The following is a 70,060-nucleotide window of genomic DNA, read 5'->3' as shown; positions in this document are numbered from 1 at the left end:
AGAAGGACCAGTCGTTAAGAAACACATCACAGACCAGTGCTTGATATTGCATCAATAAAGGCTTTGGAAAAGGTACTCAGATGCAAAGGTGTCAGATGTTCTCTACAATCATTACAATCATGCACGTAATCGTTTTCTTTATGATACTTTTTAAGCAAAAGTTGGAAGTTTTAGAAGAGATATTGCTGTTTTTGAATTTTGGTGTTGAAGAAGATCCTTGGAAATATAATGAATAGCCAAGAAAATAAACAAATGGATTACTACATTCCAAGCGGCTCCCTCATCCTTTTTCTTTACATCTACTTTTCATTAATTCTGTTAGAAGATGAATCTATATTATAATATTTTTCATAGGGGACTTGTAGTTTCTAATCCCATAGTAATTCTACTGAGGTTTAGGTTTTTTTTTTATTCCTATCCGTATTTTCTCCCAAATTTACTCTTGACACCACCAAATAATGTTCTGTCCTAGATTAATCACTCAATTTTTCATCAGAAATCAACAATTATTTTAGATTCATTCTTTTGTCATTATGTATGAAGATCATATATTCAATAAAACCAGTCCCTTTCTAAATGGATAGCATTCATTTGTATATCCCTGAATGGTTCAATCATCTTATTTACTTTCATCAATAAATATTCCTTCCTCTCGCAGGGCCTGGAGGCTGTTAGTGGCTGAATGGGGAGCAATGGGTTGAAACTAAACCCTGGCAAGACCAAGTGGCTCTGGATTTGGGGTTTGTTGGCTTAGGGAGAATTGCCATCTTTGGTCTTGGATGTCGTGGCGCTACCCCAAACAGACCCTGGGCATAATCTGGGGGTCCTCCTGGACTCACGACTCCTGCTCAAAGAGCAGGTGGCAGTCATGGCCAGGAAGGCCTTTGCAGAACTACAGGTTGTGCACCAGTTATGCCCTTTCCTGGACCAACAATTCCTACTCACAGTCATTCATGCTCTAGTCACTTCCTGTCCTGACTATTACAACATGCTCTACATGGGGCTGCCCTTGAAGAGCATCTGGAAGCTCCAGTTGGTGCAAAATGCAGCAGCCCACATGGCTTTGTACAGATCCCGATGTGCACATGTATCACCTCTCCTGCGGGAGCTCCATTGGTTGTCAATTTGCTTCCAGGTGCAATTCAAGGTGTTGGTTGTCACCTTTAAAACCCTTCATGGCTTGGGACCAGGTTATCTGAGGGACCATCTTTTGCTGGTCACATCTACCCGGCCCAACAGAACAGGGAGGCAGGGAATGTTGCGGGTCCCATCTCTGAGGGAGATACACCTGATAGGACTCAGAAGAAGGGCCTTCTCTGTGGTTGCTCCCTCTCTCTGGACCATCATAGAATGGCCCCCATTCTAATACTCTTCTGGAAGATGCTGAAGACCTGATTCTGCCAGCGGGCCTGGGGAACCCTGAGTGGGATAGAGCCCATTAAATGGCTTGTGTGATCTGCTGTCAACGGGACAGGGGGTGGGAGGTGGGGGTGATTTTGTTATATTTTATTGTATTAATTTATTTGATTCTTTTTGTTAGTTTTTATTGTTTTAAATGTGGTTTTGTATTCTGTAAGCCGCCTTGAGTTGCCATGGGCGAATAGGTGACAATATAAATTCAATAAATAAATAAATTGTCAGCACTCCAAACTAAATAATTGCAATAGACTTACTTTTCGTTACCTACAAACTATCAATGCTTTTATTCTTGGGTTCTTGTATATTAACCAGCTATCAATCCAATCCTTAGATTTAAAGCTCAGAGTATTGAGGAATATTTAGTAAATATCTTTGTTTCTAGAAGTCCAAGAATATATTTGTTATTTACATTTGCTGGTTGATAATACACACAGAGACATACTGATTTGATGTTTTGAAAGATTTTGGCCTGAACCCTATTACAAATTGTCCTACAAAGGATATGTAAAAACAAATAAAGGAAAAAATACTTTCATTTACTGCAGTTATGATAAGTACTAGCAATTTAATTAAACATAATCAGTAATTGTGGAATACACAGCATTTAAAAAACATAGAGGCAGACAAAAACCAGAATCTGTAAAATGGAGGAAATAGAAATTTAATCCCAGTAATATATAGAAGCAACACCTGATTGAAGATATCCTTTTCATTAAACATATTCCATACAAGTTTATTTTTCATAGTGCTTGCTAGAGAAAAATACTATTTTAATAAAGAAGAACTTATTTCAAAACCATATACAGATATAAGCAATGATTTATATAAGGATATTTAAGGAACTTTGTAGCTTATTTGTTTATATATTGGAGAAGGCTTCTTTAAAAGTCACTAAAAGAGGGCCTCTGGAAAAACAAATTTATGTTATAAAGTAGCTTTTGGGGTCTCTTGAGTCTTTCTGACACATTGTTCTCAGACCTTTATGCCTGGGATGCTGCCAAATAGCTCTTTTCCCACAAAACTGTAATAAACTTTGAACGAAAACTGGATTTCAGTCCTGCTTTTCCCAGAAGAAATACTGACCTATTTCACCCTGAGGTGGTAAACCATGTTTGGGCTGTACCATTTCAGACTTTAGGTAGTAGTTCTTACGACTGAATATTCTTTCATATAAGATGCCAATATTGGAGGATGAATTCAAGAATATTTTATGTTTCTTCTTTTCTGCATCTTCTATTTTTTTTAGTTTGTATTCGTTTCTTACCATTGCATTGTAACTTTTAATAAAATCACTGCTAAAAAATAATAGCATAGGCTAAACATTATAAAGAGAATTCAGATACTAAACAGAAGCAGTTGTACAGGACATAAGGATTTGAGCTTTTTGTTGAACTATTTTCGAAGGAAGAAACCTCACTGCAGAAAAGAAAGTGGAGGTTGATCACTTCTTTTTCTTATCTAGTTAATGGCATGTTGTGCCAAGACAAACTGCAGGCCTGCTGCTTCCGGTACCTATATGGCAAGCTATAAAAAAGGGGAGAGGAAGATTTTGAAAGCGGTGTGTAATAGATCCATTCCTGAGACAATTTTGTCAGCAAGAACTTGTCCTGTCCCTGCATGAAAGACATCAAGTCTTTCTCAAGACTTGAACAAGAACGTTTTACAAGGAAACTTATCAGTGTACGGAGCTTCCTCCCTCATACTGCTTGTTAAAAAAAAAAAAAAAACACTACAGGAGATCAAATGATCAGAATAGTATCTTGTCTAGTTTGACATATATGGTTAAAACTTCACATCATTATGCTGATGGTGCCATCTTGCTTTCATTTCTGGGTTTATTTACAGAAAAGCTGTGGACAGCGTTAGTATGCATGGAGAACAAGAAATCAAATCATTTTAATATCCTTTTGATTCTCTCCTCTCTAAAAATCCTTAATTAGCACAGTCACGGGAAATGGTGGGGGTGATGATGATTGAAAGTCAAATTCTGCAGTATATCTTTACAGAAAAAGTCCACCTTTGGGTTTACAATGGTTTTGACGTATATCAGTTAGCTATGTGCTTTTAATGCAGCAAATATGTTTCCAAACCGAAGCAGTATGATTCATAATTTATACTTGTCTAGTTTAGTCCTGGCTCAGTCAGTACATATTAGCAATCCTGAGTAATAGTAATTTGAAATTTAGGAGACTGGTGGATGCAGAGACAAATCTCTTGGGAAAGCTCATATATATTTTACCTGTTTCCTAGAAGATGGCCTTAGGCCTCCATGACAGAATTGAGGAGTAAAGAGTAATAATGCCTGCATCGTCCCATCATTGTGCCTAAAAGCCCTGCACCCAATGATGGGCCAAAAGCATGAAGTTTGTCACCATGGTGACATCATTGCTGCAATAACTATTACTTAACACATTTTGCTGTTGTGTCCTATGACTACAGCCAAATTAACTGGATAGCGTAGAACAGACATCTTCAAATAGTAAGATTGCCAGCTAATATAACAAGTGACTCAGAGAGCTGTAGCTCTAGTACGTTTGGAGATAGGAGAAAAATTTATCTGAAATTATGTTGTAGCTAAGAACACTGCAGTTTATAAAAGACTGACAAAACTGAATATTACACATCTATCAGCAATTAATTTCAACTGCATAAAAATAATTTCCTGAGAAAAAAGCTGCAATCAATATTTTGTTTTTCTGTACAGGGTCAATCAACTTATATTTTTAGATCACTATTCTTCCATTGATGTTCCTACATTATTCTAACTTTGCATACTTTCTGTTATTTTTATCGTACATCATTTGAATTATTTTTACTTAAAAGCAAGCCAAATGAAACCAGGTACACAATAATAAATCAAGAAGACTGACCTAAGCTCAAGTTTGAGAAAAGAATATATTATGGAATATGTTGAACCTTGAAAATCAGAATGTTCACCAGAAACAAGGTCCCAAGATCCTTCACAGCCAGCCCATCTTCTAGTTTTTTTCCCTCAACTCTTCTTTTTGAGTAATCTATTTAGAGAAAAGAGAATCTTTGATTTGTTGTTACTGCAAAACAGCTGGGAGTAAGATATCAGTCGCTCAGACTGTGCTGTAATATTATAATCAGATTGGAAAATAGTAAAAGAAAAAAACCTATTTTTAAATGACATTTTATAGCAATAGCACTTAGACTTATATACCGCTTCACAGTGCTTTACAGCCCTATCTGAGCTCTCTATGCTGATTCTTTTACAGAATCAGCATATTGTCCCCAACAATCTGGGTCCTCATTTTACCGACCTCAGAAGGATGGAAGGCTGTGTCAGCCTTGAGCCTGGTAAGATTTGAACTGCCAAATTGCAGTCAGCCGGCAGTTAGCAGAAGTAGCCTGCAGTACTGCACTCTAACCATTGTGCCACCACAGTGCATTAAAGTGTTGGTTATTAACTTTCAATCTCTATAGGGGGCCAGGTTATGTGTGGGACCACTTCTCACTATGCTTATCTATTCATCCTACTAGATAAGATAGAGTGGACACACTTCTGGTTCCATCTTTTAAGCAATGACATCCTATGGGATCTAGGAAGCATTCCTTCTACATGGCAGTTCCTCCTCTGTGGAACACCCATTCCTCCTAGTCCCCTAGGAGGGAACTAGCTGGCCTTAGCAGGCCCCTAACCTCCTATTCTTCTGAAAAGCACTTAAGATCTGGTTTTTCTGCCAAGTACTCAGATAGGGTGAGACTCATGAGTTTTTGTGGTGGACTGCTTGTTAAAGTTTATTATGGTGCTATGTTTTTACTATTTGTGGTTTTAATAGATATATGTATATATTAATTGTGCAGCTACATTCTTTTAAAACTGTTGGCTTGGAACTGGCCACACATCTTCTGTATAATAAAATGTTTTAAATTCATAAGTACTTATAAAATTGTTCCAAAGAGCAGATTCTTAAAATATTTGGAAGGGGAACAAAAATACTTTGTGTTTTCAGTTAAGATATCATCTGCTCAAGAAGATCAGTAACATAAATGCCTCTCATATTATTGCATGTATAGATATGTGCAATAAGTATGTATATATTTACACACATACGCATAAGCACACATGAAGAAAGATCAGAAATTGTAAGTTATAAAAATGTTTGTATTTCTAATGTTTTCTGGTTAGAAAGTATGAAAAATAGTCACTCACAGCATGCTCTTCTGCTTTATTATAGAGCAATGTCAACACATTACATTTTATTTGAAAACAAGAATACGTATATAAACAGAAGAAAGCTATGAGAAGTATATATCAAAATACCTATAGACATTTACATAGACATTTCATATATACAAATTACAATATTATCTTCTATATGAAGATGGGTATAACTGTTCAGCAAATTGACCTTATTTTTGTACAGAATTGTAGATACTTGAAATTATTGAAGGTTCAAAACCAAATGGTTATTTTGCATACCTAAGCATAGCAGACATCAGAAATTGGCTAAGAATATTCTGTAGCAATACAGTGTAAATTGTGTTGTTATAAGCAACCCATTTTGTTGGAAAATAAAATGCTGCTCATAAGAACCTCACCATAGACATTATGAGAGAGAAGTCATTTGGATTATAATGATATATATGGATTCACATTTTACATTTTCACTATATTTTTTAAATTTGATTTCTCCAAGAGATACTTAAAGCATCATGTATGAACAATGAATAAAAGACCTACTTAAGTTATAATTGCTGCAGAGGAATTCTGAACATTGAATTAGTTACCAAAAACTGACCACTATGGAGAAAGAATAATTGGACTTAGCTTTGCATCTACTTTTGAGCATATCAGCGGCAATTCTCAATATTCACTTGTCCTTCCCATTAAAGTTAACATGATGGAGAGAGCTATTTAACCAGTTACTCTGATAGAGAGCTCCATTATCTTTAATGACCTAAAATAAAAGCAGGAACAGCACATCAATGTTACAATGTATTAAGACTAATATTGAATATTTGGATCCTTATTTAAAGCAGTAGTAGAATTTCACTGTTCTAAATCTTATCTCAAAACTATAGATCATACCCTCGTATTCCATCCTGCCCTTGGCTTCCTTTGAGACTTTCCCAACTGAGATTTTCCAATACTGGGCATCATAAGTCTGAATATCAAAGAAAAGAATAAAGTTAATAAAAGATTCTTGCCTCTAAAACTAGAATCCAGTTAGGAGGAGGAATCGGGTACCCTACTGTCCATTAGGCACTCCAGGAAACAAAAGAATTATGTTGTTATTTACTCATTTTAAAAAATAAAGATTCCCTTGAATTGGTTATCTCTAAAGACCCATATACAATAGGGTGTTTGACAACAGTAGAGAAATGATTTATCTTTTCCAGGGTGTTTTCTTAACTACCCAACTTAACATACAGCCTTGGAATTTCCTATTGATCTCCATCCAACTAATTAGATGGGATCTGCTTAAGATTTCAAAAACAGCCAAAATCAGTTGAGTGCTGTTATTTGCTGAGCTACCTATTTATAACAGGTAACAAACTTTGAATTCACTGGGATTTATCTCAGCTCAGTCCAAATATTAATTATTTCTATGAAAAGTATTGAAAAATTATTCAGAAGTGTTCTGGACTCTGTGTGAACAAAAGCACCCTTTGCTATTCATTAATACATCCCAGCTATCTCTAGGCATCCATATGCCCAAAAGCAAGATGTCATGCTGCCTTAAGAAATGGTTCAGTATTGCACAACCAGAGGTGAAATCCAGCAGGTTCTGACAGATTCTGGAGAACGAGTAGCAGAAATTTTGAGCAGTTCAGAGAACCGGTAGTGGGAATTTTGAGTAGTTTGGAGAACTGGCAAATACCACCTCTGGCTGGCCTCAGTGGGGTGGGAATGGAGATTTTGCAGTATCCTTCCCCCAGGAGTGGGGTGGGAATGGGGATTTTGCAGTATCCTTCCCCTGGAGTGGGGTGGGAATGGAGATTTGCAGTATCCTTCCCCTGCCACTCCCACCAAGCCACCCCACTCCCACCAAGCCATGCCCACAGAACTGGTAGTAAAAAATATTGGATTTCATCACTGTGCACAATTCTTTAAGAAGCAGAATATAATTCTCAAGCTAAAGTTCCTTTCTAAAGGTGAAAACATTTGCTTGGTATTTTAATGTAAACTTATGTAACTTTTTACCAATATGCAAACTGAAACTGTGTTTGCATGTTATGGAAGAATGTTCAGAAATGTCTGTATTAGTGGTAATAATGTACAGAATGCACAGTATTTGGCAACTTGCTTGTCAAGACATGTAGTAGTACAAATTATAAACAGTATATTTTGTGGGAAGCATTCATAAATTTATAAATGAATTTTCATGTGCACACTTTTAAAAAACAAAATTATTAATATAATGTGGAATTGGTTGAAAAAAATTAAGACTAGAAAAGCGATAAAAATAGAAGTTTCAAAACCAACGTATTTGTTCATCCCTATAGTGTCCCCTCTAACTTAATTAAGATAGAAGAATATGTTCAATAGATTCTTTTGAAAAATTCATTTAGACTCCCAAGAGTTTTTTTTTATTCACATTTATCTAGGCAGGAATTATGTGTGCTGTTCTGTTAGAGAATGGTTTTTATAAGCACACATAAGTGCAATGTAATTTATTGTAGAAATTCTTCTGTAAAATCTTATTTCTCCAAAATGAACTGTAAAGAATGTTCAGGTCACATGTTTTCAGCAGTCCTTCAAAAGAGGCCATGTCAAAATTATGGATAGTTGATCTCTCCATTTCTTGGTAACATGTTATGGTAGCAAAAGAAAGAAAAATGGAACAAAAAAGAAAAAGACATCCAAGCAAAACAGGAAAAAAGGTTGGCAAAGAGAAAGACCAGGGTTCACATCTTGATTCTGCCCACCATAGAGGTTTATGTTTTAGGATTTGTCTGCAACAGAATGCCAGAATTATCAATCTTAAGTATATCATTAACAATTGAAAATATAGCATTCATTTTATGAAATAGAATTTAAAACTGTTTTTATATACATTGCCATTTTTACAATATTTAATGACAAGATCATATGTGTTTTTTTCAGTTTGAGAAACTGAAAAAGATGCAAAGAAGGATAACAAGGAAATGTAAGTCTTTTGAGAGGAAGTGGATATGTTTGACCTTGAAAAGTCTGAGGGGAAATTTAAAAGCATTTTTTCAAATATCTGAATAGCTATCACAAATAGAGTGATGGATATGGTGTAATGGTCTTAATTTGTCAGAACATAGATTCCAGTTGAATGTTATAAAAAGTGAGGACAGTTCAACATTGGATTCATTTGCTACAGAGAAATATGTATAGCTGTTGAAAGGTATTTTCACAGAGAACATATATCATTTTGTGTCTGCATATGGTTTATTTAAAATTTGCCTGCTAATACACTGCTCTATCTTTTGGGCCTAAGTTTATGTCCTAAATGTTAAGTTCTAATATTATATCTTTACCCACAAACCAGTGGTTGGCAATCCCACCTCCCAAAATAATTTTCCAAATTATGTCTCATTTGTTACATTACAACACATAATACTGGTTAGATCTAATTTAACATATATATTACAGTTATAAAAATGTTTTTGGCTGAACATGCTTCCAAATATGAAATACAGGCAGTCCTTGCTTAACGTCCATTCATTTAGCAACAGTTCAAAGTTGCAGCAGTACTGAAAAAAGTAATTAATGACTGGTTTTCTCATTTACACATCGTCGCAACATCTCTGCAGTCACATGATTATGACTGAGGTGCTTGCTAATCATTGCATGTTTATGATGGTTGCAACATTCTGCCATCACATGATCACAATTTGCAACCTTCCCAGCAGTTTGTTTCTAACAAAGTCAGTGAGGAAGCTGACAGAGAGGTCTCAAGCCATAGTCTGGTAATATCTTGCTTGATAACCATGGTGATTCACTTGACTATGTGAAAATGGTGGTAAAATTGGATGTCAACATGTGATGCTTTCCTTAGTGAAAGTAGCACTTAACAACAAATTTTCCAGTCTCTATTATAGTTGTAAATTGAGGACTACCTATAGAATAACTAAAATATTTCCTGACAAGATACAGGTCCCATGATTTCACAATTCTTGACATTCAAGAAAATTCATTAAGATTATAAAATTAAAATGATATAACAGAATATGTAACATAACATACAGCTAGATGTTCTGGCTGAAATCTGTTAACACTTTGCAGAGTACCGTGTCGATTCTTCTCGTTCCTGCCAAAAGTGAATTTCTTTATAAGAAAAAGAACCATTTGGAATCCCTTTATGCACATCTGTTCTTTCTGCTTATCTCTGGAATTACGTGCTAGCGCACAGAGCTTCCAAATAAATAAGTTTGTTCAATCGTAGATATCGTATCTGTTGTCTTTTCCTTAGATTCAGAAGCACAGTCTTTGCTGAATCTCAATTTAAGCTGTCTTTGTGGATGCTACGTTCTGTATTGTGGTTATTCAGTTCATTAGTCTTCCACTGAATGCTGGTCCCATTCATGGGGACAGAGGACATCTGACTTCCTGTCCGATGACAAATACAGCAGAGGCATGACTGGCAAGAAAAAAAAAATCCAAACATTACTGGTTTGTGTGTTGGTTAATTTATTTTAGGGAAGACTCACTTTCAGTGGAGAGCAGTATTCTCCAGACTGTAGAAAGCAGAATCAGGCCTGAATGAAATTATACTTCAGAAATGGAATGGAATGTAATGGAATGTAATGGAATGGAATGGAATGGGATGGGATGGGATGGGATGGGATGGGATGGGATGGGATGGGATGGAATGGAATAGAATAGAATAGAATAGAATAGAATAGAATAGAATAGAATAGAATAGAATAGAATAGAATAGAATTCAATTCTTTATTGGCCAAGTGTGATTGGACACACAAGAAATTTGTCTTGGTGCATATGCTCTCAGTATACATAAAGAAAAGATACATTCGTCAAGAATTATAAGGTACAACACTTAATGATAGTCATAGGGAACAAATAAGCAATCAAATCATATTAGGAAACAAGTCAATATAAATTGTAAGGATACCAGCAACAAGGTTACAGTTATACAGTCATAAGTGGTAGGAGATGGGTGATAGGAACGATGAGAAGATTAATAGTAATGCAGTGTAGTAATGTGTAGTAACAATAAAATACAGGGTAAATTTACTCTTAAGCGTACATAATTCCTGGTTAAACTGTGACTAATATGTTGTTAAATGTGAATAGATAAGAAAAACATACTTCTTTTGTTTCACTGTTCCATACTTTCAGCTTAATTAGACTGTAAAACTATGAAATTTAGAAAATGGATTTGAAATTGATGTAAAAATATAGCTTCTTTTAACAAATACTGTGAGAAACAAATACAATCTGTATTTCAGCTAGTTTTCTCTTCTCTTAAAAACAAGAAGTCAAGTGTACTAAATTATGAAAAAAGTGGCAATATCTGCTTTAATTATGGTGCGTTTAGTACAATATAACAATTCTTGAGCTTCTATCATTTTGGCACTTTCTGACTAGCTCTACAGTGATTCCCTCTCCCTGTCTGGGAAACCTTCCACTAATAATTGTCATTTCCATATGGATGAAGTGAAGTAAAGACACTCAAGTTTTTAGTCTTGGGATTATGTATAATTATTGAAGAACCAGGAATCAGCCTATTTTCTGTAAATAGCTGAATCAACATTGAAATGGCCCATAGTATTAGTAAAAATGACACCTCATCTTTTTGTGGAATAAACCTTCATAAAGTCTCAATCTAATGTCTGAAAAATTTGAGATGCTTGTGGCTAAACTATGATAAATGGTTATTAAAATAATCTAAGATTTAATGACATCAGACCATAATTATAGGCCTCCTCAATGCTTTCCAAATGTATTAGAAAAAGTTTCTCAATTATCAGCCACTATGACAAAATCCTGGAAATTTTCAAAATTCAACATAACTCAAGGAAATAAAGTTGGAAAAGGCTGCTGTAAAACATCCAGACAAATGTTCCCAAATGTTTGTTTAGGCAGAAAGTGGGTTCTATAATTTAAATATCAATATTTCAAAACACGGGATTACCTTGCAAAAGGATGAATAGTATTCTTTCATATTTATCTTTCACATTTTATTCTTCAATATTACCTTTGATAGGTTTAATTTAATCTTTTTGGCTCTTACCTGGAAACAGTTTTTGAACTTCTTGCTCACAAAATAGAGTGCTATAGGATTTATGCAGGAATTGATGGTTGCTAGGTTAATGCTGATATAATCCATAGTCAACAAAAAGCTAGGGTCAAAAACAGAAAACGTTACAATCCTCCTAATGGTGGGCAAATATTTCTCAGCCATTATAATTTTGTGAAACTATGATGCCACATTTGTGTCTCCTTCAAAACTCTCCAGTGTCTGAGGTAAAAATGAGTTAATAGAATTGCAGGTGCTTAGGAGAATTAGAAGAATTAGGACTATGAAGCACAGCGTTCAAATAATAAAGCATTTATAAATGAACAGAAGCATAATAGCAAACCTTGGGTTATAAAAAGTAAAATTCTGGAGCCATTTAAAATATAATGTGAGTTTGACAGAAAAATGATGGCATAACAAGAAGTCCTCGCGTTACAACTGAGCCCAGAATTTCGATCTAAAGTCATGGTGGTTGTTAAGCAGGTTATTATGTGACCTCACCCAATTTTACGATCTTTTTTGCAGTGGTTGTTAGGTGAGCAGGTGCTACATAAATGTTGCCATCACTAAGCAAACACTGCAGTCATTAAGCAAACATAGTGATGGTTAGGCAAACCCACAATGGGCATTTTTTTTTTGCCAGAAAATAGAAGTAAATGCCAGCTTGCAAGAAAAAAACATTGTAAATTGTAGTGATATGACTAATGAATGCTGCAAAAAGCTGTAAATATGGGACAGTTGCCAAGCAACCAAAATACAATCACATAATGGAGGGGGGGAGGTTGTCATCAAAACTGGGTTGTAAATATATTTTGGTTGGTTCATTGTTCACCATTGCTAAGTGCTTGCTCATAAGTAAATACTATCTGTATTTCATATTAATATAATTAAGAAGAAACAGACCTAAAGATTACTATCCTTTTAATTACTTGGGAGTAGGCTCAGTAGAGGTTAATTATAAGATTGCCTGGATAATTACTGGAATAGCTGGAAGGCAACTGTCTCTTCACCTGCTTCAAAAACAGGTAACCTAATATTACAAAGCCAAGGTGCATAACCTGCATCCTTAGGTTGCCTGTGACCCTCAAATCCTTGGGAACACCACTCGTCAGCTCTTCACCAAATAGCTGCTGAATTTTAACATGTAATATTGAAGAAGGGTTAAGTTATTAAACATATTGCATTAACATTAAATTATTGTAATTTAATTATATTTATATTTAATTCAAGTTTAATTTTTGTCCTGGTCTTCCCCCACCTTTTGGAAAATGGTCCCAGCCCATTACTTAAACATCAAATGGAACTGCAGTCTCCCAAGAAGAAGTTGAACACCCTTATTTAGAAAGTGGAGATAAACTAGATGAAAGACTGACTAGTCATGTTTACTCTTATATTAATGAATTTATAAGTTATGAAAATTATGCAGTTAGTGTTCAGTATAATTTGGAGGAAAAATTAACCATTAAAATAATCTCACCATACCTTATTTTTAACAATAAAGAAAAGAATTTTGAAGACATTTTTGAGTCTCAGAGCTAAGTACCAAAGTCTCCACTCTTTTGCTGTTTAAAGATTCAAAGAAAAGAAAAGCAAAAAAAGAAGAAGAATGGAACCTTGATATACAAAGGTAATTACATCCATGGCTCCTAATTGAGTTGTACTTCCAACTCTGTTACTGTTACTTTCCTTGAAAAAGATGGTGAGTTAGATGGTGTTTGTCCTAGATTTATGGCTCTGATAAGTGCAATCACTGGAGATTCCAGTGAGACCAGAAGCGTCTTTGACCCAGGTTGGATGTGCATAGTTGTGACCCTTCCTATGTGACATTCCTATCATTTGCTGGTTAGACTATTTAACTGTACATGGGATGCCCTTAAGTTTTGGGGATGTTCAAAACTTATAACTGGCATTCAATATAGATGCCTGCTTGCAGTCTGGTGGAAACTGGTTCAGTACACTACACCTCTGCTGCTTTGATTGCCTGTAAACTTCTGGGCTCAATTAAAGATGGTGATCAGGATTTATAAGGTTCTTTTTTGCTCAATTCTTTGTTGCTTTGTGACCATCTGTTCCAGGTGGATTCTGCTCATTCTATAGCTAAGGAGTAGTTTGGATTCTCATTCCTTTAGGAATGGAGACTTGGGAATATGATCTTTTTAGTTGCAGCCCCTTCACTTAGGAGCTATTTGGTGAAGAGGTGAAGATTGCTTTTACCTAGCATTTAGTAAAGCAATAAAAACAGGGCTTTTCGACAGGACCTTGAGAGAGGAGAACCTTAAATAAGGCAACCGGCAGCATCTTGGGGCAGCTATTAACCGCTAAGGAGCATTGGTTATATTTTATGTTGATTAAATGGTCATGTTTTTATAATCACAAACAATACATAATCCATTAGTAAGTAGAATATAAATACTTGTATAAAACATAAATAATAAAATGTTATGTAGTCATGTTAACTCAGTTATTGTGTTGCTGCATTCATCTGTCATCAAATTATTTAATATCACACATTAAAATAGTACCTGAAGAATTCACATCTATTGGGGTCTTTTTCGTCATAGAGCGTATTTTTCAGTATCTGGCTTAGATGCATAGGAAACCAGCAAAGAGCAAAAATCACAACTAAACAGAAAACTGTTTTAGCAACTTCTCGGCGCTATGGGGGGAAAAAAAGACAATGATTCGCAAACATAAGCCAAGGCAAATGTGAAGCAACTAAGGAGGAAAATGTGAAAATGGCTCAAATGAGCAATACTCAAGAAGAAAAGATTCATTTATTTCTAACAACTTGTCAAAATATGTTCACTTGTGGAACAAAAAAATTACAACTAAAAAGTATCAGAGAAAGTAGTTCAAATATTATGAAGGCAAGCAGAGGTTGGAATGGGACAACCTGGTGCAGCCAGCTTGCCACAATGAGTCGCAGCCAACTCGTTGCAGAGCAACTCAGTGCAGGACAATTCAACAATTCAATTTAAATATTTAAAATAATTTTAAAAATATTTAAATTTTTATCATTCAGATTTCATTGTTCCTCCTTTTTCCTCCTTTATTTAATTATTCTATTTCACTATTTATTTGATATTAGTGTAACTCTTGTCCCGCAGCGAGTTGGCAGTGGTGAGTTGAATTGTCCTAGACCCAGCAGAAGTTGTATTTAAATTAGACAACAACCAGTTTCAACATAGGGTAATTCAATGTCAACATAATTCAAAATAAGAAATGTCAAAGTAATCAGATTATATCCACATGCTTTTAAAAAGCTATATTATTTCAACAAGTAATGGCAAAAATGTGGCAAGATACAACAATACCAAAAGTTATAAGTTATCAAACTTTGTGGTGCTATAATCTTTTAACACTTAAAACAGAATTCATCTTTCTCATCAACTTGATATTCAGGAATTTGGTTTAAATAATACAATTAAACTAAAGTTAAATTGAAACCCTTGAGAAATGAAGTGCTAGTATATTGATTGAACGATGAAGAGAAAAATCAAACTAAAGAATTCTCTTAGAGAAAGATGACATTTCTTGATAATAAAATATTAGGAAATTTGATTCCTGATGGTTCTCACTCAATTAGCACTTTGAAAAGCTATAAAGATTTATTTATTTGTTTTGGTGGTTGGCACCCGCTTGTTGGATGTCAATTGTGGGCAGCATGTTTTTTTTGGGAGGGAGGGAGGGGCTTGCCAAGTTTACCATTTTGCTCTTCTTCCTTTCATTTTTCCTCAGTCATCCTGTTTTGTTATTGTTTGGTATACTATTTTTGTATTGTTTTGGTGTATTGTGAACCGCCCAGAGTAATTTGAAGTTAGTCATTGTCATCAAATAAATGAATAAATAAATGGTTGGCAATTATAGCAGCTGAGACCCAATACTTGGAATATGTATTAGACCAAAGAAGGTTCTTAGTAAACAAAAAATCCATATACGAAGTAATTTGAACTCTATAATAGATTACCTCATTAATTGTTTGCAGTTTAAATTGCCCTAATGTTCTGATTGCCCAACTACACTAAGTCAAAACTCACCTTTCTGTTCTCAGAAGGAATATTGTTGAGATCAAATGTTTACAGAATAAAGCTTTCATGACTGACTGGAAACGGTGACAAAACCGTTTTCTCCTTACCTGCTTAAGATGTTCACTGAGAGCAATTCTCAAATTACTCTTCCTCCTGTTCAACATTTCACAGGTCATCAGGGTATAAAAGAATGCCGTGCAAGCAAGTGGCATGCAGAAATAGAAACCAAAGAGCCACCAGTGTTTTATTTTAATGTAAAACTGCAAAGACATCAAATGTGACAGGTTATGGCTAAGTAACTTGCAGTACCATTCTGTAATTTCCATAGAACATGCAGGCTACATGCTTTGCCAGCTTTCACAACTAGAAGCTTCCAAAACTGTGGATTTCAAGGCTCAAGATTTAGAGCAATCCTGTTTGAAGAATTTTAGAAGCTCACTTCTGGAGAGTGCCAAGCTGAGAAATTGTTCTACACCAGAGGTGCGGAACAATAGCCATCTCTTTATGACTTGTGGACTTCAACTCCCAGAATTCCTGAACTAGCAGAATTCTGGGAGTTGAAGCCCACAAGTCATAAAAGGGGCATCATTTTACACCTCTGTTCTACACAAAAGAGTAATTGGCATAAATACAACCGCAAAAAATATCACAGTTGAAAAATATAACAGTTAGGAAAATATCACAGTTAGGAAAGTATTTCTATTTTTCCCACTGATTTGAAAAGACTGTTTCACAACAATCAGGACTAATTTAAGAGATTCTGCTGCCTGAAATGCTATATCGTATACCTCCTGTTCCTAAATAAATGAGCCTTGGTCAGGCTGAACATTTAGCACCTGGATTATAGGCAGAATACACATGCACTAAACATATATTTTTGGTCATGTTTGAATTTTTCTAATATATTTATCATAAACAAAATGGAATAATGAGAATGTGATTTAATTTGAAGTAATAATGGAATTGTTGCATTATTTACTGGTTCATAATAAAACTCCATAACACATTTTCAGAACATATTCAGAAAAGAATTATGCTAATTTTTGCATAAAAAAGCAGTCCAACCCAAAACAGTATCTATTTAGAATTAAAGCTATTGAAGCTGTTGAATGCATCAAAGCAACTTCTAGATTACTCTTTGTTGAGGTAGAACCATAGATTCGAAAGATTTGAAAATCTTTTTTTAAGTCTCACTATATATATTCAGAAAATATTTGCTCCAAAATATCTATAAATAGGGCTGTAACCAAATCTTACTCCCACTATTCCTTTTTGATAATTGCACTATCCTTAATGTTCCCTTCTCATAGACATAACACACACATACACAGTCTATCCATAAACACTGAGATAGGCAACCAAATCACTGCATCAGCAGAATACGTAACGTTGGGCTACATTTTTAGACCAATTACATTTGGTCTCGGCTTTCCAATAATATACTGATTTGCTTGAAAGATTCAGTAAGATATTGGATTTACATGAAAGATCCAGTGTAATCTAGTGATTATACTAGTGTTAGATTTAGACCAGAGAGTTCAACATTTACTTCCCATTAAGTCACTTTTTCTCAGCACAGCCTATCTACATGGCTTTTGTGAAAATAAAGTTATTGGAAATTCTCCAGATCTGACACCTTCAACTCCCAGAGGGGAAAAAAAAGTGGGATACAAATGTAATAATTAAATCATTAACTAAAGAAAGTTCAGCCAGAATAAAATTTCCATTCCTGCATTAAAGTCAAATGATTAATGGCTGTTAAGGCTTTAATAGGTAATTTTAAGCAATGTTAACAGAAAACAACATTTTCTATTTCATGAGTAAAATCTATAAAGATACAGTACCAATATTGGTCTTATCTTTTGATATGCTATTGCTCAATAACAAGTCCACTAAAATTTTGTTTTCTCAACTATTTTAACCACAATTATTCTTAAAGATGGTAAGACCAAAGACTAAGAGCTCATTGCCTAAAACTACGATTTCATCAGAAAACTAACTGCGCAGGAAGAATGCTGTATACTTTATTGAGATGGACTGTAGTAACAGAGTCTTGCAGGTCTGCCCCAGTCTTCCTATCCCTCCCTCTTGAACTCCAGGGAGTCAGAGAAGGTCTAATTTAACTCTCTTTGTATTTTGCCTATCTGGACATAACACATATTTCTTCTTTACCTATTTGCCTAATACCCTCTGAACTCCTTCTGCAAGGTCACCTTCCTGGCTCCCTTCACCAGGACATTCCTTCTTCAGAAAAGTGAACATCCTGTACAGATATGCATAAACAATCTTATAACTGTAATTTAACTGAACAGAGTGGCTGGATTCATATAATGTGCTAAGTCTAATTTATTTATTTATTATTTATTTTATTAATTAAATTTCTATACCGCCCTTCTCCAAATAGGACTCAGGGCGGTGCACAGCCAAGATAAAAACAAAGCATACAAAATTTAAGAACAGTATTAAAATAATTAAATATTTTGGCCGAAATTAAGATAACCCAATTTAAAATCAATTTAAAATTTAACTCAGGCCAGCCCAGCTTGTTGAAATAAATAGGTTTTCAGGGCCCGACGAAAAATCCGGAGGTCTGTTATTATACGTAACTCTGGGGGAAGGTTGTTCCAGAGGGTGGGCGCCGTCACAGAGAAGGCTCTCCCCCTGGGGGTCGCCAGCCGACATTGTCTGGCGGACGGCACCCTGAGGAGGCCCACTCTGTGCGAGCGTACTGGCCGGTGGGAGGCTATTGGTGGCAGAAGGTGGTCTCGTAAATACCCCGGCCCTAAGCCATGGAGCGCTTTAAAGGTGGTCACCAACACCTTGAAGCGCACCCGGAAGACCACTGGGAGCCAGTGCAGCTCGCGCAGGAGAGGTGTCACATGGGAGCGCCTCGTCGCCCCCATAATCCCCCGCGCGGCCGCGTTCTGGACCAGCTGGAGCCTCCGGGTGCACCCCAGGGGGAGCCCCATGTAGAGAGCGTTGCAGTAGTCCAGGCGGGAAATGACTAGTGCCTGAGTGACTGTGCGTAGAGAGTCCCGATCTAGAAAGGGGCGCAGCTGGCGTATCAGGCGAACCTGATAAAAAGCCCCCCTGGCCACGGCCGTCAAATGATCTTCTAGAGACAGCCGTGCGTCCAGGAGGACGCCCAAGTTGCGAGCCCTCTCCGTGGGGGCGAGTGATTCGCCCCCAATAGCCAGCGATGGCGTCAGCTGGCTATATCGGGACGCTGGAAGCCACAGCCACTCGGTCTTGGAGGGGTTGAGTCGGAGCCTGTTTCTCCCCATCCAGGCCCGCACGGCCTCCAGGCACTGGGACATCACTTCAAGGGCATCGTTGGGGTGGCCTGGGGTGGAGATGTACAGCTGGGTGTCATCAGCGTACTGATGGAACTCCACCCCAAAGCCACGGATGATCTCACCCAGCGGCTTTACATAAATGTTGAACAGAAGGGGCGAGAGGACCGACCCTTGTGGCACCCCACAAGCAAGGTGCCTCGGGGTCGACCGCTGCCCCCCCGTCAACACAGATTGCGACCGGTCAGAGAGATAGGAGGAGAACCACCGCAGAACTGTGCCCCCCACCCCCAACCCCGCCAACCGGTGCAACATGATACCATGGTCGATGGTATCAAAAGCCGCTGAGAGGTCTAACAGGACCAGGATAGAGGAGCAACCCCTATCCCGAGCCCTCCAGAGATCATCCACCATAATATGGTTGTTTTGGCTTATCATATACTCATTTATTATTTGTCATGTATAAACTGGGCATGACAATGCTTAAGCAATCCCATTCTATGTTTTATGTAGAAGTAACCTGTGAAAAATAACATTAAGTGCCTTCCTTGCAGTTATCTTAGGCTCTGAACTATTATATAATCTGGATTTGTAAGCAAACAACTATGATCTGCGCTATTCCTTAACCCAGGGAACCTATGGCCCTCCAGATGTTGTGAATTAAAACACTCAGGAGTTTCTACACAGCAGAGCTGATGATTGGATGCAATGCAAATTCCTCAACATACCCGTTTCTCACCATAAGTATCTTCTCATATAAACAAAAGAAGAAAAAAAGTAAAGACAGAGTATGGACCAGACTGACTTGGCAGGAGATGAATAAGGAAGGTGTTTAATCAGCCTATTGAAGTCTCTTGCAAGAGGAAGAAGGTAGGAAGTAAAAAAATAAGAGAATTCTCTTACAGAGAATAAGAGCACTTAGATTCTGATCTCTCTTCTGTGTGTGTTGTGTTTATTGGAAGATATCCCTGTATTATCAAAACTGACTTTTAAATCCCAGTGATTAAATACTTCCTATCTGTGTATTAAAATCAAAGGGCACCAGGAGTCATGCGAATTGCCTGTCTAACAGAAAGCCTGGTCTGTTACCTTTTAAGGCTTTTAAGACTGGCTCTGATTCCAAAAGGTCCAGGTTAAGAATGTCTTCTATGTATAATTGGGCCCTGCTATCAGTAGAAAGATTAACTGTCTTGCTTTTGTGTCCAGCAAAAAGAGGCCACTTAACATGTCTTAGTCTGGAAAATGTGGAGTACAGCCTGCTTTTTCCAGTTACTCTGTTTCTCCAGTTGTTTTAACCCCCTGCCTGGAATGTAACCCTTTGCATCGTATGCTAGGAGAAAGAATTGGTGGTCTGTGTGAATATCAGTTTCGCCTATATGCATGTTCTGTTCATTTCTATATATGAGTGGCAGGCACACATACAAAAATATACACTTACATGTCAAGTGAAACATCTCCTATTCCCCATTATTTATGAATTGGATTGGTATATATGGGATTCTTTGTCCTCATCTCCTTTCCATTTAGTTGTTTATTCTGATGCTATTTTACTTGTTTTCGTGTGAGAAAATCATCATGCAAATAGCTAAGGATTATGTTTGGCTCTTTGTAGTCAGAAATCTGCTATTTTGTTTATGCATAACTAAACCAGAAAAGCTAACTTTGGAATTAGATTAAACCTTTACTGTAACTAATATAATCTTAATAAATGGTGTTTTACTTTTACAGGCATTGTTTACATGTGAAGTCAGCACACAAAAATAGGATTTTTCCCCTTTCTTACCAGAGCCTGGTAGATATATTAAGGTTACAGTTTATAAAGTTCCCAATCAACACCATCTTTCTCACAAGTGATGCTATTAAGAATGTCTAGAAGACAGTTTTAGTGAGTTAAATGTAGCAATGATAGAACTAAAGGGAATTTTTAAAAGACATTTTTCATATTTAAAGTAGGCAAATTTAGCATAAATGTGATGAAAATGGGTTCTCCTAACAAGGCTCTCTGATCTAGATTCCACAAATTGATATAACATCTACATATGAGTTACACCGATGTGACTCTAGCAGAAAGGGCTACTCTTGAAGTTCCTTCAACTGAGCAATGCATCCAGTACATATGTAGACAAGATGCCCTTATGAATAGCAGAGCATCATTTCAGCAAGAAATTAACACTTGTTCTGGAATTTTGGATACTTTTATGCAAGCACACATTTAATATACCTCCTGGAAATGGCAAGATATGCAATGCAAAACTGCATTACACTGATTCATCACTGATTCATTTAATCTGAGTTCTCACTCCCTATAGGTTGTTAATTTGATCTCCAGATTAACGTATACAGCAAGTGACCAGTGTTGATGATAGAAATGGCTGCTTGGTCTTTTTCTGCGCAACTGTTTCTATGCCCGTCATCTGTTACTTGAATTACTTTTGCATACAAAATTAGTACTATTCTGGGATAGCACTATGCCCCTATCTTAAAAGAGCACAACTATCAGCTGACTGTAGCTATGCAAAGCACTTGCACAAAATACAGGCAGCTTTTTATAATGGTTACAATGATGGGTCCTTTTCAACTTTTAGATGAAGGTGCCTTATAAAGCCACATGGATCTCTCTTGTCTATTATTATTTGAAAGGCAGCAGTTCAAAATTTAGTCATTTCCAATCCTAAATTTATGATGCTCTTTATAATATAACTTCCAAGAGAATAGAACCCAAGGCTTTTAGATAATTAAATGAATCAATCTGACTCCCAGGATCAAAAATCTGAAGATGTTTACAAACAAAAGGATATATATCTAGTTTTTTCCCAGAAAGTCACATCTTGTTTGGACTAACCTCTCTTCCTTCAGTATTCAATATTCAATACTCATCCAGGATTAAGTTACTGTGCTAGAGAAAAATGAATGCTAAAAATATGAAAAATCGATCTTATTTAGCATTTAATATGTAAGATTTTGAAGTTAAGAACTAAACCAAGATCTTTTCAAATGATGAATTACAGCTGTTAAAGCTTACATAGATTTTGCAACTAACCAATGTGGTACTTCGATATAAGTGGCACAGACATCCTTTTGTCTACAGTATATAAGTCCACATGGAACTAGTTTTCTTCAGGAAATGGGCCTTTTCCCATGTTCCCTAAGGCACTTGGCCTTTTGGGATTTAGATTCTAGGACAAACATTGGAAAGATAGACTTAAAAATAATGAAGTGTTTTCTAAGAAAACACAAAGGAAGTAATCACGGAAAACTATGAAGTTTTATTGATATTAACCTGCACAATTTATTCAAGGATTTGCTATAAAATAAATCAAATTTAAGTCAGGCATCATCATTCTAGCTTTAATTCATAAATTTAAAAACTTCTTTGACTTGCTTCAGCATTTCTTTTGTTTTGTTTAGACACATCTGTGAATGTGTATTTGGTTGTCTCCAAATACACAAGAAAAGGTCATTTCTTGCCTTCCAATCTAGGGCACCTCTTAATACAACTTTGAATATGTTTGGAAAGGTAACTAGCTATTTTTCCTAGGGCAAAATGAGAAGAATTTAACATATCATAAGCAGTCATAGTTATTTTTCTGTAATGCTTTGTTTTGTTAAACTTCCAGCAGCTGTAAGAAGAATGCCAGAGGATGAAACTATTTAACTATTTCTAGCTAGTTCTTTCACTTATTCCCTTTTTTTTCCCTATGGACCCCAGAAATGGTCTTGGGATAAGGCAGGAGTCGGCAACCTTAAACACTCAAAGAGCCACAAAGGTCCTAACCGGAAGCCCCCCATTCAATTCTGGAGCTGATCGGAAGTCTGGTTCCCCCACCATAGAGTGTCCTCCTAGTGTGGCCTCCTTTTTCCTCTACTTGTCCTAACCGAAAGCCCTATCAATTGTGGAGCTGACAGGTGACAGGGAGCCGCAGCAGAGGGATGCAGCTCCAGAGCAGCAGGTTGCCAACCCTTGGGATAAAGGACTAGTCAGAAAACTAAAGGTTCCACTGAAACATGGTATTCTTTCATATAAGCTACCAGGCATTCAGGAAGGGAAATAAAGTATCTAAAAGTATCTATCAAAGCAACACGTATGTTTTCAAAAGCAGTTACTGAAATGTAGAGCAACAAAGATGATTAGGGAACTGGAGGCTAAAACATACGAAGAACGGTTGCAGGAACTGGGTATGTCTGAAAAGAAGGACTAGGGGAGACATGATAGCAGTGTTCCAATATCTCAGGGGCTGCCACAAAGAAGAGAGAATCAAGCTAGTCTCCAAAGCACCTGAGGGTAGGACAAGAAGCAGTGGGTAGAAACTAATCAAGGAGAGAAGCAACTTAGAACTAAGGAGAAATTTCCTGACAGTTAGAACAATTAATCAGTGGAACAACTTGCCTGCAGAAGTTGTGAATGCTCCAACACTGGAAGTTTTTAAGAAGAGGTTCGATAACCATTTGTCTGAAGCGGTGTAGGGTTTCCTGCCTAGGCAGGAGGTTGGACTAGAAGACCTCCAAGGTCCCTTCCAACTCTGTTCTTCTATGTAGCTTGAAAACTGAACAGATGAAAACCTTGTCCTTTGTTGTGTTAATGTCTATCCTTAAGTTTGCAGAAAACCTGAAAGGTATTGTCCTTGCCAGATGCTGTCCTGCATTTACAGAAACTGTATGTGCTGAACCAATTTTTTGTATACAGGTAGTCCTTGACTTACAACCATTCATTTAGTGAATATTCAAAGTTACAACAGCACTGAAAAAAGAGACTTACCACTATTTTTCACACTTATGAGCACTGAAGCATCCCCATGGTCATGTGATCAAAATTTGAGTGCTTATCAACTGGCATTATTTATGACAGTTGCACTGTCCAAGACTCATGTGATCACTATTTGTAACCTTCCCAGTCAGCCTTTGACAAGCAAAATCAATGGGAAAGCCAGATTCACTTCAAGACTGCATGATTCTCTTAACTGTGGTTTTAAAAGGTCATAAACTAGGACAAAACTCACTTTAACAAATTTTGTACTCAACTGTGATTATAACTTGAGGACTCCCTGTACAACACGTGACCAGCAAAGAGAATGTTTAAGTCTTCCAATTTAGTTGCCCTCTGTCATTAGCACATCCCAGCTTGCAGAAAAAAATTACCTACAATCATGATACTGTAACAGCAGCTGGACATGTCCAGTTGTAGAACTGTGCCTGTTTCCTGTATACTTCTTCCTATTTTTTCCCTTATACCATTAAGAGCCGAGGTGGCGCAGTGGTTAGAATGCAGTACTGCAGGCTACTTCTGCTGACTGCCGGCTGCCTGCAGTTTGGCAGTTCAAATTTCACCAGGCTCAAGGTTGACTCAGCCTTCCATCCTTCCAAAGCTGGTAAAATGAAAACCCAGATTGTTGGGGGCAATATGCTGACTCTGGAAACCACTTAGAGAGATCTGTAAAGCACTGTGAAGCGGTATATATTAGATAGATAGATAGATAGATAGATAGATAGATAGATAGATAGATAGATAGATAGATAGATAGATAGATAGCCAAATGATACTATGGGGGTAGATGAGTGAGCAACAGCATTTTTTTCCAATATATGGACAACAAATGCTTCATTTAAAACTCCTACATATTATTTTTAGAAGGCAAAGGGGTGGGAAGTAGAAGTAGAGTTAGCTCCACCATTTTACTGTTCTGCTATTTCAGCCTGTTTGGCAATTTCATCCCACTGTTTCTGAGTTCCAATTCCAGTCCTGTGATACAAGAAATAAGGGCTCAAAAGTTAAGGACTAAATCAAAGCTGCAAGCACATTTACACTTATTAATAATCCTAACAGATTACTGGACCTTTATATCTCTTGAGACAGTCATCAGTAAAATTATGACAAACCAGGAATCAATGTATGGAGACTATGAGTCCACATCAGCCTGATACAGCCTATAAACACTACAAGGATCTCATACATTTATAGACACCAGACCTTACCTAATCTGCAATTGCTTTTGGATTTTGTCAGTTCAAGGAGAAAAACTTTAATGCTGGTACAACTATGAATGATTTAACCCTTTCTGGGTCATGGGCTGAGACAAGATGAAGGCAAAAACAACAAAAACCACACCATACTCCTCTTATAGTTATGTGCAAATGGGGAAAGGCCACTGTTCTAATTAGAACCTACTGTAGAAAGGTCAAGTTGAACCAAATGAAACAAAGCTGAAATTGAACTCCTACATGCAGTTTCCCAGAGGTTTGCAGTCCTATTCAAGGGTGTTATCCATAACGATAAACCAAATGTCTTCAGAACGAAGGAAACATTCCTTTTCATATGGTTGTTCTTTTCCAAGTAGTAGTTGGAGGCATAGCCATTTGGGTAAGTTTGGGCCAGTCATTCTCTCTCAGCTATAGAAACAAGGCAAGGGCAAATGCCTTCTCAAAACCTTATCCCACAAGCTGCAGAGACTACTCCAAAGTTTTTCAGGAGTTAACATTGACTTAAAGGCACAAATATGCCCACACATCCATCTGAAACTGATATTTGGGGTAGGCCATCTACTAACCCATAGGTAACACTGAACTTTCAAAACTAATAGCCTTTGATAAATTTGTTTATCAACCCCCACAACACACATATTTCTCCCCCTGACCTTCCATTTTTTCTTAATCCTAATTCTCCAAATTGTCCCATTGTTACTGATTAAAAGACAAACAGTCATCACAACAAAATTCTTTTGCGTAGCTGATATAATAACATACTTTCAAGAAGCTATTGTTTGCTATTAGCATACAGGTTTTGAGCCGTTTTCCATGATAAATCAACTCTCCAATGGTGAAACCAATTGCTTCTGGAATAGCCAGGATGAAGGAAAGAATCCAAATACAAAAAATTTCAATGGCAGTAATCAAGGGGATACCAATTCCCTGAACACGACTCCAGGAAGCAACTGCTCGGTACCTAAAATATAGAAAAAAAATTACATTGTCAGCTTCAGCTCTTTATAAAAGTTAAAATTTTCAAAACAGGTATAATACAACAGACACATTTCAAGATTCTTCAAATAGGTGCCCGATTAATGAAAAATAGGTAAAAGCACATAGTTGAAAAAGTAGTGAAGAACGAGCAGGTTAAAATATCATGGACTTTCCAAATTCAAACTGATAAAGCCTTGGCTCACAACAGACTGTGGTTGAAAAGAAGAAAATCTAAATAATTGATGTGGGAATATTAGGGGAGAGTAGGAAAGAGGACAAACAATTGGAGATCATAAAGTATCAGATCTAAAAATTAAAGTTGACATAAACCACTGCACTGGGTGCCACATCATAAAATCATGGATAGCAATTAGAAAATATATGGATTGACAAAATTTCCATCTGTAAATTGTAAAAGGCCACACTGATTGAATCCATTTATATATTATGGTGACACAGTATGATATCCTAGGTTTCTGGGAAGAACTTGATGCAAATGATGGCCAACACCAGTCAAGAAATGGCAGCTGTGATTTTACATTGTCAGGTGAATATATAATAATAAAAACCTGGAGATAGCAGAATAGAAGGGAAACAACTGGAGAAAATAACAAAGCTCAAAAAAGACCTGAAAATAAAGATAAAACATCTGTGACAAAAAAGGACCAATAATAATAATAATAAACACCTTAATAAATTGATAAGAAAGACAAAAAAAGTCTAGATATTGGACACTGCAATACCTGGAGAGAGTAGAAGACAAGAGAAAAAACTGGAGAAAACCACAAAATATAAAGACTACAAATAGAAGTAGAATGACTGTGGCAAAAGAAAGCAAAGCAACTTCCAAATAATAATAGGTGCCTTGGGTCCGATCCCAGATAACTGGAGTACCACTTGAACACCATCATCATTAACAAAATCATCCAGTTGCATAAGGCACCTTTCCTCGGAACAGCTTACATCCTGCAACGATACCTTTAATGCCATCAAACAACCACATCCAGGTCCTTGGAAAGGACTCAATAGGTGGATAAAAATGCCAAAGCCAACATCTTGCTGACTGCAACAAATTATAATATTCTGAGACACTTCCTTAACATTTTTGAGGTCCTTGGTTCATGCTTGGATTATTACATTTCCACCAGCTTTAGACTGAATCTAACCATATATTACCCTCACAATACACCCCCAAAGTAGTTTCTGATAATCATTTATCATCACAAGATCCTTTCAAAATATGTACACCATCCAAAGACAGACATCCCAGTTATAGATATTCTTTCTCGGTGTTGTGGTCTGCGGGCGGCCTGCGGAGATTGCAGCAGAGTTGGACAGTGAGGAGGTTGGGGAGGAACATGGGCGAGTCCTGGAGTCTGGGGAAGGCTTTTTTTTTTTTTTTTTAATTTGATTTATATGCCGCCCTTCTCCGGAGACTCAGGGCGGCTTACAATGCTTTAAGCAATAGCCTTCATTCTTTTGTATATTTTATACAAAGTCAGCTTATTGCCTCCACAAACTGGGTCCTCATTTCACCTACCTTAGAAAGGATGGAAGGCTGAGTCAACCTTGAGCCTTGGAGAGATTCGAACCAGCAGAAATTGCAGGCAGCTGTGTTAATAACAGGGTGCACTAAACCCTTGTACTATCAAGGCTTGGACGAGGACTCTGCGTCGGAGGCGGAGAGGGGGCCAGGGCCATCTAGGAGTTATGTGCTGCCTCCGGAGCCTCCAGGACATCAGCGAGGCAGAGGAACGGGGAGTCTGTTCCCAGTGCGTGTGTGCGCAGAGCTGCCAGAAGGCAAGAACAGTTAAAACAAAAGGGACGACTCGGGAGTAGGGCTTGGAGATGATTGGCCCCTCCCATAAGACATAAAGGAGGAGCAAAGGCACGTGAGCCTTTGCAGGAAGCAACTTTGTTTGTTCTAGTCAGTTTAAATTCTGAAGCTCCGTTTTGACTCTGTGCTCCTTGTGGCCTTGCAAAGCTAATTGCCAATTAGGTCTTTGGCAGGTGTCAAGGGAGCTAAAGGAAGCCTAGATCAGAACACTCGGCTCTGCCCCTGGAAGAACAAGAGAGGGCAATTTTCTTGTAGCCAGGGCCACACTTCTCACTTCCTTGCCCTTCATCTATAAAGGGTTTGACTGATGATGTCAATGAAATCACTGATATGGACACAGCTAAAACTGTAGACTCTCTGACATTCCTGAATTGTGTTAATGAACAAAATGGTTGCTTTAGACATACAAAGTCTAGGGTATCCATTCAAACCATTAATTCTTCTAATGGGAAAAATGAGCCAGTTGAAGAATCATTGATTTTTAAAGAGGTGAAAAGCATCTGAAGTAAGGTGGACCTTCAATTTTCTCCAAAAAATAGTTATTTGGGACCCTGAGGGCTTTAGAGATGCCCTAGATATGATATGATCAAAATTGTGTCAGAAAATTGCATGGCCATTTCTTTGGTTCTCTTTATTAAAAAAATATTATGGGGTCTTTCAACTAATAAATGTAGTATTGTTATACTGAAAAAAATAATATAGTGAAATACAATATAGAATGAGAGGCTAAATTTGAAAATTAAGCAAGAAGCTATTTATGTAAGTAAAAATTTAAAACTCCAGGTCAATATATAACATTCAGTTATGGACTCTTGATAATTTTTCATATATGAAAAATGTTCACAGAAGAGAATAATATATTTCTTACCTGTCTACACTTAGGGCACAGAGATTAAGAACAGTGACTCCCACAGATGCCTTCTGAATAAAGGGAACAACAGGGCAAAGAAATTGTCCAAACTGTGTCATCGCAAAGGCATATGGAAAATGAAGCTATAAGAAAAAAGAAAAAGAAACAATTAAAAAGTACATATAGAAAACATGAGCATGCAATGGAACCAAGGAAGATTCAAGTTATCTGCAGTATTCTTTGTACATTACTATTACCCTGTTTCCCCCAAAATAAGACATCCCCTGATAATAAGCCCAATCGGGCTTTTGAGTACATGACAATAAGGCCAAGCGCTTATTTCAGGGTTCAAAAAAATAATGACAGGGTCTTATTTTCAGGGAAACACGGTATCAGTAGTGTAGTAGTATGACTAGAATGACTGACAGAATAAAATATTTTTACATATTTTAGGAAGGGCACATTTATTTTCTAGAAATAAAAAAAAATGCAATGGGTTTTAAGCAATGTAGCATTATTTACCAATAAACATTCTGACCAGGCTTAGATGACAATTCTGCTCGAAGCATTATCTATCAATTCTACTCCAAGGTTTCATGCATTCATTCTGAGGCGCAAATAAGTCTCCTATGCTTTGTTTCCCTGAAGTCTCTTCCCTCTGTATTTACCAATTTAAATAGCTTGTGATATTGAGCAGAAAATACACTTAAACTGAAGTAGAAGGCAGGCAGGAAATACCTAACTCCTTTCTAAAACTGTTAGGTCAGCTGAAAAGCATCACCCAAAAATTCAGCACATGAATTTAGCCCTTCCATAAATCATGATGTCAGCATAAATAGCAATCAGGGTGTTAAAAATTCCCACTGGGAAGGAAAAGTGTTACATTGCTTATCAGAAGCAGCTAATACATTACATCCAACCAACTGACAACAGCAGTTGGTTGGACATACTTCTACCAACTTCTACCAATATACTGCGGTCATTGAACACTAAAGTGAAACTAGGCCTTTCTGGTTCTGTGAAGAAAGGAAAGTCCAGAACAAGTACATATTTTCCCAAATACACTAGAATTCACATACATATTGCTTTTTCGTCCCAATTTTCTGTTTCAGTAGACTGATGTCAGGGACTCCATTTGTATAATATATTCACTGGGAAGATTTTGTTGAAAAGGTTTTCAGGGCAACCTACATCCTCCTCTTTCTTTTCTTCTTACAATATTTTGTTGATGAAATTTAACAAAGTTCAATCTTCTTTAATAGATGTACCATTAAATAATATATATCTTTATTAAAGTTTTGAAACTATATTTCTCAAAACAAATTTGCTGAATAATGTCTTGCATAGTATAATTCTGATCCCAAATTTATAAATGGAAACCAGAAACTTTCAAATATTTTAAGGCTTTGCTTCTGGAATTCAGGAAAACTGACCAGATAATTACAACTTATTGAGCCTTCTAACCTTGGTTTTTTCATTCTGCCAAACAAGACGCAAATTTCACTTGGATGAATTCTCTAAAAGTGACTTATTGTTTGCACATGAACCTCAGAAAAACTTCATGTTAGAAAACCAGAAAAAATTCTTACAGTAAGTACTAATTTTAATTTAAGTGAATGCAAATATTCTTCTACTTACACACATTACACTGTACTGTAGTAGATTGACTCTACAAACCAGCATATAGTTTAATAATTTATTCTATAAACCAAGGTTATGGGGGAAAATGTCTTAGCATTAAGCTGGAACCCAGTCAAAATGTTTTAAATTAACAGAATAAAAAAAATCAAGTCCAATACATATTTTGATGATGTTCGTCCATTGTGTTCGAAGAAGACTTTGACATCTAACAGGTTGTGGGCTATCCATGATATATCTGCAGGTGGCTGGTAAGTCCTATACGGGCATGAAATGTTCTGCCACATGTATGGCAGACGTGTGGACACTATTGTTGCAGCATTTGCAGCTCTGGCTTTGCGGAGTGCTTGCTTCTCTTGTGCTATGGTTGTTTTTCTGTCCTCTGATGTCTGGCAGCCTTGGTGGATCAGTGTGCGCCATGTCAATCAATCTTGTGCCAGGATTTCCCAGGAGGTGATGGCGATATCCAGGGACTTGAAGGAGGCTTTCAATGTGTCCCTGTATCGCTTCCTTTGTCCCCCATGCAATCAGTTTCCTTGATGCAATGGTCTGGTATCCATGCAACATGGCCTGCCCAGCGTGTCTGGGCTTTCATCAGCAGGGTGTGAACTGATGGCAGGCCTGCTCTGGAGAGGACTTCTGTGTCTGGCACCTTGTCCTGCCACCGGATCCTCAGAATTCTACGGAAGCAGGTCATGTGGAAGTGGTTCAATTGCCTAGGTGCCTCCTCTATACAGTCTACGTCTCACTGGCATAGTTAGGGTACATCAGGGTAGTTAGCACTACTGCTTGGTAGACTTTGAGTTTTGTAGCAAGGCTTATTCCATGGCGGTCCCACACGTTGGTCAGTACTCTGCCAAATGCAGAGCTTGCCTTGGCGATTCTGCAGTTGACCTCAATGTGAATTGTTACTGCGTGGGAGAGGGTGCTGCCAAGGTATGTAAATTGGTCCACTGCTTGCAGCTTTTGTCCCTTCACCGTAATGGTGGGCTCTTGGTGTTGGGCTTTCAGAGCTGGCTAATGCATCACTTCGGTCTTCTTTATGTTGATGAGGAGGCTGAAGTTGTCGCATGCTGCTGCGAATTTGTGGCTTGCATTTCCTGCTCTGATCCAGCATGTCAGGGCACAGTCGTCAGCAAAGAGGAGGTTACATAACACAAGATCTTCTTGATCTTGGTGACAGCCTGGAGTCTTCGCAGGTTAAACAGTCAAAATGTTTTAAATTAACAGAATAAAAAAAAATTATCAAGTCCAATACATATTTTAAAGACTAAATGAAGACCAAATCAAACTTCTATAAATGATATAATCACAGATTAAGCAAATAAAAATACCCTGACACAGTTACTTTAAACTTTTCTCTCCTTTCTGTATCAAAATAAAGTATCCAAAGTGTGATCTAATTGCCAAACCTTATGTTCAGGAGTGAAATCCAACAGGTTCTGACAGGTTCCGGAGAACCGGTAGTGGAAATTTTGAGCAGTTCGGAGAACCGGTAGCAGAAATTTTGAGTAGTTCAGAGAACTGGCAAATACCGCCTCTGGCTGGCCCCAGAGTGTGGTGGAGATTTTGCAATATCCTTCCCCAGGAGTGGGGTGGGAATTGGGATTTTGCAGTATCCTTCCCCTGTCACGCCAAGCCACGCCCACCAAGCCACACCATGCCCACCAAGCCATGCCCACAGAACCGATAGTAAAAAAAATCGGATTTTACCACTGTTTATGTTCAGTACCATCTCTATATGAGCATGCAATCAGCAAATTAAGCACAACCTTCTAAGAATACACACATACATACAAAATTTTTAAAGGGGCAGGAAACAAGCATTGTAAGGAATGAATATTTACAGGTTTCTGCAAGGCATCAAGTATTTGAAAAGAAAATAATAAAATTGAGGGAGTAGAAAAAATGAACTCTTAGGGAAAAAATAAGATTCAAAGGAATTGTAATAGAAGCATATCAATCCAGACTATAGCATTCTGTCACCTTTAATATAGTGCTACATTTTGTTCTCTATTTTGCAATAAGTAAAATATGCCCTACTATTTAATTTCTTGGAATCTCAGCTTTCATTTCTTTCTGCATGGGATTGGAACTGGCTGTGACTGATTAGGAAAAAAGATCTTAAGAGTTATTATGGACTCTGTTTATTGAAAATACCATCCCTTGTGCAATTACTGTAAAAAAGCAAAAAAAAAAAAAAGGAAACGAATTTCAATCAGGAAGTCAATTGAAAACATATTGGTAATTGCTAATATAACAATGTTTTAGTACAAGACTATAAGGTGACCATATTCAGAGTATTGTGTATAGTTCCAATCACTGAATTTTTAGAAGGGTAGTACAGAGCTAGAAAGGATAAAAAAAGACTGTTCGTACAATGATACAAACAACATGATTAGGGGGTAGAAGTTTCTTTTCTAAAAGAAAAGGCCACAGAACTTGGGACTTTTCATCTTGGAACAAATGTAAGGGATGATATATGGTAGGGATTTATAAACCATACGTGGTATAGATTATGTGAATGCAGACAAGTAATGTTAGAACATCTGCTAATACTAAATGTAGAAACAGGAGATCATATCATCAGCTCCTGCAAGATTGAAGCTGATTATAAACAACATAACAAGTCACCCAAATGATTTACTGGAACATTTGTAAAATGTTCCAGTAAATGCGCCAGTAATGAAAAATTGGAGGGAACATAACATTGAAAAAGTAGTTGAGAATGAGTGGGTTAAAATATTGTGGGATATTTTAATCAAAACTTATCAAGTTTTGTTTAATAACATGCTAAATAACAGAGTGTCAAGAGCTAAAAATCAAAACTGAAAGATTACAGAATAATCAGCACCTGAGTGCCATATTAAAAAATCTGGGACAACAGTTAGAAAATCTGTGCATCGTCAAAATTTCCATCAATCAATTACAAAAAGAACTGTACTGCTTGGATCCACAAATATATTATGCTAGAACATTATCACATTCTAGGTTCTTGGGAAGAACATGATGTATATGAGGGACAATGTCAGCTAGAGAACTGGCAGCTGTGATCTCACATTGTTGTGTACATAACATCTGTCTATATCAGGTTCTTGGGAAGAACTGTATAGTTGAACAAAAATGCCAAATCCAGTCTAACTATCTGGCTGACAGTACATGCAAACACAATAATAGTAATAATTAATTTTATATGCCATTTAACCACGAGTGACTCAAATACTTTCAGTTGGCCACTGAGTGACTGAAAATGCTGTGTTAGATAGGTTTGTGGTCTCATGCAGCAGGAATCTCCTTATGATCTATGTTCACATACTCACACAAATGTTTTTTGAAAACATTCAAAATAGTTTTTACATGTGCACACATTGTCTTTCTTCTAAATGCATGCATACAATCAGGAAAAGTGATCTAAAATTTGTGTCAGTGGGATAGAAAAGACCCCCATGAGTTGATAAGAACCATGTGGATAGAAGTCTGGCCCAAGATATATATATCTAAATGTATTTCCAAACAAAGATGAAAGTTTGTACTTATGCCAAAACTTCGGTCAGCTAGAGTTCAATTTACTTTCAAAGAATGCTGCAAAAAATTTAATTTATAGTGTAAGTAAATCTACTCGGTTAAGAAAGGAAATGGATATTGAAAAGTGGTATATAGAAAGAAAGGCAAGTTTACGTCAATATCAAATATTAATTAAGATATAAATGTTCACAAAGATCATTCTCCAAAGGGATCATTTATATCATTAAGTGGAATCCCCTGGCAATGCAAGTTCATGAAGAAAAACAGAGGGATGTCCAACCTCTGCATAAACACATCCAGCAAAAAGGATATTACCATCTCATTTACATGTGGTTCATTTTTTATAACACTTAATCAGAAATTGCTTTTAATTGCCATGAATAACTTTATTCCATGTCCTGCACCCTGGCCTAATTGAAATGGGGTCTTGACCTTGTGCATGACATCCTTTCAGCTACCTGAAGAAATGTAATATGCTTCTTCTATATGCTATAATAACCAATCCCAATCATCCTCAGTGCCCTTCTTGGCATCTCTTCCAATTCCTCTGATATCGATAAAAGTGAACATAATACTCAAGGTTGCTCTGACCAATTAAGAATTCTATGAATAACTATTATTTGGAAACTTCTTTTCCAAAATCTGTGTTACAATGTTTATTCATGTTGTGGATAATCTACTATTCCAACAGCTTTTTTTACAAGGCCAGATAACAGCAGCTGGCCATATTATTTTCCTTTCTGATAAAGAACCTGCACTAACCTCTTCTAAATTTGTCTACCATTTTTACCTACTTCTGTAATCTGTGCCATCTACAAATTTGAAACTATATCTTTATCTCTTCATCTAAATCATTAATGAAAATGTTGAAAATATCCCAAAAGGAAATCTTATAACTTTGATATATCACCCCAGTTCATGGATTACTTGCTATATCACTCCAGTTTAATAAGATATCACTTAAATTGTGGTTTTCCAAACACTTGTGCATTCACCTAATAAATGTACATGCAACTCATACTTAATCAGCCTTCTAATCAGAATATAAAGAAATTATTTCCACAATCCACTAAAGAAATCACCAAACTAATAATTGTTTTCAAAACAATTTCGTTATTATATGCTCTAGCATCTTTCTCAGATGGTGCTTTATAATAATTCAAACTCTCTGTTCCAAGTTATCTCTTTGGAAATTTTAAGACTTGCACAATCCTACTAATCTGTAAAGTCCATGAATAAAAAAAAGTAGAGATGTTCTTTTTGGCCTGGTGGGGGAAAAAGGCAAAGAAGGGGGAAAAAACTGATTAAGATAATTCCTAAAGAAAAAGAGTGAAGCTGGGAAGGAAAAGAATAAAACCAAAGACAAAAGTCAAATGAAAACAAAGAAGAGCCATGTACATTATGTACATATAATATATGTTTATTATTATATAAATATATATAACATATAATAAAATATAATAATGTAGATGATAATGTTACTTTCAATACCTGAGCAGCTATAACTCACACAAGAAAGCAAAGGATACTACTTTTTCAACTAGTATTAATGAGTTTGCTTGAACATTGGCAGAAAGCTATTAACAGTAGAAGCAGTTTGACAATGGGACAAAAAAATTAACAGAATGATGTGTTAACTCATCTGCAGGCCTTCAAGAAAAAGTTGTATAGTTTAGCTCTCAATTCCTGGATTGGGCAACAGATAGAATAGATGACAGTTACAAGACTCTTCCGAATTTGATTCAATGTCTGAATGATAAAATGTCTATGAATTTACTGGAACAATTGCCAGATTAAGACATATTAAAGAAGTATTCTTGGTTTAGGACAGGGCTCAACAATCTGCGGCTCTGGAGCCGCATGTGGCTCTTTCACCCCTCTGCTGCGGCTCCCTGGCACTCTAAATATGCGTCACAACTACCAATGTGCGACACCCGCCGGCATGCAATTTATTGAGCTTTTCAACCCCTGGTAGGCCAACCATGGATAAATCCAAGAAAAGAAAAGTTTCAGAAGAAAACAGAAAGTTTAATTCAACTACATATGCTAGTTTTGTGGCCGCTCAAGAAATAGTCAGGCATAGGAAGGGTTTTGTGGCTCCCAGTGTTTTCTTTTCTGTGGGAAATGGGTCCAAATGGCTCTTTGAGTGTTTAAGGTTGCAGACCCCTGGTTTAGGAAAAGAAGCCATTACATTAATTAATCCACAATGCTACCTTTAAAAATCTTATTTCTTAGTTGCAATACATAAACTGAACCAGGCAGAGAAATATTCTGTAAAGCAACAAAATACATCAATATAAGGCAAGAGAGATTAGATTTTACTTTTTGTCTCTAAACAAATCTCTGCAACCAAAAAGAAAGAAAGAAAGAAAGAAAGAAAGAAAGAAAGAAAGAAAGAAAGAAAGAAAGAAAGAAAAGAATTACTCTCAAACAATAAAAACTAAAAGAGAGATGCAATAGAACACATATTATCCAAGTAATACTTTAGTTCAGCCTTTTTAATGCTAATTGGAAACTAATTAAACTGTCACCAGTTCAGTGAAGGTTTAGGAGACTTTTTCTTGTAGTAGATATCCCAGAACTGAGGAGCAATAGCCTTTCCCTTTTCAAAATATCCCATCTTTTCTTTTTAATTTGATTTATATGCCGCCCTTCTCCGGAGACTCAGGGTGGCTTACAATGTGCTAAGCAATAGCCTTCATCCTTTTGTATATTTATACAAAGTCAGCTTATTGCCCCCACAACTGGGTCCTCAATTTACCTACCTTAGAAAGGATGGAAGGCTGAGTCAACCTTGAACCTGGCGAGATTTGAACCTGCAGTAATTGCAGACATCTGGTCTTAATAACCAGCTTAATAACAGGGTGCTTTAGACCACTGTACTACCAAGGCTGTGTCTTCCTTCCTCGATCTTCCTGCCACAGTGAGATTTTAGGCGATTTCCTTCAACATCCATAAAAGCTAAAGCCTGTAAGCCAAAAAATGTGCATGCCCAATCAGCGGACTGCAGTTAAATATTTTCTCCTTTCCATACTGGGGAAAATCCAGAGGACTGCAGAGGGAACCATGTTCTATAAAGAAAACAATCTACATTACAGCCAAAACCTCATGCAAACAAATGAAACTATAGGAAGGTCCTAAAACCAGAAGCCAGTCTTCAGTTTTGGAAGATCTGGGGGAATAACCATTAAGTTCCTAAACTGTAAGGTCTAAGAAATGGCAGAAAGAAATAGAAAGACTGAAATCAAGTTAACAATTTTGTCTAGTAATTTTGTCTAGTGATACAAAATAATTTAAACGCTTCCCAGCACTTCAAGTCATTTTCAGCTAATTTCAGACTTGGACATGAACACATCATAAATCAGAACTACAACATGCCAGGTCTGATAACTTGGAAGTGTTATTTTGAAACAAAGATTACCACATTCTTTATACAAAATAGATGGACTCATCATAGCTAAAATAGTTAACAGTTTCATTGGCCACACACATGAAAAAAGCTATGAAATGAATATTAGAAATTGAATATGGTTATAATTATTTATTGATTAGATATCCATTGCTCAAAAAAGAAAAGTAAATGGAAACTACAAAACTTTGTACTGTATGAAAATTAGAACACACTATTTACAGTGTGTTTAAAATAAATATATTTGGAAGATTCGGAATAGTGAAGTTTATCATTTTATTATATAGAGTAAATAAAGTATCAATTTTCATACAATCCAGTTTTTGCATAGTTGATCTGTGTTTTAACAAAAGCAATGTTAAAAATCTCATTAATTATACTGTATCACATAAGTATTAAAGATACTTCTGTAGTAACAAACTTTTTACAATAAGCAAGCATGCTATGTTCTACATTAAGCCAATGATTCTGTTAATATACATCTCTTTTATTCATTAAAAATATTTGTGAGAACTGTTGATTTGACAAGTCCATGATAAAAGAGAGTTGAATCCTTTCCCTCTCCAAGTAATTCTGATTCAATTTAGAATTATATAAATACAAAATTCCTTCAATATTGATCTCATCTCTAAAATTTGGTCAGAGGCTAAACTTTCTATTTTAGGAAGTTTACTACTGTATACTATTTTTCCACAGGAGAAAGGATTTCTCTTTGTCCCATGATATTGTTTCCAACTACAGATCTGCTGTATGGTTTTTAGCATGTCTGCTTTCTAAATAGCAATATTTAATTATCCTACACTAGATTCCTATATTGACTTTATTTATACAGTCACAAATATATTCAGTTTTTATTTCATCCATAAATCATAATTTTTTTAAAGATACAAACAAAAGAAAGAAATCATAAAGAAATCATGATGAGCCTTAGTTCATTAAGTAACAAATTATATATAAATCCTAAAAAAAATTCCAAACTTACAAATACCGGTAATTGCCCTACTCAAATAGTTTCATACTAGATGTCACTAAGCATTTAGACAGGGATACATTATGACTCTAAAAGGCAACAAGTACAAGCCCAAACTCAACTATTATTGTTGTGAAACAGATCTTTTAAGGTTCTGCAACTTTGAAGTTTCCTTAGACTGTACAATGCCATCAGCAAGGGCTATATAGTATGCAGTGTTTTTCCTTTCTTCTTCTTTTCTTCCAAGCTCCAAAGCCCAAGAAACAATCATATCAGTTCCAACTGTGCTTTACTGTCCACCTAACTCTTCAATTGCATGGAAAGAAGAAGGAAGGAAGGAAGGAAGGAAGGAAGGAAGGAAGGAAGGAAGGAAGGAAAAAGGAAGAAAGAAAGAAAGAAAGAAAGAAAGAAAGAAAGAAAGAAAGAAAGAAAGAAAGAAAGAAATGCAATTACTGCTGCCTCTTCTGGCCTAGTGAATTAAAAAACAGAAAGCTAAAAGTCTGTGTGCCAGAAGAAAAAATATGGGATATTTGTTGAAAAATAAAGGTGGAAAACTTAAAAATGAAAAAAAAAAAATCCAAACCACCTTTTCCAACTTGACAGCATAATTGTAAAGATGCTCCCTCATTATATTAAATTCTGACGTATGGAAGTGAATCATCTGAATATCATCCATTGTGATAATCCACATCCCATGAACATTCAGAATTGTCGTATATGTTTTAAATAGCATGATAGATAAAATTGTAAGCTCTGTATAACACAATAACAAAAAATCAATGACATTTAGTACCATCTTATGAAATCAATTAGCGATACAGAAAGAAAATAATTAAATAACTGTTACTAAATAGACTGAAATGTGTCCAAGACATCAGTAACATTAGTCAAATACAGAACTGATCCCTCACCAACTGCTTGTTCTCTCCAAGCTGTTTCATTCTGTGCACAACAATAAGGTAGTGTATTGTTTGTTTTGTAGTTAAGAAATGATTTGCATACATTTCTTACCATAGAAAGCTCTGTTCTAAAAAAGACCGGTTATAAGTACTTTCTTAACTAATATTAAATAACTCACTTTATTTGAAACACTATTATGTTTATAGTGAAATGTAAGTAACTTATTTGCCACAGACTAAATACTAACCATATCTATACATTCTCCCACATTTAAGAAAATGTATATACTGGATGTCAGTTAACATGTATGAAAAACAGGTATCACATATGCCACATCTTTTCATTTCCACCCCAACCACAATTTTAAGTTCACTTGTTCATTTGTTAAAAGTGTTAAAAGTCTGTCTCGTATAAAAAGTTTGTTTACATGTAGTCTTCCAACGGCCATAAAAACAGACAATGATTATTTATGTTACTATTGTAACACATTATTATGCTGTAAAAATTATAGGAAGCATAAGCATTATGGCATATTACCTTATATACGTGGATAGGAATATCTACGATGATGTAGATGAGATCTGCCAAGGCCAGACTGGCTATCAATGCATTAGGTCCATTCCTCATACATTTGTTCTGATAGATTATCCGCAGAAGAGTTGCATTCCCAACAAGCCCAATGATGAATATTGCACAAGAAATTACTGTATTGATATGTTTAAAAGTATTAGTCATTCTGGGACTTTTTAGACAATTACTCTCGCTAGTGTTGGAATGATTGGCAGGAATAATTAATTTATCTTCCATTTCTATGGCAGAGATTCCAGAGTCATTCAGGCTGGAAAAGTCTCTTTCTGAACCTTCACTGATGACAGATCCAGTTACAAAAAGTCCCAAGATTATCCAAAAATGAAATGTTTCCATTTTTAAATCTTCCAAATCAATAAAATATGTTTTACTTAAAAACCTACAAAGAAAAATAATATTTATGTTGTAGTATTAGCATTGTAATCAAAGCTTCTATTTAATTAAAAAAAAAGAGAAATATTTTTACTTTGAAAATAGATAATCAGAAAACAAAAATGTCAAGCACGGGAAATCAAGAATTCAGGCAATTCAAATGAATATTTAGCTTTATTACAAGTTTAAGCTTTCTTCAAGATCCTGAATTACAAGTAGTCCTCAACTTAACAGTTCATTTAGTGACCGTTCAAAGTTACAATGGCACTGACTTATTACCGTTTTTCACAGTTAAGACTGTTGCAGCATCCCCATGGGCACATGATCAAAATTCAGATGCTTGGCAACGGACTCATATTTATGATGGTTGCAATGTCCCAGGGGCATGTGATCCCTTTTGAGACTATGACAAGCAAAGTCAACGAAGAAGCCAATTCACTTAACAACTGTGTTTCTAAGTTACAACTGCAGTGGTTCACTCAACAACTGTGGCAAGAATGGTCATAAAATGGGGCAAAATTCACTTCACAATTTTTTCATTTAGCAACAGAAATTTTGCCTCACTTCAGAAAAATGCCTTACTTCAGAGATGTAAGTTCAGGATCTAGTTCCAGAGCAACCTATAGAAAGGTGATTCAATATAATGCATGGAATAACTTTCATGTGACTCTAATCAGGGTTTCATGTTCAAATGGATCATTTTAGTATATTACTAGCTTTACAATTTCTGATTCAGTGCCAATAGTTACGATCTAAAGAAGTAAGCGTGGAAAATTATTCCTATTTGCTGACATTCGCATACAACAGAAAATTTTTAATGTGATCAACTGCCTTTCCTTCACCATTTCCCTCTTCCTAACAATCCATGTTCTGAGCCACTGTATTTTGCATAGTACTTCTTCAGAAACTTCCTGTCTTCCCTAATAACATCCAATTATTCTTTCTACTTTCCTAATCCATCATAGTCTTGGTTCCACAGTTATGGGTTCATATAGGAAGTGCTTTTTTTTTTTTTTACTTATTCAAGCTCTTTGGACAGAAGTAGTGGGTGTCTATTGTGATCTCTTTCTATTTTCTAGTTCTCTCTCTAAGAACTGCATTTGAAATATATGCATATCCTTTGTCTAAGACAACTTTCTTCAACAGGGTGCTGAATTTCTACTTAAATTCTATACTGCTGCAGTACTGCTAACTAAAGAAAACTAAATAGTATTCAGTAAACTCCATCTTTGGTTTGCTTAAATAATTATAATACAGAACGAATTAATTCAGAACGAATACATTGTTGCATTTGTTTCTAAGGTAATATGTTTATGCCTCCATTTTAAACGGATGCAAACATCATAAGGACTCATAGCGGGCAACATCTACAATATTGACACCATGCAATTATATACTTGGGTTACAGCATCCATATAATATATAAATCATGGATATTTGTGTTCTGATGACACATTTCATCCTTAGTTCCTTTATGCCTATGCCACTAAATGGCAGAAAAATGGTTCTATGTACCATTGCCTCCATCTAATGGTTATCTATATCCTTGCAACAATGATCTGATAACCCTAAATTATTATTTCTTAGACTTATGCCAGGGGTGAAATATACTTACCTTTCCTATCGGTTCACTGATGTGCATGCGCTGCGCTGTCTGCACGTGCACCATCATCTGCGCATGCACAAACCTGCACATGCGCAGATGGGACGTGATGACATCGTGGTTTGGGAGAGGCTGAGCCTCCCGCCACTGGCGCTACTGGTTCTCCGAACCACCTGCTGCCAATGCTACCAGCTCCCGCGAGCCGGATGGAGCCAGCAGCATTTCAACCCTGACTTATATCCCATATTTTCTTTGGAGCACTAGGTATTTACAGCGCATTTTATACTCCAATTTTACCACACAACTACCCAGTGAGGCAGGTGGGCTGACAGAGAGTGAGTGAACGAAAGTACTTCAGTGAGCTTCAATGGCTGAGGAAACTTGAACTTGCTCCTTAATCAACACATTGGCCATATTTTAAGTTGACTTGTCTTGGCTTTAATAAAACTATTACTGTCTTAAGATATTAAATTCAATAAAGATTAGTTGACTTAAATCCCACTGAAATAAATGGATTTTAAGACACGACTATCTTGCCACAGTACACAGTACAGTTATATGTGCCTGCTTAGAACTTAATTTCTGAATGTTAGTTGTACCCATGTAAGGTATACACTGAAAAGTAAATCAAACTTATTCTAATCTAAAATTAATTTAATCTAACAAAATATTTTAGCAAAACCAATAATGACAATGGTTGAAAATTGAATGATGTGATATTTACTGCTAAGTCAAAGGTGTGCAACTTTGACAGCAGTAAATACTTGTAACTAACCTTTTGGTAGTGTGTTGATGACCATACTTCAAAAAGTGTAGAGCAGCACTAGAGCAAAAACAAAATTTAAATGGATTTAATTTATACTTAAAGCTATTCAAACTGTAAACTAGTTGTTATAATTACCATGTAGTTGCTAGTTCATGTATTTCTGGATGTCAACTAAATTTGTATGTGATTTTTGGAGTTGCATTCAAATTAAATAGATTTATTATTTAGAACTAAAATACTGACTGATGTAAATCCAGGCACATGGGGTTTTTTTTATTTGGCTAAGCAATGGATTTATTTCTTTTGAAGTTTCTATAAACTCCAGAATGCAAACATATTTTGACATAATAAAATTGTTCTGAATAAACACATTAACTGACTAAACACATTATTATACAGAAATTCATTGAAGTCAAAGACATTCACAAATCACATAATTTTTGTGCTGTTCCAGCTTAGAGACAAATGCCTAAGAGGAAGGAGGAGGCATTAGAATCACATTTTTTACTTTTACTTTTTCACATTTCTTTGAAATGTGTTCATTTCACAGAAAAACACGAACCCCCCCTCCCACCCATTTAACTCACAAGGGGGAAAAAGAGCCTTCCAATTCGAAGGGATCTGAGATTGTTTTGCTCGAGAACTTCAGTACTTCAAGGCAAAAAGTTAACTGCGTATCCAACCCGTGTCGGTTTCCGGATGCACTGTATTGCAACTCCCATTCTGCTGGCCGACAGATGGGATTTGTAGTACAATACTCCTGAAGGGCTCCAAATTGGGGAACGGCTCATTCAGTTCAACATTTACACTGTCCCGATGGACGTTGGATCTCAGCGGTAATGGGTCGGTGGGATCAAAGGGAAGGACCTTCCGACATGCCTGCATCCGCGCAGGTGGGCAATTTAAGGTGTTGGGGGGGGGAGAGGCAGTTTAAAAGGCAGCGGCAGGAGAGCGGGGGGGGGGGCGGGCGGAGGACTTAGGTAGCCTTTCTCCAGTTGTTCTGCACCCCCCTCCCCATACCAGTCTCTCTCGGCTCCTTGATACAATTCAAGCCTACAATTCTTCTCGAATTTGGCCAGAAATCAGAAATGTCTATTCTCCTAATTGCAGACAAAACCAAGACTTGAGGACGATTTTAGGTGGGCGTAAGAGCTGCCCGCCTCTTTTGCAGCTAAACCGACTCCAAGCAGAACATTTCAACTCGGCGGCTTCGGCTTAGGCGCTACCAGAAGAGCTTCTTTGCTTCACCATCTTTCCACAAAATAAAATTTAAAAAAAGGGGGGGGGGTTGTGTGCGGAGACGGCAGCCTCGCTTTAGGACGCTGCTTCTCCTCCGCCTTCCCATCTCGCGCTTCTCCCGGGCTGGCAGAAACTAAAGCGCCGAAACCTGGGCTCCAAGGGGCGCCCGCTTTCCTCCAATACACCCACCGTTTGGTGCGTCCCCGAAAGAGAAGCGCTCCTGCTGCGCAGCCGCTCCAGTCCGAGGCGGCGCGAGGAAAGTTCGGGGCTCGAGGCGCGCGGCACCGCAAGTTGGCAGGAAGTGGCTTCTGGCGGCGTTTCCTCCAAAAAGACTTTGTAAATCCTCCCGTCTCCGTCTGGCTGGCTGGATGGCTGGCTGGCTTTGGGACTCTCCACCTCCACTGCTAGAAGGAGAGCGAGCGAGGGAGCGTTTGGATCAACCCTCTCCTCTCCCCCTCTCTAAATTTGGAAGTGGGGGGGGGTGAGGGAGGGAATTCCAGTCAAAACCGAGTTGCTGCCAGAACTATAACCGAGCACGGCATTCTGTTTCAACGGGCTGTGTGAATCCAGTTATGGTGGCCAATGGCCAACTTTTTTATTATTATCATTTTTGTTACCCCGGGGTTATATGATGCGACCAGTCATAAATTGCTAGGATCACGCCATTATATATCTCTGCAATGATCAATTTTGCTTCGCCATTCAGGTTTTTCTGAGTTCTCACTGCATAAGCATCAATGGTCTCAAACCATTGCTGTAATCAAAATAACGATCAATTTCTCTTGCATATATAAAGCCAGCCACTGTAGATTTTGGTTTTTCAAATAGATCTTCAGCACTTGTAGAAAGGCTGAAAGGATTGGGGCCATCCCAGTTTCCAGGGATAGGTTGTCCCATAGAGTGGTTGCTGTTACATCTCCAGAGTCCAACAAGGTAGGATTGTTTAACAGAAGGGATGTGGAGGATGTCTTCTCTATTAGCTCAGGAGAGATGAGAAGAAACAATAGAACAAAAGTGGTCCAGCAGTTAGCCTGGCTCTATGCCAGGGTGTCAAACTTGATATCATTGAGGGCTTCATCAGGGTTGTGCTTGACCTGAGGGGGGCTGCGGTGTGTGGTCAGAGGGCATGGTCAGCTTGACATTACTCATGTCAGGGGCACCTGTGGTGGCCTGAACGCTATGCCAGTGAAAATGGGCTCCCGAGCTCCATTTTTGGCTGGGACGGACTCCTGCAACCTTCTGCCAGCAAAAACGCTCCATTTTTGCTGGCAGAGGCCGTGATTCGGCCCTTCACTGTTTCCAGGACAGCCCCGTGGGCAAGATCTAAGTCCCCTTGGACCGGATCCGGCCCATGAGCCTTGAGTTTGACACCCCTGCCCTATGCCATGGAGGCTGTATAGGTAATAACTGGCATCTTGAATTACAATTAGAAGCGTCATGGGGATCAGTGTCGGTCACGGAGAAATGAGCATAATGAGAAGCACCCAAAAATGTGTGGTGCTGCATTCTGGACCCGCTTCAGCTTCCAAAGGCAGCCCATGAAGATCACATTACAGTAATCAAACATGAGGTGACTAACGTATGAGTCATCATTAGCAAGAATCAAAAGTGTGTGAGGGCCACAAATTCCAGTGTCTCACCCCTTTTGTGAAACTTTTAAAAATATTATAAAGTTATTGGTTAAACATTATTTAAAAGGATGATTAACCCCTGCACAAAATTATCCTGTACCTGTGTTATAACTTGATTTTCTCTTTGTGTGTTTGTTTATGTGCCATCAAGTCAGTGTCAATTATTATTAGATTTCCCCACATACACACACACAATGATGTGTCTTTCCAGTTTTCCAATGGTAATCCCTTCACCACTGTTGCTGTCTGAGTCCATATTTACTTAGAATTAAATCTCCATGAAGTCAGTAAAGTTTATTCTCAAGCAAAGTATTATAGGTTAAAGTCTGTAGGCTTATTCTGTTGCAGTGCTGCTTTCATTAAAACTGTTTAAAGTGGCACAGGTTCAATAATCATAGTTCTGAACCTATATAGGTTTTGATGGATTGTTTTATATTGGCTATTCTGCTGTCTTAAATGAAAACATCTGGAAAAACACATTCAAGTTTCTTATAATAATGCAGCGTTCTTACTTAATCCATCACTAAAAGACAATGAATTTTAAAAAGGACATGTACAGATGTATAATGTGGAAAATTAATGGTCCTACTAGTCAGCTTGGTGAAGTTACGTACTGTAACTAATGAATTAAATTATAAAGAATAAACATATTTCCCCTTTTCATGATAAAATTTGAACCCTCCTTATTTTCCCCAAGAAAATATGTTTTCTTTTCAGAGTCACTAGGTAAATGATCATTTTGTACAATGCCAGCTAACCATATCAAAAAAAGGATATGGTTTACTGTATCTGTGTATAAGATCAAATTACGATGGCTGCAATGTTATCTTTTATCTTCTAGCTTCAACTCCTCCAGAAACTTTTATATCACATTGATATGAAGCTTTGCAGCAGCTCAGAATTGAGCCACAGCTGCTTAATCTCTAGTCAATTCAGATAGTCATGTAATAACATAAGAAAAGAGATAGACATTGTGCTTACATTATGATTGTTAATTTTCTGTAGTGAATCTCTACGTATGACTATTTATGTCTAATTTGGAAGTCTCCATTTGGCAAATGTATGAATGTTCATGAAGTTTTCCTACAGCAAACACCCAGTCCTTAAACATACAAACTGCCTCTTCATCCATGACTAAGAGAAGAGAGGATGGGAAGAGTGGCTCACTACTCTTCACATGTTGAATTAAATGTAATAAATAATAAAATCCGTGGTGGTGTGGTGTTTAGAACGCAGTACTGCCATCTAACTCACTACTCACTCCAGGAGTTTGATTCTGAGTGGCTCAAGATTGACTCAGCCTTCCATCCTTCTGAGGTTGGGAAAATGAGGATTGTTTGGGGCAATATGTTAACATCGTAAACCACTTAAAGAGGGCTGTAAAGCACTATGAAGTGGTATATAAGTCTAAGTCGCTAGCATCCTGCCATAAAATGAGGTCATTTTATCACCTCATTCTTTGACCTCAAAGTATTGCTCTCTTTTGATTAGGATAGGAGTTGGAAGTGATTTAATCGCTCAAGGGTGAAGTGATTGCCGGATTTAACAAGCTATAATGGAAAACTGGGAAAATGCGTTTGAGGTTTTTGGCAAGTCTACAGTAATTGTACTGTTACGGGATTGATTATTTTAATTATGGCAAATAGTCCAGTGTACTTAGGTTCAAGTGTTATCTGGACTGAGGGTATCTGGTGGACAAATAGACTTTGTTTCCAATGTTAAATTCTTTTGGTTTAAGGGCATTTTTTGTCAGCTTGTTTCTTGTTTCATGTGCCTCCTCCAGGGCTTTGCAAACTATCAGCCAAATGCTTTGTAGTTGATTGACCCAGTCTATCAGGGAAGTGTTCTAGGTTTGTGTGTGAATTGTGGCTGTTCTGGAATGGCTACAAACTCCTGGCCCATTGCCACTCAGAACCGTGCAAATCCAGTGCTGCTGTTTATAACTGCTTATAAACTGCAGCTTATAACTGCATTGTTATAAGCTACTTTGGCGAGGTCATCACAGTTGTCCTGGGAAGGGCGGCTCTCTACTTTTCATGTATTGGATTAAATATATTAATGGATGGGGGCATCACAGAGTTATTTAGAGATTCCTTAGCTTTGTTCTCTGGCTAATTGAATCTGGCAGTTTTGAAAGAAAATATTTTGTTAGAGCCTCTTTGTTATTTTGTCCTATTGCAGAGATGAGACACAAACCACAGAAAAAATATTTTGGAATTACCCTTCGGAATTTAATCATGGCTGTAATCAAACCATTTCAGCCAGAAAAAAAAATGAAAAAGGCAGCCAGATTTTATTCTTCTTTTTTTTTTAAAAAAAAATTGATTTTTATTATAACATATAGTGATACATTCAGTACATTTTCGGTTCATTGGTGCAATTATATACATATATACATCTACATGCATTATTACTTTATTTACATTATTTTATTCTTCATTGTACCAATAAAGGAGGATATTTGTAGTCCAGGGTTGAAATGAGGGGTCCTTGGTGCTCTCTGAACTTGGTTGTTTTCTTGCATATGTTTCATTACCCAAACTAGGCAACAACAAACTAGGTAAAACAACAACATCTAGTTCATTTTTCATTGTTTTCTTGCAGGGATAATTGGGGATGAGGAGTGGGGGCAAGGAAAATTGAGCAAAATTAAGGGGCCTAATTTGTTATCTTCATGTCTTTTAATTTCAAATAGCTTTCAGAATATAGCAGCAGCATGTGATTCTATGCATCTATTACTAGCTCAGGGCATTGACTGCCTGTAATATCTTTTACTACCATAATTTTTGTTGTAATCATGCAGTTTGAATATTAATAACTGTCACAGATATTGCAGGTCTCAGCAGCTTGTAGCAACCAGATTAATTCTTCTTCTGACTCCCTTTTCACAGTCTCTGAAAACCACCTTTATTATCAAAAATTGGTCGCATGATTTCCCAGCACTTTTCAGATGGGAAACTCATGAACACTGTAATCCTAAAATAGTTGAATACAGTGTCAAAAACAACAAACAATTCAGTAGCAAAAATAAAGAAAAGGATATGACTGACTATTACATATTTATTATGTGAAGTTTTCAGTTCTGTCCCCCCACCTCAAATATTTGGTGTGGACATTGGCCACAAACAAAGTGGACCAAGTCTGATGTCACAATTTTTTAAAATATTTAATGAACGTATGCTATCACTAGACTTGACTGAGATGACAAACAGATCTGGTGAAATATAGCATCTTTATTTATATCAAAAGAAATAAAGTCAGAAAGGGAGAACCCCTGAGTAGCTTTCAGTGCTTGTGTTCTATCCAGGGATTTTTTTAGCAAATTATCACTTATGTTTTGACTTGAATATAAAATAATCTCATTGTGGTGAATATTTGACACAGTTTAAAAAAACTATTGAATACTCCAAAATACAATCACTGGCATTTGAGAGTATTATTGTGTCTTGTTAAAGTGGATTTCTTAGGAAATAACATTTCTTTTTTGCCAATAGATGAATTGATGAATTGAAAAGATGTTGAGACCCTAGAGAGAGTGCAGAGAAGAGCATCGAAGATGATAAAGGGTCTGGAGGCTGAAACATATGATGAACAGTTGAAGGAACTGAGTATGGGTAGTCAATGAAAGAGAAGAACTAGTAGTAATATGAAAACAGTCTTCCAGTACTCGAGGGGCTGTTACCAAAAAAGCTGATCTATTGTCCAAAGCACCTGAAGGCAGAACAGCAAATAATGGGTGGAAGATCATTAAAGAAAGATCCAACCTAGAATTAAGGAGAAATTGCCTGATAGAACAATTAATCAGTGGAACAATTTACCTCAGGAAGTTGTGGGTGCTCCATCACTGGAGGTTTTCAAGAAGAGACTGGACAGCCATTTGTCCAGAATCATATAGGTCCTCCTGCTTGAGCAGGAGATTGGCCTAGAAGACCTTCCAACTCTTTTATTGCATGTTTTATGTTCTTTGAATACATGTCAAGAACTAAGGCCCATATGAAATTGGCATGTGTTTTTTAAATCATATATGGAATTTAGGTTGAACTTAGGTTGAAGGGATATGTTCTAAAAACTGATGCAAGCATTTCAAATCTGGTTTTCAGTAAGAAGTTACAGTATCTGTAAAATTGTGTAAGAAATATTATTGTAGAGAACTATTTTGCACATTTATTTATTTGTTTGTTTGTTTGCATTCCATTTTTATTATTCTTACAAATAACTCAAGACAGTAAACATTCCTCCTCCTATTTTCCCCACAAAAACAACTTGTGAGATGGTGTGGACTGAGAGAGAGTAACTGGCCCAAGATCACCCAGTTGGCTTTCATGGACTTGAACTCACAGTTTCTCACTTTCTAGCCCAATGCCTTAACTGATGTTGACATCCAGTTTGGTATTAAGCTGTATGTTTGGATCCATGCATTGTGAATTTATTTAGCTTAATAGTAGCTTATTGTAAAAATCTAGCTATAGTGTGTAAACTATTCTGCTAACTAGTGTCTATACTCATCAAACTATCATTAAAAATCTATAGTTTAGCATAATGGATAAATGTAACATATGTGAATAAGAAGTATTTATTCAGGGAGTACTGTCATCGGACTTTGAAACAGTGTTGTAAGTAGTTTTTTGATGGGGTCCATTGTAACCTTGAATTGTTTCTAAGTGACCAGTCATAAGTTGAAGTCTACCTGTGCCAGATTTCTTTCCTGTAAAAAATAAAGCAAAACCCTCCCTCACTACTTTAGCAAATTTTGTTAAAATCCCCTAAATCTAGATATGCACAGTTAACAAACATTGACTGTCACAAAATAAAAAAGTTTCCTTGCCTCTCTTCTTTTAGATATCTTATCTCAGACATGGCTGAAAGTTTAATCCAGGGATAGGTTTGACTCCCTGAAAGTCATACATTTGAACTGGTCCCCCCCCTTTTTTTTGGTCAACTAGTTTTTTCTTCCCAACCTGTCCTCATCCTTAACCCCAACAAAAACAAATTCAATAATGGAAATGACTGCTGCAATTCCTTTTTGTTTTCAAATTTATGGGAGACTTTTATTATGATTCATTTTAATGTTTATTTTCCCGTATTGATCTACTTAATGGGGAAAAGGATAGTAAAGATACATAGGGATGAATTCAGGATGTCTACTAGTTCCTGCTAATGGAAGGAAAAATATACTTTCTGCTGGTCCCTGTAGCTCTTTAAAGGTAAAAACAGAGTGAACCCATGGAACCATATGCGGGTAAGTAATGATGGATTTCATGGGAATGGAGTAAAGGTAGAATTCCTCTTCATTAATATTATCTCAGTCTCTTTCATAAATGCAAGGAGCCCATTGTAGAAGAATTAGTCTGGAACAATCCATGTATATTCATCCACAATCTTCTGAAATAGTTATGTATATGTTGATTACTTTTCAAAGAGGCTGACAGTAGCTTAATTAATAGTTTTGTGAAGTTTCCGAAAGATGCCCTAATTAATTAAACTTGCAAAGCTTTCAAGTTGCCAAGTTTCTCTTGAGTAAAAGTCAGGAAAACATCATTTTCTACTCTTCAAATGTTTATTTTTTTCCTAAAGAAAACCAGCTTGGTTTAAAATCAAGAGATCTTGAGATTTTCCATCGGTTCATGCCAGCATCCACTTGTAGAAAATAGCCTAATAGTAGTAATGGTTAGGCTGTTGTTTTTGTTCATTGGCATTATCCATTTCTGAGAAAACATTTCCTTAAACTTATATTTAAATTAATTTATATTAACATAAACTTATATTTATGTAATTTAATAGTTCTTTGTTTTTGCAATATACTATTGTGTATACAAATCTTTGCCATAAACTGTAACAATGCTTATAAGAAGAAAAAAGTGGTGGGGCATAGAAGAGTTGGCAACAGGCGATATAATAAGAATCATCATAAGATTCTTTACTTTTGGAAATCAATGAAGGGGGAAAAAGCCACTGCTTTCTATTATTTTAATAGACTAACTTCAGTTTGCTTTTCTGCTCTTCTTTTATTACAGCTGAAAAACAAACTCTGGAGCTCACTTCTGGGAGTAAGGAATGGCTTGTTTCCTTCTTTTTCCCAACAAGATAGTCTGGCTAACTTCTCAAGCTTTCAGTTATATTTAGTTTTCTTTTCTTTATATAATATAGGTACAAGGAAAGACAGAGGTGGCAAAAATAACTTTTTCCTTTCCACCTCTAGGATATACTACAAATGTTTGTTAATATGACTATCCATTGGAATCTAGATATGATTCCTTATATATTTTCTAAACTCATCAATCATGTCAAAGGAAAGAAAATATCTATTTATTTTCAACTAGTAAACATTTTGGGTCAGTATTAAAATCAAGCATTTCTAGATTTCAGTGTAGAGACCATATACTTATCTGTTGATATTTTTAGGGATTCTTATCCTTGTTAATGAATTAAGTGATGTTGTGTAATTAACAGAATATGCATCAACCCGGAAGCAAACCTGGCTAAGGCCATCTTTGAGGCGTCAAGGTTGTCACAAGGCAGAAGACGGGACAGGGAGGGGGGAGAATAGATAGTGGGGTTTGTAGTCAAAACAAAAAGTGTTCCTGTGGAAACCAAGGACATTCCAACAGGTGCTGGGGAGAAGAGAAGTGGAGTAACCAAGCAACCGGCCAGCACCTCTTTTGGACAATGTGGCTGATGACTTGGAGGAAGGGGGAACTTTCACTTTTTAATTAAGTGAAAACCACAGGAACTTTCAGAATCAGTTTTCACCAGTTGTGCCAATAAGATATATCCAATAAATTGTTCTTTGAGGAATCTACCTGCCTCGAAGTTCTGCCTTCTATGGGTGCATTACTTGGAATGCTGACAATATGTGGATTAGATTTCCTCTCTTCAGCTCTTGACTGGGATTCAGGCTAATGTAAAATCTAGCTTTTTTTCTTTGTAAACTGTACAGATGGCACTCTATGTTTTAGTCTGTGGTGCCTTTAATATTTGCGGTTTTTAAAAGCAAAACAATGACCAGCACTAATTAATGTTATCCTTTGTGTTATTATTTCATTTATGGGAAGTTCAACATGGAAGGACCAGAAATAATTACTAACATCTCTATTCAATAGTGACTCTCACAAAGATAAGTTATTGCAAGCTGTGAATGTTGAGACAAATTTCTAAAATTGACTGATGTTTCAAAAACCTCGACTGTGCTATAGCTTGGTACTCTTGTTGTATTTCTTTAAAGAGCCAAATACAAAAATTTAAAAACAATAACACACATTTTCCATAGTCCATGCTGAACTGACATTGATTCTGACAAAATATGATCAAAAATTATATATTGATATTCAGTACTGGTGAAAATACATAGAGAAAATGCAATCAAACTCCAGGTACACTTTGTCCTATGAGATTGTTCTGTCCCCGTCTCACACACGCACACAAAAGGACAGCTGGGGGTTAAATAAACTGGCAGACAACCAATTCTTCTGATAAGATGCTTGGCAGCAACCCAGTAGCTGCTTGCCAAGAACTTTTATTCAATAAACAAAATACACACAATCAAGAATTGTCAATTTCGTAAAATAAATCCAAGGCCGATAATGTTGTTTCCAAAGATGCAATGTGACTCGATAGTAGTTAGTTTTGTCCGTCACAGAGTCTGAATGGCCACCTCACACCCTTTTATACCCTGTGGGGTGTGGTCCAGTGACTCAGCTTAATCTCTGGCATGCCTTTTCTTCTGTTGCGCGCGCTTATCTCTGCGACGCTGCCGAGGATCCAGCCAAGACTCATTACCCTCATCACTGTCCACCTGTGGCTGCGTGGACGTGCTTGGCCCCAGCCCTATCTCTTGCCCTTCGGTGGACACCGAAGGCATTGCCAGAAAGGAGGGTCCTGGAGAGGGAGGCCTTGCCAACTCCTCTCCTTCACTCTCGGAGTCCTCTCCTGCCGATGACACAGGCTCACGTAACGGAGCCACAACAGAGGTGGTCTTGAAAATATGCTAAATCACATGATTTAGGGTGAGGGTGACTCACCCTAAATGACTTGTTGTTGTTGTTTAGGGTGACTCACCCTAAACAACAGAGGTGGTCTTGAAAGTATGCTAAATCACATTATGATTTAGGGTGAGGGTGACTTCCCCGCCGCCTAGAAAGAGGCGGTGGTGAGGCCGTTCCACAAGAAGCCTTCCCTGGACCCAGCAGTGTTGGCTAATTATCATCCGGTCTCCAACCTTCATTTTGTGGCGAAGGTTGTTGAGAGTGTGGTTGCGCGACAGCTCCCCCAGTACCTGGATGAAACGACGTATCTGGATCTGTTCCAGTTGGGCTTTAGGCCTGGGTACAGCACGAAAACAGCATTGGTCGCGTTGGTCGATGATCTCTGGAGGGCTCGGGACGGGTTGCTCCTCTGTCCTGGTCCTATTAGATCTCTCAGCGGCTTTTGATATCATCGACCATGGTATCATGCTGCACCGGCTGGAAGAATTAGGGGTGGGGGGCACTGTACTACGGTGGTTCTCCTCCTTTCTCTCCGACCGATTGCAGTCTGTGTTGGCAGGGGGGCAGAGGTCAACCCCAAGGCCCCTCATATGTGGGGTGCCACAAGGGTCGGTCCTCTCGCCCCTTCTGCTCAACATTTATGTAAAGCCGCTGGGCGAGATCATCCGTGGTTTCGGGGTGAAGTACCATCAGTACGCTGATGATACTCAATTGTACATCTCCACCCCGGACCACCCCAATGATGCCCTTGAAGTGATGTCCCAGTGTCTGGAGGCCGTGCGGATCTGGATGGGGAGGAACAGGCTCAGGCTCAACCCATCCAAAACCGAGTGGCTGTGGTTTCTGACGTCCCGATATAGTCAGTTGATGCCATCGCTGACTATCGGGGGCGAATCGCTGGCCCCCACGGAGAGGGCTCGCAACTTGGGCGTACTCCTGGATTCACGGCTGTCTTTAGAAGAGCACTTGACGGCCATGACCGGGAGGATTTTTCATCAGGTTCGCCTGATTCGCCAGTTGCGTCCCTTTCTGGATCGGGACTCCCTACACACAGTCACTCATGCCCTCGTCACCTCCCGCCTGGACTATTGTAATGCTGTCTACATGGGGCTCCCCTTGAGGAGCACCCAGAGGCTCCAACTGGTGCAGAGTGTGGCCGCACGGGTGGTTATGGGAGCAACATGGTGCTCCCGTATGACACCTCTCCTGCGTGAGCTGCACTGGCTCCCGGTGGTCTTCCGTGTGCGCTTCAATGTTTTGGTTACCACCTTTAAAGCGCTCCATGGCTTAGGACCTGGTTATTTACGGGTCCACCTACTACCACAAATAGCCTCCCACCGGCCGGTACGCTCTCATAAAGAGGGGCTCCTCTGGGTGCCGTCAGCCAAGCAGTGTCGACTGGTGGCCCCCAGGGGGAGGGCCTTCTCTGTGGGGGCACCCATTATCTGGAACGAGCTCCCCCCGGAGATACAGAGGATCCCGAATCTGTGCACTTTCTGCTGTGCTCTTAAGACCCTCTTATTCCAGCAAGCCGGCCTGGCCTAATTTTTCTCCCCTTTCTTTTAAATTTTTAAACTGAAATTTTAATTTGTTTTAAATTATTGGGATTTTAATTGTCGTGGGCTAAATTATTTAATTTGGTTTTAAATTGTTTCTAACTTTTGTATTCCTGTATTTTATCATGTGACTGTTCACCACCCTGAGTCCTTCGGGAGTAGGGCGGTATACAAATTTAATAAAACAAATAAACAATTATGTAAATATAGTAATGATAATACTGAAAATATTTAAAGTACAAATATTAATGAAATCTGAAGCCTTTATTCTAGGTATTATGGACAAATAGATAGAAAAACAGTTTCAAACATTATTTCTCTACACAATGACTGCTATGATGATTGTTTATGCTAGGCATTGGAAGTAAAAGGGAACGCCAACTGTTGAAGAGTGGGCTTTAAAATTGATTCAACTGGCAGAGGCGATGAATTTAACTGCTTTGATTACAGACAATGTATTCAATATGTTTATAAGAGACTGGAAGTTGTTTGTGGACTTTCTCTGTGTTAAATACAATAACAGATGGTTGATACAAGGCTTTGAAAATTAGTTTTACCTTAGAGTTGTCTGGTTTTTTTATATATATAGCAAATGGGTTGGATTGATTGGCTTACTAGATAAATATATTTCCACATCAGGGACATTTTTTTTAATGTAACACACTATTTATATTAAATATATATAGGAAGGTTTATAACTATTTGGAGACCTGTTATGTAAGGGAAGGATAATGCATCAAGTACTTTGATATATTTGCCAGCATTCAGCCAGGGTAGACTTTTTATATTTAATGTCAGTGTGAATGATATATTTGCTGTTTGTTATCCTTTTTTTTTTTGTATACATGCTTTTTTATTTTTATTATTAGTTTCTGATAGTTGTTAGCTTGTTTCTTCTTTTCCTTTACTTTGTATTTCAACTTTGGGAGAAATAAAAAATTGGGAAAAAAAAGAAAAAAAAGAACATTAGCTTTCTTCCAGTGAACTTTTTTTTTCTTCCTCTGATTCTATCATGGAATCCCATCTGTGGAATACTGGTTTGGAAAATCCTGCTCTGTGTGATCAGAACTTTTAAGAACCAGCTGTTGTACAAACTGCATTAGGAAGAGCACTCGGAGGCTCCAACTGGTCCAGAATGCAGCCGCATGGGTGGTTATGGGGGCGACTCGGCGCACCCACGTAACACCCCTCCTGCACGAGCTGCACTGGCTCCCAGTGGTCTTCTGGGTGCGATTTAAGGTGTTGGTCACCACCTTTAAAGTGCTCCATGGCTTGGAAGCGGGGTATATACGAGACCGCCTTCTGCCAGCTACAGCCTCCCACCGGCCAACACGCTCCCACAGAGAGGGTCTCCTCAGGGTACCATCGGCCAAACAGTGCCAACTGGCAACACCCAGGGGGAGAGCCTTCTCTGTGGGGGCACCAGCCCTCTGGAATGAGCTGCCCCTAGAGGTTTGTCTTATCCCCGACCTGCGTACCTTTCGCCGCGGCCTGAAGACCCTTTTGTTTCAACAAGCCGGGCTGGCCTAATACGAATTTTATAGTGGGTGTTTGTTTGTTTTAATCTGTGGGCCAAATTCTTATATATTCGATTTTAAATTGTTTTAAATTTTGTAAATTATATGTGTTTTAATATGGCTGTACACCGCCCTGAGTCCTCCAGGAGAAGGGCGGTATACAAATCTAATAAACATAAACATAAACATATAAATGACTAAACTTGCCAGTGAAATGGAATATTAATAAATCACCTTGATATCTTCAGATAGTGATTGGAGGCCCTTATAAATTTAGCAGCTTGTCAAAAGCCAGACTGGGATATAAGGGAATCAGTATGGATTCAATAGTCATACCATTACTCCAACTGCTTTTCCCTAGGCAGCTGCAGTGTTCCTTTGTCCTCTTTGGGACAAAGCCAGACTGTTTTCTGCTGAAATTTTCATCAGAACATGATGTATTTATTAATCATTATCATAAAGAGAAGGAGGAGGAGCTTTTTGTTCAGGCCACAGCAATCTGGATGGCCTTCTAAGGTAAATCCAGATTGTAAATGTTCTTCCAACTTTTTTGAAAGTGGCCTCAAAGGGGAAGGGATAATCACTGAGTGCAAGTGAGGATTTGTGTTATTATTATTATTATTATTATTCCGAAGTTCTTTCAAGATTTCTGGCAAGCAAATCATGTTAGTCTTTTCGTTATGGACACCCTCAGCCTATTAATGTTACAGAACACATCAAGGATCCTGGATCTAATACTTTATTGTGAATTTGCTGGCAAGCCAGCAACAGAATTAGAGGGCTGGTGGGAGGGAATCTGGTATCTCCAACACTGATATGCTTGATTTTGTCCTTATAAAGTGGATTAGACCAAGAGAAAGAAAGATACATTTTGGATTATATTTCCTTAACCAAATATTATCAATGACATGACTAATTAATGTTAACTAATATGCATGCTAGACAGAAGGTAATGGGAGCTGAAGTCTTAAATATCTGGAAGATTAAAGATTGGAAAGGGTTGTTTTATAACATCTGTGTTTTACCAAAGTTTACAAAGGCAGGGTTATTCCAATTTGGGATATCTTCCTATTGCTTATATTAAAAATGCAGCACACAAAGAAGAATTTGCATGGTTTTTGTCATAACTTTTCTTCAGGTATGGTACTTGCTTGCCAGATAAATGGTTTCATTTCTCAGAATGCCAGCTAGCAAATTCTGTCAACTGAACTCCATACATTTGTATGGTTTTAAATTATTCCACTCCATTAAGCTATATGTTAGGCAGGGTTCCTTGAGATGCTCTGGTCACACTGCAAAATAAAAAATTATTTCAGTTTCATGGACAACGTTGCAAGCCTTCATTAACCGAAATTCCCTCAGTCCTCTAATCAATGTACAGGGCATGTACAGAGCAGATATCTATTTTAGATAATCTTCTCTGTCTCCCTTACTCCCAAATCTCCCTAAACTTTGTCTTCTTGGCAGTAACAAAATCAATTTTCTCATTGCTGATTTTGGTTTTTCAGCAGAAAATCAAGGAAAATAACTTCATCATCAACATGCCCCTCAGAGCCTATGAATGAGCCTGAGACTAATCATGAGTGGTGAATAAATTCACTGTGTTGGCCACAATGATTTTCCATTTCGCATAATAAATTGCATTCTGATCTGCATTCAGTCAGATTTCACCTTATGGTTTTCAAATAGGTAATACATATTTTAGGGAATATAGTTGTTTTGTTTATATATTCACAAGACTACTTCAAGTAAAAGAATTTAATGCCACATCCTGTAGGATTAAAGAAGAGTTGGGGCATTTATATATTCATTCGTAACAAAAGTATGAAGCATAGAAGCTTTGTACCATGGAATCTACAAGATGAAAGGCCATTGGTTGGCTGGAGAAGGAACTCTCTGGGATACATTGTACTGACAGTATGAGTGGTCCAAGAGCTCTCATGTGAATTTTTATAACTGATGGTTTCTACTTTAACCACTACACTAACCAACTGAAATCATGTTAAGATAACCAGGTTTTAGTCCCTGGTACAAAGCCAGTCAAAACAGGCTGTTTATATTCTAATATATAACATTATTTAGGGAAAAAAAGGTTGTTTTGTATTTATGCTTTATTGGATATGTTTTATGTTTTTAATTTTTCTATCTAAGCCACCAAGAGTTATTTTCATTGCAATAGCATAGAAACATTTGAGTACTGGCTATTTTAAAAAATGGCCTATCATTGCAATGAAGGAATCTGTAATAACAAATAGTGAAAGTTCCTTCAAAAAATGAACCAGGCCAGGAAATATAAACAAATGAATTATGGCAGAGATTTCAGAATACATACATAGAATATCACTTGACGAGCTAAGTAGGTCCCACATCTTTCAGCAGCCAATAAGGGCAGTTTTAAAGCTAGTCCATTTTGACTCAATATACGAAGATTAAAAAAGAACAATGAACAAGAAAAGGCAAAAATTTAAGTCACCCTGTCACTAAGCTGACAGCAAGATGATGCAATTTTGCATCTGCCTTGAATTTTTCTTCTTTTTCAGAAAAAAAACCTCCTATCGAAAGCAATTACTTTTCCATCAAACTAAATAAGAGTTGGTGGGAAAAAAGTGTTTTGCAGCCTAGATTTGCTCAATTTCTTCTGATCTTCCAGAAGTCCTTCAAAACCAGGTTACCACAACAGATTGGGTGTCTCAAGGGAGGGATAATCTGATGAGGTGGCTCTGTTGTTTGTAATATGTGATGCTCTCTGATAATATTAAAATAATATTAATTTTTGTATTTGTTGAATGTTTTTAAATTGTTTTTAACGGTAGCTGGTACACAACCCAGAGTCGTGAGACAGGCAGCCATAGAAATATAATAAATAAAACAAATGGCACTTTATTGTACAACCAAATATCTAAATACTATACATACACAATACTGACGTTTTATAGGCAAAGGATAGTTGTTTAAGAGATGTAAATGCTGTTTTGGTTCTCTCTCACAACACATACAACATTATAATTCTCACTCATTCACTCCCCTTTACAGTTGTGTATAATTTTACTCTTAGACTGCTTCTAGATTCTTGCAATTGTTGATTATTTTTTTTATAAAAGATAGATAATTAGGTACATAATTAGTAATTATACTTCCAGTATCTTATCATAGTAAGATACTGGAAGTATAATTTAAATAAGCATAAAAATGATTAGGATCCATGTATTCTAACCTAAGGGGGGAAGTAAAGACATTCATATGGACATTATTCTTTCTTATTTTGTATTATTCTCCACCAATTTTACTAAAGCAAAATGAGATATTATCTCCTAGCAATCAGATATCCTTTGATGTACTACATAATGATAGGATGTATCTTCTTTATGCACCATAAAATTATACTCTTTTTATAATCCCTTAATACTAACACAAAAGAAAACAAAAACACAAATAATTACGAAGTCATTCCTAGAAAAATAGAAACTAATTGGAAACATCTGATATACATGAAGAACAAGAGTAATTTCCTCAGGTCAAACTGTCTGAAAGTCTGATTTAAACACATGAACAAAAATATCTAGTATTTTTTTAAACAAAATACAAACCTTTTTATAGAATTATTTCAACATTCAAAAGAGAATTATATCTGTGTTTAATGAATAAGATAAACAAGTACCTATTCATTAACTAAATCACAATAATTTTTTGTTCCATACGATTATGTTTTATCATTTTAAAGACTTATTTAAAACAAACAAAGCTACATGAACCTTGAGATGGAATTTCCTTTACCTTAAAGTTTCAGCTATTATTGTTGTAACTATTACCATTACTACTATTGCTATTACGTTAAATCTATAATTTTTATAGAGTTAGCTGTTGCTTCATTATACTTACTATGATAAGGAATTGGGACCAAAAAAGGGTCTTCCTGATCTGGTGCCTTTAGAACAGGGGTGTCAAACGTATCTTGTCACTGCGGCGTCATGTGATGTATCGGGACTTTTTTCTACTTCACCAAACCAGGCATGGGCGTGGCCAACATGTAACACATCTGTCCCATGGATCGGAAGTTTAACAGCCCTTCCTAGAAGTATTGGGACTGTAACTCTTAGAATTTATAAACTTCCCTGAGAAAAATTTGTGCTCTCTTCTTGAGTTAGTGATCTATGGTTAGAGGTTTAGGTCAGGGGTGAAATCTAAAAATTTTCACTACCAGTTCTGTGGGTGTGGTTTAATTAGTGGGTGTGGCTTGGTGGTAAGGTGACTGGGTGAGCATGGCTTGTTGGTCAGGTGGGCGTGGCCAGGTCGATGTCACTTCTTTGCCCTTTTTTAACCTACAAAACACAACACAACACAACTGGCTCACCCACAATGTAAAAGCAGCTGTGCTAGACCCAAAATGGCCCTTGCAACAAGCAGGAACCTCACACAGCCACAAAAAGTCCAAAAAACCAACTTTCACACTTTACACACACAAAATTCCACATATAGCTTTGTGAGATTTTGTATGTTTGTGTAGTTAGAGTGAAACCCTACAGAAACACACAAAATCTCAGAAACCTGCACAAATATTATTTTATTTTATTTTTATATAAAAGCAGCTAAATTTAAAACTTCCTAAACTTTAAATGGCTAGGTCTAAAAAAAGAACAACTAAACCCCCCCCCCCCCCCAATTAACTATTTTTTTTAAAGCTCCCAAAGGGGAAAAATACTTACCGGGACAAGGCAAGCAGGCAGGCAGGCAGGCAGGCAGAAAGAACTGCTCACCGATGAGCTTGATTGCAGGCAGGGAGATTTAGTTGCTTGCTGATACAATGGATTGCAGGGATTACAGCAAGCAAAGCAAGGTAGGCGTGCGAAGGTAAGCAAGCTGGAGGCTGGGGGGGAAGGGATTCTACCGGTTCTCCGAACTGCCCGCCATCATCGCTACCTACTTGCCCGAGCCGGTCCGAACCGGGAGCATTTCACCCCTGGTTTAGGTTTAGACTAATCTTTGGATTTCAAGAATTTTAGTGATAATTTTTATGATAAAACGTAATGCATTAGACCTATAGCATTATAATGTTGAATACTTGTGTTATTTTAACTATATTTGTCCTATGAATCACCTTTTAAGCTTAGTTGAACTCAAAAGTCGGCAGAAGTGAACAAGATCTTTAAGTGAATTGATTTGATCATTCTATGTATGTAAAAAGGAAAACAGTGAGTAAACCAGTTCAAAATAGTTTGGTTTATTCTCCAATCCAACCATCCTACGGAAATTGTCCACCATTCATCCCAGGCTACCAAGTTCTCAGAACCATTTCTTTTAATCTCTGTTTATACAGCTGGTCTATTGACGGCAGCAGCATCAACAGTGAAAGTGGAAACAGCTGCAGTTTACCCAGGGCTCTTCATCCATGCTATTATACTTATTATTAAGTATCAGGAAACTGCCAATAACTTCCTGATAAAATAAGAATAAAGTAAAAGGAAGAAGAGAATTTGATGGCTAGAATTTGTGTGGTTTGGGTGACTAAAACCAAGAAATATTCTCAAACAGTATCTTAATCTGAGTTGAACAAGAATCCAGACTCTTCGTTACAGCCATTCTGAATCAAATGATTAAAAGCTAATTCTATCCATCATCATGATCATCATCATCTAGATTTATTATAGTTGTCCCATTCCAAAACTCTCTGGTTGGCTTATAGCATACAATTAAAAATAATTTAAAACATAACCACACAGCATAAGTGCCCAGATAAAAACAGCCCTAAAATTTAGAAGAAAAAAAACAACAACAAATAACAGGGGCTCCATTTAATATATAAAAGCTAGGCTTGGGAGCATTGTTCCAAGTCCCTGGAGCTACAGGATGCTATTCAAATTCTCATGGCCTGAGAATGACATTTAATAGCCTGAATCAGAGATGGGCATAGGGGGACAACAATGAAATCAGCACTGTGTTATTGCAATTGAAGCTCTGCCCCCTGTGTACATGAGACATGATGTAACACGCCCATACTTAGAGGACAGAACTTGTACCTTTCACTCATTTTGTCAAAATCTCGTTTCTGTGGATATTTCTGCCATCACAGACATTTTTCATACCTAAGAAACATTCACCCTAAGGAAAGACATGCACATCATTCATACCCTGGATGCTGCATAAGTGAGGCGAGAAGGTCTGATGAAATTACATTTTCTATCACACTAAGATAGTCAGCTAAGTAGAGTTATGGACTCTAGATATTACCAGTTTCAAGTAACTTAACATTACCTCTTCTTATGTAGAACTTCTTCATTTTTAGAGGAGGGGAGGGGATGGAAGGGAAGGGAAGGGAAGGGAAGGGAAGACAAGACAAGACAAGACAAGACAAGACAAGACAAGACAAGACAAGACAAGACAAGACAAGACAAGACAAGACAAGACAAGACAAGACAAGACATTTATGGTATAGCAGTCCTATTTTATACATGCATTTCCATACCAGGTCATCTAATTGAGTTATATTAGTCTTCTGAGTTTCTTTTGATGGATTGTTAAGGGAATTATGTCCAATGTGTTATATATATATATATATATATATATATATATATATATATATATATATATATATATATATATTGGCACAAGAATAATATTTTTTAAACTATTTATATATGTGTGTGTATATTTGCCATATTGATGGTAAAAAATAAGCATTGATAGGCAGAAAACATTATTAGTCTTGTGAAGGTACTGCAACTCTACACAGTAATTTAAAAATAATTTTTCATGGCATTTGTGAAGACATAAATTACGATATAAATTATTGAAATACTGCGGTCTGTTCAGGTTTTGTTATATCACTGAGGGCACATTATTTCTGAACTTAATTGTTTAAATATACTTTTACTTATTTGGGTTTGGGGTTATTTTTGTTTTGCAAGTATAACACAGGATAGTACAGACAGCATAGAAAAAAAACAATTGGAGCTGTAGTCTAATTCTCCCAGCTAATATGTTTATTTTTATTTTTACCTTTACTTATGTATAAACATGTTGACAGGACTTTATGAGAGTCCTAATAATCTCATGGGGAGTACAAAATAGGATTAGCAACCATAGATTATAACACCTTTGCAACATTTAACAACTTCTCAAAATAAACATAAAATTATAGCGTTTTTTAAACCAGGATACCAGGAACTGAGGAGGAGAAAAATTAACTGAAGACTTGCAAAGGTCAGGGGTTCAATTCTACAGTCAGGAGATCTGAGTTAAGAATGGGTGCTTTCAGATTGTGGCCTCACAATTTCCTGGCAAATGCAATACTGTAGCACACTTGAAAATGTTCTTTTATGTCTTTTGAATTGACCATAGGGATTTTTTTACCAGTCTCCTGTGGAATGATGAGAAGCTGGGCTGTTTCCTTTTTTGTTTTTCTTCCAAAGATAGCAGTTGGAAGAGTGAAAAGATTTTTCTTTGTTTTTAACCTGATGAAGTTGACGAGAATTCTGTGGCTTTTCTCTTTTAACTCCAATGATAGTAGACAGTGAACTGTAATGTTTTCTTTTTCTTTTTTACTAGTCCAAGGAGGTAAAAGAAAAGAAAACAAGGGCATGTGGCAATCAGGGGTAAACATGGTCTAGAGGGAACATCAGTGAACAGGCAGAGAAGGGATTGAATCCAGATTTCATTTTCAGCTGGTTTACACATGAGAGATAAACAGCTCAAATTTGCAGTGAGGAAAAGTTCTCAGAGTCAGAAATAAACATGCAGGCCAGAGAAATGCAGCCTCCAATTGCAGCATCAACCGCAATGTCCTTTTTCCAATTTAGCCTTCTGGAATCTTACATTTCCAGTCATTATGGCTAACAGCATCATTGAAAAAGACTTTGATAGGATATAGTTGAAAACCACAATCAGCAAGGGGGGGGGGAAAGGCAGGCATTCAAAAGATAGGACAGGCATTGGAGTAAATCTGCTTTTTTTCTTTAAGAGGCAACTGGACTTTCTGTTTTTTTCTTTGGAGACATTTTGCTTCTCATCCAAGGAGCTTTTTCAGTTTTCAGAACTGAAGAAGCTCCTTGGGTGAGAAGCAAAACATTTTCAAGGAAAAAACAGAAAGTCCAGTTGTCCTTGGGGAGGGGGGAAGCACCTTGGGACAACCATGATCTGGATGTCTGTGACTCTCCATAGACATTTAGGCAGGAATGGACTTCAAAAATTTCAGCAATTGGTTCTCTGCTGGGTTCCTGGGAGGGTGTGGCCATGGTGGGCGTGGTCTAGTCAGCCTCCTGCACCATGGCGGGGTGCGTTTTTGCCTTCCCCAGGCTCTGGAGGCTTTCCTCGAGCCTCTGGGAGGGCAAAAACTGCCTTCCTTGGGTTCCGGAGGCCCTCCAGAGCTTCCGGGAGGTCCATTTTTCCTACTCCCCAAGCCTCCGCGCAGGCCCTCCACTTACCTCATATCCAAAACGGGCCGCGTGGAAACTCCTGGGAGAGGCGGGGTGGGCATGGCCAGCCAGGGGTGGGATTTGAAGGTTCTCCGAACCGGCCATAATGTTAGCTATGGGTTCTCCCAAAGCTGAGTGAACCCATAGCAGCCCACCCCTGCATTTAGGCATTGGAGTAGTTCTTAAGGAATAAAAGCAACAGTGCTTTGCTTTGCAGCATCGTAGGAGATCTTAAAGTGAAAGAATGAAAAAAAATATCTGCAGTTTGCCAAATTTGCTACCAAGAATTGAACTTCAACCTGGACTCTATTTGGGATAAATGCAGGGCAATGGGGGGATGGGTGGAAGGTAAAATAGAGGGAACTCAGGGTGCAGGGGAGCGGATTGTGGAAATTTGGCAAATATTGTGGTGTGAAGAGAGCTGCTGCTGGACAGAGTTTCCTAAAAGGGCAGACTTGGGAAGAGGCTGTGAGATGATTATGGGCTGTCAGGAAGACTTTTTGGATAACAGGAGTAGGCTGGAGTAGACCAAGGGGCTGGCAAGGAATTATGGGACAACTGGTAGGGAGAAGGAAAGGCTATGTGACAACTCTGTAAAAGCTGCAGAAGATACTGAGTGCTGGGTGGAGAAGCAAGAGAGGGATTTTTGATGGATACAGAGGAGCATGATTGTATGTCTGTGAATGGTCAGTTGAATTGAAGTGCATTTGTATCGGAGAGATAGTGGAAGACTGTGTAGTTCTCATATGCTCATAGAAAGAATTGAAGCTTTTTATATATAGCTGATGGTGATCCTATTAATGGGGAGGGGGGAATGTGGTGAAATAAATTAATGTTACAGGTAATTTGAGTTTGCTTTTGTCTTTAACATGTCCACTGGATTCCAAGAAATGGATGTGTATTTGAAGGTCAGAACCAATTTCTACTTTGTACTCTTTTTTTCCCCCTTCTTTTGCTGTCTTGCCTCTAGCTTATCTCTCTATGAAGTGATTGCTGAAACTGTTGTGTGCCTGGACAACTCCAAAATATTTTCTCAAAATACTAAATTTGTACTCTTGGTCTCCAAAGTCAGGGATTTCTAGCTCAGAATGTCATGTGAATTTAGTTCATTTGTAAGATATAAGATATCCAAACAACCGAGGACTGATAACCAATTTACAAACTCTGCCAAGCACAAAAGGGTGGGGAATACATTATTTCTAGTACAAGCATGATACCAAGAATCACTGTCTGGTCTGTTTCCCTATTTGCAAAAAGACAAAGCAAACAGCTTATATGCTGCAACAGGCTGTGTATGCACAGAACACAGTATGTATTCCATTAAAGTTAGTACTATTATTATTTTTTAAAATTGTATGCCTTCTTTGGACAAGTCCCTACAGTGTTCTTGGCAAGATTTCAGAAGTGGCTTTCATTGCATTATTTCTAGGGCTAAGAGAGGGTGACTGGCCCAAGGTCACCCTGCTGGCTTCATGCCTAGGATGGGACTAGAACTCCTTCTAACTGGGTGCTTTACCACTACATCACCAGTAGTTCTATCATACAGTACTTCTTCAATTTTTGTAGAAGTTATCATCTAACTTTCATTTAAAAGTGGTCATTCTAGTGTGCCATAATTGACTTTTTAAATACTATCTCTGTTCTCTTCTGGAGGTATTGTGGTCCTAGGCTAAACTAAAGGAGAGATAACTTCCACTAAACAAGGCAGAATATCAAAACTGTGGAAGCAGCTAAGGAGGTTATGTTGCTCTTTAGAAGAACTGCCCAGTAAACCAGATACCAAGATTTGGCTATGCAAAACGAGATAGAAAATACTCTCTTAAAGATATTGCACCAGTCTCGATCATAGCAGATCAAATACAGTAGTTGCTTTTTGTTGGTTCTTTGATGTACTCTACATATTGTTACCACCTTTCAAAACACTCCAGATGAAGAAGTTTTGTCTATCGGTTAGGTGTTGTGTTGTGAGATATGGAAAAAGCCAAAGCTTTTTGATGCCATCAAAAGGGACAACAAAGAACTAAGTGGGCATCTTTATGGATGAAGAACATGAAATTTTCAGCTATGACAGTCTCCTAAAGTGAGATACCAGCTATATGGTTTTCAGACCTTCTGAAGGATGACTCTAAAGGGAATTCCATTTGCAATGAGGCTAACTCCTATTAAGATATGGTATCAGGTTCTTAAGGTACCTATGCTTGTATTCAGTAGTTTTGGGCCATGTGGCATTCAGAGGGCCTTTGAGGGGCATAGCTGATTCCCTGTTTCTCTTTTTCCTAGAATCAATTCTCACAAATTCAAATAGGAAAGGATCTTCTCTTGCAAAGGCTCCTTCCAATTTCAAAATTACTATTATTTTTATCAAGATGTTAACAGATTTGGTTTTTTCATAGCTTTAACTAATTGATTTTTTAAATTTAGTTTTTAAAATTATCTCTCAGATTTGAGTTTGTAAGATGAATCTTGATATAACTGTAGCAAAGAGAAGATTGGTAAAAAATATTGGTTTTTTTTAAATAGTGTAACTTGACACACTATTTGTTGTAGTGGGAGCATATTTAAGATCCCTAAGGAAAAATTCTACTGCAATGTGGGAAATGGCATATTTAGATTTTTCTCCATTCACTGACTTTCAGTTTTCCAGCTGGCACATAACTAAGAATCTACTTATGACTGACATTTTCTAATACAAATAAACTACTTAAATCAACAAAGGATGTTTGAACTTTTCCAATATTTCTCTCAAGGGACCAAGGATGTATAATAGTAATACTTAACATCTCTGTGGCTCTCTCTCTTTCTCTCTCTTTTGGCTTTTCTATATAAGAATCTCAACTGCAAGGATAATTGCATATTTATAACCACTATTGAAGGTACCCGACTGATGCACTGATTTTAGTGTTCCAAATATTTTTAACTTTGTATAAACTAAGAATGCTTCAACTATCAGACAACTGGTAAAGTGATGTTATGACATTCTCATTCATTCAAGATATTAATTTAAATCAGAAAAGTCACAGTGTATTGTTTTGTAACTCACATATAGGCTTTTAAAAACACTTTAAGGAACTGGGTTTCATTAGTATACATTTGTTACGGCCTTTATTTTCTACGAAATAACTGATTCACTGTACAATAAAACAATTTGTAAAACAATGGACCCTTGTTCAGGCTTTGATAACCTTTTTTTTCAGTCTTCTGATATTGTGGATGTAATTCTGATTTAATGTCTCACAGGAAATACTCCAAGATTATTACTTTGCTCTTAAATTCCTGGGTAGAAGTTCAGCCCCACACAATTAGAAACATGTGTGGGAAAAGCAGGAGACCAGCCTGTTGGTTCTACATCCCCATTTTTCCCTTGTCAGTTCTGCCATTCTCCACGAATTGGGGATGAGCATGTATAGTACAAAGTTATTTTTATTTCTATTGGCTTTTCATGTTAATTAAAACTGTGAAAATATGAAGTTGAAAAATTGCTCAAGGACTACCATTAGACAAGATGCCTACTACAAAAGAACTGAGCTATGTGAATAGAGGAGGAGGAGGAGGGCAGCCAACAGAACAAAGATTTAGCATGCTGGCTTTTACCTTTATCAGCCATAATGAATTCTAACTGCAATGAAAAGGACTCACAGTAATAGACACTACTTCAGTTTTTAATGGTACTGCAGTCATGAAGTCATGCTTCCAGGGTCTTGTTTAATATGCATGAATATTCATATTTACAGCAATATATGTAGTTAGTATTTTTAGCATTATTGTAGTATGTAACTGCATACCATTGCAACTAATACTATGATATACGTTATGTGCATATGTATATGTATTGTATGTGTGTATGCAAAGAGTAAGATCACAGAATCTTGAGTTTCAATGCTGTTTTGTATATTATTATTCTTAGGCAATATGATAATGTCCAGACCTACAGAATGTCACTTCCTACAGAATAATATTAATTATTGGAATAATATTATTCATTTTCCCAATTTTGTTTTTTGAGAAAATAGCTGTATATAATTTGAAGGGCTTGAATTAGTTTTCAGGGCTTAAAAAGATAAGTTGTTCTAAATATTTGCTTCCTTTAAAAAGTTTACTGTGAAGCAGGACTGTACATCCTGGTAATGTTCAGTTATAGAAATATTTCAATTGAATAAGAATTTTGGTTTTACAAATGAAAAATTGCATTTGAACTGGATTTGTGTACTAATGATGAGCATGTCATTGCAAAGATGTATAGACTTTTATTGAAAATGAATATGTAAGGTGACAATGTTAAAGACTATATGATTAAGTGGGCAAAAATTGACATAATATAATGCTAGATCAGTGGGAGAACATGTGGACTAAGGAATTGAAATTCACTTTGAGCTATAATTTGAAAGAGAATTTTACAAGATGATATATCATTGGTATTTAACACCTGATAAATTGTCAAAGATGTATAATTGTGTGTCAAATATATGTTGGAAATGTAATCACTCTGAAGAAATCTTTTATCATATTTGGTAAGAAGGCTAAGAGTTAATGGGATCAAATATGTAAGAGAATTCTTAAAACAAATGTACAATTGAAACCAAAAGGTTTTTTTTAAAGTTTGATCGATAAAGCAGGGGTACAAAAATATGGAACTTTGTTTTTATGTATGATAATTGCAGTGAAACCTTTGTATGCACAGAGATGGAAAAACTTACAGATTCTCACAATAGAAGAATGGATGGCAAAGTTAATGAAACTGGCTAAAATAGAGGAATTAATTACTTTGATTTAAAAAAAACACTTGTCTAACTTTGTTTCTATGTACAAACCACTTTGGGACTTTTTGCTAGCAACTCAAAGAAATTCATTTTGGAATTAGAAATGTTTATGATTATAGCGATATTATTGATTTTTAGATCAAAAAGTTAATGTATTTTATATTTGTAACTTTATCAAAGGAAGTTGGAAGTTATTCTTTCTTTTCATTTTTCTTTATTCCTTTGCATCTTCCATTGCCCTGTCTTCTTTTTTTCTCAAAAATGTCTGCTTGCTTGTTTTTTGTATTTATTTATTATTTATTATTATTTATTATTTATTAATTCAATTTATATGCCGCCCTTCTCCGGAGACTCAGGGCGGTTTACAATGCATTTTAAAAACAAAACAAAACACCATTATAAAAACATTTAAAAAATTAAAACATTAAAACCCATTCACACCATTCACGGCCGGATCTCACAAGATCACAACAGCTAGATCAACGGCCCCAAGCCTGCCGGAAAAGCCAGGTCTTCACCGCTTTTCAGAAGGCCAATAGGGTGGGGGTGGTCCGGACCTCAGGAAGTAACTGGTTCCAGAGAGCTGGGGCAGCCACAGAGAAGGCCCTCCCCCGTGGGC

The 70,060-nt window shown here is 37.1% G+C and overlaps 1 protein-coding gene across 1 annotated transcript; it reads right to left on the bottom strand.

Annotated features, from left to right (window-relative positions):
- Positions 1-9,488: 9,488 nt before the first annotated feature.
- Positions 9,489-43,954, bottom strand: EDNRA (endothelin receptor type A). Its single transcript, XM_070948162.1, has 9 exons — positions 43,780-43,954; positions 42,361-42,408; positions 39,560-39,989; positions 28,599-28,723; positions 25,678-25,876; positions 15,754-15,906; positions 14,141-14,274; positions 11,613-11,721; positions 9,489-9,998 (listed from the first exon to the last, which is right to left on the bottom strand). Exons 3-9 carry the CDS (start codon positions 39,944-39,946, stop codon positions 9,858-9,860), a joined length of 1,248 nt encoding a protein of 415 aa, XP_070804263.1. The 5' UTR covers positions 39,947-39,989; positions 42,361-42,408; positions 43,780-43,954; the 3' UTR covers positions 9,489-9,857.
- Between the last annotated feature and the right edge of the window lie 26,106 nt (positions 43,955-70,060).

The sequence above is a fragment of the Pituophis catenifer genome, unplaced genomic scaffold (assembly GCF_029215685.1).
Source record: "Pituophis catenifer annectens isolate HBS135680 unplaced genomic scaffold, rPitCat1.0.hap2 SCAF_8, whole genome shotgun sequence".
Lineage (NCBI taxonomy): Eukaryota > Metazoa > Chordata > Lepidosauria > Squamata > Colubridae > Pituophis > Pituophis catenifer.
This window is presented reverse-complemented; position numbering and strand designations above follow the sequence as displayed.

Excerpts from the sequence above, each read along its gene's own strand:
- EDNRA (XM_070948162.1), bottom strand. The coding sequence starts at position 39,946 with ATGGAAACATTTCATTTTTGGATAATCTTGGGACTTTTTGTAACTGGA. Across the intron at positions 15,907-25,677 it reads CAAACAATAGCTTCTTGAAA|TTTTACATTAAAATAAAACA; the intron begins GTATGTTATTAT and ends ATGTCTTTGCAG. Across the intron at positions 11,722-14,140 it reads AATAGATGTGAATTCTTCAG|CTTTTTGTTGACTATGGATT; the intron begins GTACTATTTTAA and ends TTTTGACCCTAG.